The sequence below is a fragment of the Pseudoliparis swirei genome, chromosome 11 (assembly GCF_029220125.1).
Source record: "Pseudoliparis swirei isolate HS2019 ecotype Mariana Trench chromosome 11, NWPU_hadal_v1, whole genome shotgun sequence".
NCBI classification, from domain to species: domain Eukaryota; kingdom Metazoa; phylum Chordata; class Actinopteri; order Perciformes; family Liparidae; genus Pseudoliparis; species Pseudoliparis swirei.
In genome coordinates, this window is record NC_079398.1 from 12,395,279 (window position 1) to 12,467,367 (window position 72,089).

General features: G+C 43.3%; 1 protein-coding gene across 2 annotated transcripts; it reads left to right on the plus strand.

Moving 5' to 3' along the window:
* Nucleotides 1-26,322: 26,322 nt before the first annotated feature.
* Nucleotides 26,323-48,909, plus strand: kiz (kizuna centrosomal protein). 2 transcript variants are annotated; one of them, XM_056426358.1, is made up of 15 exons: nt 26,323-26,484; nt 27,222-27,284; nt 27,885-28,047; nt 29,380-29,454; nt 30,730-31,345; nt 31,429-31,690; nt 34,498-34,617; nt 35,319-35,483; nt 36,571-36,721; nt 38,757-38,913; nt 39,410-39,472; nt 40,821-40,919; nt 41,296-41,365; nt 47,446-47,492; nt 48,617-48,909. In XM_056426358.1, the coding sequence occupies exons 1-15, from the start codon at nt 26,411-26,413 to the stop codon at nt 48,718-48,720; spliced, it is 2,229 nt and encodes a 742-aa protein (XP_056282333.1). In that variant the 5' UTR covers nt 26,323-26,410; the 3' UTR covers nt 48,721-48,909. The 2 variants fall into 2 exon arrangements, with proteins under 2 accessions (XP_056282333.1, XP_056282334.1); XM_056426359.1 differs by lacking the exons at nt 26,323-26,484; nt 27,885-28,047 and having other exon boundaries at nt 27,225-27,284.
* Nucleotides 48,910-72,089: the final 23,180 nt, after the last annotated feature.

Genomic DNA, 72,089 nt, shown 5'->3' on the forward strand with positions numbered 1-72,089 from the left:
GCATTTAAAACAATTTTAAATACGCTGAATGTTCCTGGGAGTAATATAATTTTAAAAGTACTGACAGAGCTAAGCGGATGCACCCAGACGTCTGCCAAGAAGATATATTTAATTTCTCCGCTGCTAGCTGTTACCCAATGATGCCGGGTCATTCAGCTCCGCAATGTCCTTCAACTCATTATAATCCAAAATGCATTTAACCAAGTTCAGCATTCTCGCAATACTAATGCATTTCATTATGCGGGGGTGTAAATCATCATAAAGGCGTGTGTGCTTCCTCTAGCTGTCGTTGGGTTTCTCTGGGGGACGAGCAATAAGACAAACTTACTTCAAATGTTATTCTCTGATAGCTGTGGCATCCAAGGACACCTTTCCAGGAACACTCCAATCTATTCTCTGCCAGCCGCCCACCACCTGAAACCCGCGTCGCCGTTGCCATGAAGCACCGAGGTCACGCGGCCGCCATCGCGGTGACCTACCCGTGTGCCGCAACAAGAACGTGACAGCGAGAATTTAGCTAAGTGTTTTGGAGAGTCAGAGAGTGGAGATCTCTCTGACTCCGCTCACAGGTGAGTACCGAAGCAGAATATGAGCTGCGTAAATATTCATGCACATTCTCTCTTCAGCTGCACACCAACTCCCAACCGCCCTAAACTGGAAAAAATAAATGTCGCCAATAAAATGCTTTCTTTTTTCAGTGACCCGAGCCGTGAGAAGGACTCAGAAAGGGAACAGAGATGACAGTTATATAAAGATAAAACTATTTGACATTGGTAGTGTCTTTAGACATCGAATGCTTGCGCGACAAAATCTAAATCTTTGTGATATTATAATCCTGATGGCAGTTGCAGTGAAGCATTTAAAAGATCAACCTGCTTTAGAAAGATAGGTGTGCATGTAGATGTTGTGTGTTTAAACCCTCAGTGCTTGACAATACAGGATATAACAGGATTGCAGGTACAATTCACTGGTGGACACTCGACGTGCTGTGTGTGGTATTGTGATGAAATATTAAAAATAAATAAAAAATAAAAAACCTGGCAGCACACTAGAACACTGTGGCAGCTCAAGAATGTAATAACAGAATACCTTTAAGGACTATTAGGACAAAGCATATCTGTCCACACACACACACACACTGCGGGAGGATCGATTGTCATCATAGAAACTCTGTCATTAGATAAATGACTGCTTCCCCGGGCTGTCAGATTAACTTTGACAGAACAATCAACACTATGTTATTTATGCCTGGCTGACAAAGAATCGTTTTGGCTCGGCGAGAACTGAACAATCCCACTGTGTCTCTCGTTGTCCTATTCAGGAAAGTACGCCATTACAAGGCTTGAGTTATGGAACATTGGACTTCCTTTACTGTCTGTTTATAGGCCAACATTTGAATCGCTGATGGAAATTAGGCTTCAGTTCATTCATCGGCAACTTGTTGAAACGACTAAATCGTTTTAAAGTATAGACAAATACAAGAAATTCGGTGTGTCCCGTTTACTCTTTTTTTTTCGGTTCCTAATGTACGGTGAACAAATAAACAGATTTATATTAAAATACAGTATAATGAGCACGTTTGAAGTGAAGAACAGTGGGCGAACAATATATATAAATATTATTATTATTTGATCAACGTCATGCAGATAGTAGGCAAGTTACGATACCGGATTACAATGTCAATGGATGCCTTTCATGTGTTCGCCGTGATGAAGAAACACAAAAGATGCAGAGTGTACACCAACGTGGCCAAATGTTTCGCCACTTTACACCGTGAGCGTACACACATCCTCGTGCATGGGAACACCATATCAGCACGCCGTCTGCTTTGTTTGCATCCTCGGTGGTTTTTTTTCCTCCCAAACCGATTGCCTCTCTGCTTTATGCTCTAATTTGAAATCTGTTTGTCTTTCGTGGAGGAGAGTATTGTTCTTTCACTGCACTGTGCTGTTAATGAGTACGGTTAAGAACGTCATTATTTTTTAAGTATCATTTGGGTGTTCGCAGTGGGTGATCTCGACAATAATCTGTTTTCTTGTTTCATATCCAGAGTGACAGCAGTGGGTGCCTCTTTAATACCCAGACAATCATTAGTGAGAGAGAGAGAGAGAGAAATTGTAATGAAGACGTATTAACAACGGGTAATGTGGTTGTTCTTCAGCTTGAGTTTCCCTTCGCTCTGCTTGTAGGTTTTATTTGCATTGATGTCTCCTCAGAAGTAGTTTGCTTCTTGAACAAAGGGGCTGGCGTATGTTAAGTGCTTTTGAAATCACAAGCGTTGCAGGCACGAGGGCCGGCCCTGATGAAAGGGTGTGAAACACAATGTGGAAATCGATTTCACTATCTCCTCATTTGGCCCTGCCAAAGCACGGCCCTACGTCAACGCGGCAGACAAACAGGGGCCGCTGGTGTGCGTGCGCGTACATTTAGCACACTTCACGCCATGAAGGGCCGGGGACCGCTTTAAGCCTGATAACTTCATGCAAATGTCTCGCTACGCTATCGACGAAATACATTAGCGCTGTTTCGTCCTGATGTGAAGGCTTAACAATTAGGAAAGAAGTGAAGAGAGAGTGGTGGCGTGAAGGGATGCTACTGCACCATCAGTCTGAGGGCCACCATCGGCTAACTAACTAACTAACTAACTGACTAACTAACGAACTAAGCCATTTGTAGGACCCCAACACTCATTGAGCAAAGTTCCCAGGATCCCTCATGTTTTCCCACCCGAGTGTCTCAGAAGCGCTTCACCGGATGGCTCTCTGACCACTGGGCCATGTCTGCTCGCCCAACTCTCAACTCTTGGGAATCCCACTCTTCCCAACTCCACACGCAGCGAACAAAGCCACGCCCTAAGTAGTATTATTATTAGTATTATTATCTTCATCTAAAAGGGACCATGTACAGTCAAAACATAAATGGCACTATTTGATGCGCTGCACCAGATTGTAGCTACAAAGCTTACCACATAAAACAATAACAAACATAAAACAGTACAAGATAAGACACACTACAAAAGTATATTTGTCAAGAAGAAGACAAAATACACACAATGTGACCACAAAGTAACCCGGTACTTCATGTGCTGCTTCCGTCACCTGATTATTAGTGTAGCATAACGGGACATGGATATGCACAGGTATTGATTTGGCTTAATATTGCTCACTGAACTATTGTGGTCATTTTTCTGTGTACTCAGGGTATCGGGTACGGGTAGTTGATGGTATAGTTAAATTGATATGTTATCAATAAAATGGTTAATGCATCTTTATGCCAGTCTATTTAATGTTGTGCTAGAGTGAATGCTGCCAACCTCTTTTCATAACTTTAAAACTAGCTCTTTATGTTGATATTAATCTTTGGTCACAGTTATTAATTTAATCATTCATCAGTTAATACTTAATAATATATAATATTTCCTTTCTGAAGGGAGGTGCCCCCAGCAACTTAAAGTAATGATTGAATATATCTTTTCTACAAATACGAATGCCCTTTAAGCCGTTGTTCCAACAGTACAAAGGTCAAATGCTTTATTTTCACTTCCTCAAGCACACAGACAATGGTTTTACAGTCACGCCGAAGTGAATGATGTCATTCAAACAGAGCGATGGGTGGAAAAAGGGGCGAGCCACAGGAAGTCAGGGGGCCCTTAGATAGTGTATGCACATGATTATACTCGTCGCAATCTGTCAGCGCTGCGCCGAGAGCTAGCATCATCAATTTCTTTTCCGTTTCCAGAAAAACTGCTTTTTTTTGTCCTTCCAAATAGCTGCGTTGTTGCCATGGCGCGGGTCATCCATCCCCAGTGTGTGTGGCTATTGAATGTAAATGACAGCTCTGTGTCTCCACTGTCACAAAAGGGCCACAGAAAGCGGGGGCGACGGAACAACAGTGCGAGAGCTCCAGTGTGGAGCGCTGGCAGTACCATCTGTGGAGATGGGTAAACAGGAAACCTTCACAATGAAATTATAAGGTCTCCTCTCTCCTCGCTTCTGTGATTAATGGCAGTGATATCCGTCAAGCCGCTTCACCATATTTAAGACTGCTACAGCAGTTTGCAGCTGCTGTATCACCCCCCCCCCCTCCCCAGTCCGGCGAGAGAGAGAGAGAGCACAAGCCAGAGAGTAGACGGTGAGCCGCTCAATTAAAATACAGAATGACTCCTGGCTGCCGTGTTAGCACCTTAAATCAGAGCGGGATGCACGAACACAAGCGAGCGCACCCGATAGCAAAGGCGCTTGACACAACACAAGCCAAAACAACAAAAAGACGACGTCGCTCTCTCCGTTTGGCCCCCGCGAGACGAGGCCTCTCACTCGATGGGTGGGATCAGTGGGACTGCAGGTCAGGCAATGAGCTCGGGGAGTCAATTAAAGGAGCTCCATCGTAATGGGGCTGTGATGTGGAGCCATGACGCCGTTATCTTGGCTCTTGCTCGAGGTGGCCAGATCTCTTTTGTGACACCAGCCAAGTAAATAAATAGCCAAATGAGGGCGCACAAAAGCGTCGGCAATATCCCAGGGCACCTATTATGCAAGGGGCCGGGGAAAATTATGCCCTCAACAAATTGCTAATGATGAGCCAGTGATGTCTTGTTAAGCGACATTGTTTTCCCTCAGATCCCTTTGTGTCTGTGCCGTGTTCTCCATTTAACGAGACACACACACACACAAAAGGCAGCCAAGCGGCTCTACAATATTTTCTTTCTTCTCCCTCCCTCCTCTCTTTTTCCTCCGTTCCCCTTTTTTTCCCTCCTCCTCCTCCTCCTCCTCCTCCTCCTCCTCCTCCTCCTCTTCGTCTCTCCTTCGCAGCTAACTTGTGTATGTGCCTCTGTTTTCCATCCCCTCACATCCGCTGCCACTCAGAGGGCCTGATTTGGCGCATGAGAACATGCTAGAGTGGGCCTGCTCAGCGGGGAAGGGCCTTTTGATGCAGACACCCCTGGGATCCATCCACTGAACCCGCAGTACGTATCACAGATGTGACAGCTTTCATCTAACAGTTAACTTTTCCTAATTAAAGTCCCAAGTCTAATTACACACCAGCCTATCTGATATTTCTGAGATGGCCGTCGCAGTTCTGGGGGCAGAGCCCATCAAAGATCCACGCCTGGGTGATTGGTGGGGGGGAGGGGTGGGGGGGTTGGAAGGAAACGAAAGCGCTGCGTGTGCCCTGTGTGGGCTGTGGGCTCACCTGGGTGTGGGGGGCAGTGAATGCCAAATGGCAAGGCCTCATCTCATTTGCAAAGATGCTGCCCCTGAATGTGGATGTGCAATTATGAATCAGGGAGGGGAAAAAATGGTTTTCAGAAAAAAACATTCCATAATTAGCAAGGCAACTCCAAGCACAAGCAATGGAAATTAGTCCTGGTGTAATAAATTAGCCTGTGCATATATTACATTAGATGAACCCCCTTGGGGCTTCGAATTAGCAGTTTTGGCCGTACACTCCTGTGTATTTAAATAAACCAGTCACTCCTTCGTCCGGGCCCAATGACAGGCATTTCCCTTCAAAACCTCAATTTATTTTTGTATAACTCGTCCCCACCGTGTCAGCTGGGTGTGGTCTCTTTGTGTCTATAATACCACACGGGCTAATGCATCCCACAGCCTCATTTCTCTGCGCAGTCTGCCAGCCTCTCCCGGAATCGTAATCATTGGATATTTAGTCTTCTATTTTACATTGATTAGAGTTACACATTTCTCCCTCGCTACGTTCTCTGGCTCCGATAAACAAATGTGAAATTACAACCAGTTGAGATGAGCTGCGAGGAAATTTGCATCAAAATAATACAGTGTGGCGGCTAAAAGACCAAAATCAGATAGCAGCAACAAAAGCTGGCAAATTGCAAATTAAAAGGCACGATGTAAATGGTGTTTTGTCATTAAGCTTCAGCAGCCATTTTCGGGGCAGGAGGGTGTGTGTATGGGGTGTGTATGTGTGGGTGTGTGTGTGTGTGGGGGGGGGCTGGTGACAGTGGGGCTCATGCCGCTGGTTGTGATGAGTCTTATCCAGAGTGATTATTCATACTTGTCCTTCTGCTTGAATTAAAGCAAGAGTGCTGGAGCCAGTTAAAGCCAAATACTTGAATGGCTAGTGAACTCTCACCTTCACGCGCATCCATTTAGCTCACAAATGAGAGCCAAGTACAGTCAGTGGAAAGCCATAATGGGTCTTTCTTCTTGCAGAGTGTGGCCATTACATACTAATTTCTTCTGGAGGCTCTTAAGGAATTTAAACACTTGGCTGGAGCCGCTGAGTCTTGTGCTGAGACGAGCGGACCCGACGATGACAACACACTAAGGTGTGTGTGCTGGTCACTCTCGTGTCGACTGACCGCAAGTGTGCTGAGTTGGAGGGCTCCGGCGTGCCGTTGCATTTGGATGAGGGGCTGCATCTTTTGTCCAGTGGAACGGATTTTTTGTGATTTCTTCTTTTGAAATTATTTGTAGTTTTGAATCTGTGTTTGTTTAGACTCTTTGAAAACAAAAAAGATGATGATCATATGATTTATTTAAAAACACGGTAAAAAGGAATGATACACATTGTGCTGTCGGGAAAAAAAAATACATATATAATTTTTGGATTACATTTTTTCAAGGCCAAGGTATTTACTTTTTAATGCACAACAATTACAGAGAAGCACTTGTTGGCAATTAAACCTCATATAGTTTTGTATATTTCAGGGTCCCTCCAGCAGTGATCATTAAATATGTATACTATTAAATGCACGCAAGTTAAAAAAAAAAAAAAACGTTAAGTTTAAGTACTGTTTACTACAACACTTAAAAGTGTGGAGATGATACACAGACAATAAAGGCATTATTGGTCAAACAGAATATAACATGTTGCTAGATCCACAGAAGTAATTGAATATCAATCTGAATAGCTTATTTTACACAATAATGTGTCAGCATTACAATATTCTCCAGAATAAATCAATAAAACCTCTTCCCCAACATTCTCTCTAATATCATATTGGTGTAAAAACTGACCAGAACTGTATTGATGAAGTTGCCCTTGCTGTGGTCCGAGCCATCCATTACCATTATCAACTAGCCCACATTGTTGATGAGTGCTATTTTCTGCACCAGATTACCCACTGCACGTCAGTAGCACCCAGGAGGCAGTGATTTAATTATGCAATTAGTGTGGTGGATGATTAAATGGCTTAATTAATAGAGGAAGATTGGGAATTTGACTGGAGTTGACAATATCCAGCTCGCTCACCAGTTTGTGTGGATCTTTCAATAATTGGTCTTCAGCTCTTTTGTTTCCGCGTAATGCATTGGTACGACGAGTGTGATGATGGCGAGGCAGCCATTGAAAGACTTCAAAATCCAACAATAGTTGCATTCATTTGCCTATTAGGAATTTAAAGTGACTCATAGCTTTCAACAATAATGGCTAATATTTCTGGTATGCAACTTGTTAACTAGCTGATGACTCCACTTAGTGAATCAATACACATGACGATCCACCACCGCACATGTCGCTAGCTTCGTTCCGGGGGAACATTAGGATTTCACACTTCATGCCTGCTTTGGAGTCATTAGGTTTCCTGTGTTCCCAGCTTTCCTCCTGTGGATTGAGACTGGATCTTCACACAGGATTGTCCCCAGGTCGGGGCTTTTGTCGAATTCACTGGATTAGTTCAGCTCTGAGCTCCGTAACACAGTGCGGTGGACACTCGTCCACTTGATTGACGGCCCGCGGGGACCAAGCGAGCGAGTTATTTACTGCCCGTTTGTTTGCTCTCGCGGTGAGATATATAGACGGAGATGCCAGATTGTGAGGTAAAGTCAATGGTGAGTTACACGGGGCCTTTGTCACTCACAACAAGTTGTTGCAAAGGCACAATCATTGGAGCATGTCGTCTCCCGAGTCGAGCAGTGCTTGCCCCGAGTGTATATTGTTTGCGGCACTTGACACCAGAACGTGAGCGCGAGCGAAGCCTCGTGTTCTCGTGTCAAGTTCACCGGTCCTCTGAAGCGCGACGTCGTCTTGTGAGAAAGACGCCCGTGTCGACGAGGACGCCGTTCGACATAATATCCATGTCGCAATTTCTGTTATTCCTTCTTCGATATGTCGAGTTAAACGTAGTGTTTTCTTTCCTTTTCATACGGCTGTCTGTGTGGAGCGGTGCTTTAATACTTCGTATTCCCACAATCTGAAAAGGAACATTGTGGTAGAAGTCAATAGTTGTCTCTTTAGTAGTTTAACCCCTGTTGCACTGTGAAAGCTATGTGCAGTTTAACTTCCAGTTCCTGTGGGTAAATCGTTTTCATGGATCAATTTAGCAAATGGAACGGTCTATTAATTTACCGCAGTACATGGTATTGTGTCCAGTCAATCAAGCCGCCGCTACAGTTGTCTGATATTTCAACACCTTGTTCAGGGCATGAATGCAATACAGTAGGTATAATTACACTATTTTAATCACAGACCCTCAGCGGCCATAATCAAATGGGAAAATTACTAAGTGTGCAATTTTCCATCTTTTCGCACGGAAACGCACTAATAGAGGTTTTTATGCTGGATATAATTATTTGCTTTTCATTTAGCATGGTTACATTATCCCTCTTTATTTTGTCTGAATTGTAGCCAACGTTGGGCTCCTCCCCATCCATATTCAATAAAACACAGCATCGCACTTACTCCATATCTGGTTCTTTACTGATGCTCAGGGGGGTCACATTGGGCTCACGGCAGTAAATCTAAATGTCACTGCTGAATTGCCCCATCCATAAAAAAAAATTCTGTACACTTAAATCTATATTTAAGTATTTAGTATTTATTTCATTCAAAGGTTGGCGTGGAGATGCAGTTAAAAGAACAGAGTAATTGAAAGGTGTGCTACTAAGGTGCATTTATGTGCAATCTTGTGAATCCAGTGTTTATGTGAAATCAGAGCCGTTTCAGCTGCTTCCGAGCTCAGGTGGCAACCCGTAATCACAAACGTGTAATTTGGAGTACGTTACACGTACAAGGAATCTGGTGCATAACAATAAACACAGTGCACTCGTATGAGACATCATTTAAAAATTGCAAATGTACAATAAAGTAAGAAAGTAATAAAATAAATGGTAAATGAACAAATAAGAGTACATTAAAACAAGTTTGTTATCAAAGTGTCACATTAATATTAATAAAGAACGGAGGATCAAGTAGCACACTATTCTAAGTCGTTCAAGTGTTCAGTAAAAATACATGTTCGATGTAAAGTGCTGCTTTGAATTTTGTAAAGCTCTTCAATTCAAATCCACAATGATTGTTTGAATGAGTTTATTTATTTCCGATCAGTGAAATATACAACCAGTAATAAAAAAAAGGTGAAAGATACATGTGGCTGACGGAAAAATAGTTAAGGCTGAAGCTATCTAGCTTATAAGTGCCCTAACCTATAAATGCTTGAAAACTTGTTCCTAATAACAGACTTAAGCACATTAACTCCCATATTTAATCGCAGTATTCAAGCTTTTTCAGTGGACTTTGTCGTAGAAAATAAAAAGCACCGCTGTAACCGGTGAAAGGAGGATGATTTCCACCGCTGTACGAACTCGATGCAGCTTCCCCGTGTCAGCGGCCTGTCTGTCAGTCTGCCATGCTGTGATTGAGACATCAACCTAATCCATGTTTACACTGTCCTGCACGTGTCACGCCGAGCCGCTAACCACACAGAATTAGGCCGCGTCTGACACCTCCCGCAACCCGCCACTTGAACCCATCATCGACTTCGGGCTCAAAGAGCAGTTCCAGTGCTCCGTAAGCAGTTCCTGCGTTGTCAAGGGCCGAGAAAGCAGAAATAAAGCAGGAGGCTATAAGGGGATCGGGGCAGGGTGGGGTGGGGGTGGGGGGGGCGGGATGCAAGGAGAAATGATGGGTGGCTGTGGGTAAGTGCCACTCCTTGAATCTCCTCTCCGGCTGCCGTCCCACTCTGCCTCTCTCCCTCTGTCCTCCATTCTCCTCGTCTCTCTCCTCCTCCCGTCTCTTTCCCTCATTCTCTCTATCTTCCTCCGCTTCCCCTCTTTCTGTTGCTTACTCAGAGAAGCTGCCAGTGTTTGCTTCTCCTTATCCAGGTTTCTAATCCGCCGCCAGTGAACGAGGGGGAGAGGGACAGGCAGAACCATTAGAGGAGAGTTTATCAGAGTCGCTCAATCTGTTATCACTCCTGTCCGTCTGTCCCTCCCGCCAGCCACCACCTCCCTCCCTTGTCACAGAGCTACTGATTGTAGCCCCGACCAGTCCCCGCACACACACACACACACACAGCTCACCTCTGAGTGTGTGTGCACATGTCTGTTCAACACCTTTGTTGGTGTGCCTGGCCATAAGTGAGCGCATATGTTATTGTGGACCACTGGCCATCAATTTCTGCACCACCTGAAAATGGCCGCAGCCATGAATAATAAAAGCTCTTTTCACGGAGGGTGTGCTGGTTAACTCTGTGTCCCTGATCACAAAGGGCCCGAGACAAAACATCAAACGCGGAGTATTTGACGACGAGACTGAGACGGGACACGCGACTGTCCCTGAGGGCACTTTGAGGTGTGAAGCGGGTGCTCTAAAATATGCCTGCGCCGTTTTTTGGGCACGGGTGCTGCCCGAGAGGGGCGGGGCTAGAGTTTACCCAAAGGATAAATGTCAGCGGATCAGCTAAATTAGATCCTGCCTGTATTAAGACATCAACTGCTGCTGAAGTGGTGCATGTGTGCTCCGTGTGTGTGTGTGTATGTGTGTGTGTATTGCCTGTGTGTGGACCCCTGCTCTCAGCTAGAGACTGCAGTCCAGGCTAAAATGGAGCTCAACATGGAAGTGGTAGAATAAGCTGTTTCCTGTGTAGTGCAGAACAAACCAGTGAAGAGGGATGGTCCTCGTCTCTTATACGTCACACTGTGCTGATGGTGACACAAATTAACGGTACTGCTAATAACTGCTGTTTTAGATAAGAGATAATGGACGGTATAGCTACTCCTCTGTTGATGTTTATACGATTTATCTATATGAAGCTTATGCTCAGAACATGTTTAGTACTTAAAGGCAGTTAAGACTCTTGTCCAGTGATATAAAGTGCATCGGAGCTCCTTGACCACAATCGCTCTAGGCTTCCTGGGCCTATCTCTATTTACCATGAGGGTTATATAGGTGGGCACAGTGTAAGTACCGCTGTGGCCCTAAAGCACGAGACAGGGAACAGGTCTTCTCCTCCCCAGGCCCGAGTGTGGATGTCGGCTGTGGTCACTGAGAGGACCGCTGCAGGGACTTGGAAATCATAACACCTCCTACTCCCACATTTGTTCTCATATCCGGGACGACCCAGAACACAGCCTGAGAAACATGCTGGCTATCAATTTTATGTGAAAATACAGACGGAAAGTGACTGCATTTGGATACAGTTTCCGAGGGGGGGGGGGGTAATTTGCTGTGAAAACATTGCCGCTGGCTTTATTAGAATTTGTGGTTGTATTTTTCAATATTTGATGTCTCCATCTTGGTTTATGGGGGACGCGCGGCGCAAGGCAACAACAGGAAAATAGCTGGTGCGGAGTGACATCTCCGCCACTTCGTTCGTGTCCCGTCATTTAGAAGTAATGGCCGTGACCACTGGCTCCCGTGTTTACATAGCGGTGGGCTCCCGGCACCCAGCCTGTGACAAATTATAAAAGCCAGGCCTCTGTAGCCGGGCTGCATTTCATTAAACTTTAACTTCTCTTATCTGCAGCGACAGAGGACGGAATAATAAAGGCTGACAGGTATCTAAAGATGTATGTTTGGACTAGGGGACGGGAACAGCATGAGAGCCGTCGCCAGCTTTGTCACCAAAGAAGGGACATATGTTGTGGGCTATAAAAACTGAAGGCAGATGTTGCCATTTTACTGAAGCTGGGAGAGGTTGTAGACACTGATGGTGCTCCGCACATATGTCCACCATGAATGGCGGTCTGTTTCAATAACAATGCTTACTGCTGCACATGACACAAAAGAAAGAAATACAGGTGTTATGTGTTATCGGATCTAATACAGGAAGAACATAGTATTCATGAAACATGTGTCAGTCCAGTGCAGCAGGCAAGATATTACACCTTCTGCATTTGCTAGCGCACTCTATGTTTTATTGTTTGTGTTGAAAAACAAATGATTCAATTGGTGAGCTAAGGTCAAAAAAATATCTGTATAATGAAATGGATGGATTTCATATAATAGCGATGTGGAAGATATATGCAAGAGGACTCATTTAAAGATGTTTCTTTGACTGCGGTGAATAAGTCACGAAAAAGAAGAATAAAAGGAGAAAACTTGAGGTATACTGTTATTCATTAGTGAGAACAATATGCCTCAGCCTTGCTTGTCTCCAATTGTGTCCCCCCACCACACACACACACATACACACACACACACACACACACACAGGGGCCGCTCTGAAATCCACTCTACACTAAAAGACCCCTCAGAAATGAAACTTGGATCCCAGGCGTAAGTTAGATGAGGTTTATATCTCAAAAGGACAATGTGGCAAGGCCAATATTAAACCACGTTAGGATCTTCTAAGAGAAGCAGTTGATTGATTCCATAGAACCTTGTTCATCAAGGCCACCAGGTTTGAACCAAAGATATTTGAAATGTGAGGAAGAAAGAGGTAGTTACGCCAACAAAAAGCTGCTGAAGCGGCCTTTGTGAGCATCTGAAAGGACCTATCTACAGCTCGCTAGGCTCTCCCGTTGAGCAGACGAAAGGCTACCATGTAAATAAAAAAGCCAAGGGTGAGCCCACAAGTTTGCCTGCGTGAATAAAAAGGCCCACAAAAACATTACAGATGCGTACACAAATAAAGCCAGCCATTCATTTCCGTGTAACACCCAGCAGGCACTTTCTCTTTATTCAGCGCTCCGAAAAGTATATGAATTTCTTGCGAGCTTTAATTCAAAGTACAAAAATTCATTCAGATATCATCTGCAATTTGGCTCACCGTGTTAATTCTGAGCACCGATTTTGTGGGACCAATGTGTGTCCAATATCGTTGTCTCACTTTATAATATCCAGTTTCAAGACTTGCCTGTGTACACATTTAAGTGCTGCCACCAATTTTGTGATTTTCCTACACTCTCCGTGAGAGGTTTTTCTTCTTCTGTGGTTTTACCAGTGAGAGTTGCTGGACAGCAGAGATACGGTCAGATATGGCCTTCCCCGTGGGTGTTGGCGGTGGTGGTGGAGGGTATCGGCCAGCCTGAGGAGTGGACTAGGTGGCCGAGATAGCCTCCTCCTGCAGGCGAGTAGGTCTGGAGTGCTGTAGCTCCCCCCCCCCCCCCCCAGCAGCCATGTCCTGTTGGAGTGAGCCCCTTCACCAAAGCTTTGTCTAAGAAGAGAGTAGCCGAAAGGGCCCTCTGACACACTGGACAAGACCCTTCAATATACAAGCGCTACCTCCACAGCCTCGTAACCAACCTCCAATACCCACACACACACACACATTCTGCATACGGTCATGTGTGGCTCCACACGAGTGCTGATGTTGTTTTATCTCCTGCTTTTTGTGTGATGTTGGAGTTTGAACAGAGCGCTAAGCTCAAACGCAAACATTGGGAGCCGGAGGCGAGAGCAGAGCGCCATATGCCCCGTTCACGGCCTGCCGGGCTTTCACCGACCATCGCCAACAAGAACACCTCTGCATCCACTGCAAACCAGGGGGGAGAAAGGAGGCAAGATAGAGTTGTAGACTGCCTGCGTAAGTTTTAAATAGTTTGCTATCGGCTGAGACTAAATCTCCGGGAGGGGAATAAAGATGTAATCAATAATGACCAACCTTGAAAATGTCTGTAAACAGATGGCCTATTGAAAAGAGGCAGGCTTTCACCTTCTGTACTTTTGCCATATATTTGTGTTTTCAAATTTACAATCCCCCAAAAAAAAGACGTTGTGTCCATCGACGAGCCCCCTGGACGCCTCTGCTCCTGAGAAAAGATTGCGAACCTTTCAGTCAATACACAATTGTCTTTGGTGTTACCGTTGATAATAACCCACCTTTTGCTTGTCTCTCAGGGGACATTTCCCCCCAAGTCTCCACACACAGATAACTCGCACCGTGTGCCACCGGGCGAGACAAAGCCCACACTGTGACATATCTAGACCGACGGAGAGGACTCGGGGACGGCGAGGGAAGACAAGAGCGGCGGTGGGGGGGGGTTAAAGAGGAATGCAGTATAATGTATCGTGGTTTTGTCCAGGTAACGGCTGGCTCGAATGCGGCGCTGACACATTTGAAATTGGCCCTGGCCTGCCTACAAAGACGGACAGAGGCTGCGAGCACTAGCCAATCCATACTCTCCAGACACCTGCTCGGATTGGAGAATCCTCAGATATTGACCTTCAATTCAGCCGGCATTCAGAGTTGATGAAAAGAGATAAGCACTCTAATCTGTCCGTCGTCTTTGCGCTCCCATTTATTGACTAACTGACACAGACTTATTTAGCTCTGGCTGCATGCTGTCGCCGCACACCAATGGGACACATAAACCTAATAGATGTTTATTTGAAAGAGGCTAATATGAAAATTGCCGCTAAAGACACATGAATCAATTTTCCAAAGCAAACATAATTGGATATTCCGGGACACTTATTAAATGTGAATTGGCCCGGGTCTTCTTGTCTGTCACAGAAGTCTGCCCCCCCCCCCTCCCCTTTGCTGTGGGTCTTTCTGTGACATGTTATTATGCTCCGTTTCCCTCTGTCAGACGAAGCCATTTAACAGATTGCCTGCCATGGAGTAACTGCTTTAAAATCTCAATGGTGTGTGTGTGTGTGTGAAGTAAATGTGTGTATATCTAACCACAAGTGTAGATACATTCACACATTAAACTTGGGTAGGTCCTCTTCTCACTCCTCCCACCGTGACCCGACATTTTCACATGACAGTTGTAGGCTGGACGTTAGAGGCACTTGACAATGAGTAGGGGAGTAGGAGGAAGAGCTTCATGAGAGCCTCTGTGGAGGAGAGTGATGCCCACATACTGTCTGTGCCACATACCTGCCATGAGGGGTGATCATGTGGACACACACACACACATACAAACACACACACACACACACACACACACACTAAAATCATCTGCGAACGTGCAGATGATTGAAGGGATTCTCACATGCAGCCGACCACGTATCAGAGAACCATCCGGTCATTTTCATATTCATATTTACATGTATATGAGAGCCACCGCATCCCAGGAATACAGATCCATTTAAATTCAGACCGAATCCGTAAATACCCACCTCCGGAGAGCCAGGAGAGGGGGAGAGACGGAGAAAGAGGCCAGTATTTTTTATTTGAGTGACATTGTCTAAATTGAAGTTTAACACTCTTCACCACTCTAACCTTTATGCAAATGGTAAAAACATCTATATGTGATGGACAGAATTCAATTAACTTCGATGACAGAAAATAATCTAGTGAACTGAATACATCATGCAGTTGAAAGTAACATAATCATCCTGGCAGGAAGGGGGGGGGGGGGTCAGTAGGAGAGAGACAGAGGGATAGAGAGGGATAGAGAGAGAAGATGGGGTGGGGGGGGGGGGGGGGGGTGATGGAGGAATGGGAGGGAGGGCACAAAGGAAGTAGAAGATAGAGCCCATTTCTCCGCCGCCTTATCGAATGGCACAAGCTCTATTTCTCCAAAGCGGCGTCTTCAGTCCACTAAACTCTTGATCTCAAATGAGAGACCCTGGAACACTGTTGCTAAGCAATTAGGGGGGGGCTTATTGAGCAGCTGATTCCCGCCGCTCAGTGTCCATCATTACAATTTTTTCTCAACCTCACAGACTCCCATACTGATGAACAACAGCCAGGAGCCCAGTGACCACGGGACAAGAAAAAGGGCTCCTATATGGGAAGGCTGCAAATTACACCACCGAATCCCCCACACCTCCTAAAATATAACAACAAAAACAACTGCTGCTGCATACGCCCTGAGGGTGTGTGTGTGTGTGTGTCGGGGGGGGGGGGGGACACGGGGGTGTAGAGAGAGAGAAAGATTATTCTTTTGCACCAGAATATGGTGGACAAACAAAAACCTTCGTCAACCCCTGGGTGTTTTCTGTTCTCTTAGAATCCAATTATTTAAATCCCCATATGTCAATATGAAATGAGCATAAGTATTGTATGTACACCGTCCATATCATCCAACATTAGCCTTCAGAATAGGAGTCGGTGCTGGGAACCAAAGAAGCAACCGAACCTGCCTCCCACAATCCGTGCACACACTGGTGAGCTGTTGGCCAGATGGGGGCACCCTTAACCAAGCTATGAGGCAGCGAGCTACATCAGTGGAGCCGCTCGCCACAATGAAACAAGGAGGTGTGTGTTCTTATGCTCGCCACTATTCAAGAGTTGAAATGCTTTACTTCGCAGTGAACTGTCGCCGTGTACGCTTTTAAATCACCAGCACACTTCCCTGCTTGTGGCTCCACATAATATGCTGCGAGATCAACTGGGAACGCAGTTTTACATTCAAAGACCTCCGTTGAATTACTATCATCGATCACTGCCAATCGCTTAATCGCAAGGAGTTTTAGAAAGCACAGAATGTTTCAACAACATGTGACAAAAACACAACAACAATGGCATCTCACTGGTTTGCAAAACTCAATTCACATATTTGGGTTCATTTGTATTAAAATGCTGATTTAATCCCCATTTACATGTGGCAAGACCACGGTGCTGCAGAACTGACACGGCAGTCGTAATAGATGGTTAAGTGACTCCTCACCGGATCTCTTACATATAATATAAGTTCCATTAGCCCCGAAATGGCTACTGTATGGCATTTAATTAAATATAGCCTTTCAAAGAAACCCACGGCACGCAACACTGCGTGTGGTTACATTTAAAGCTCGTGTGAGGTTACTAGTGCTTTTAACTACTGCACCCACTGCATGAACTGTTCATTAACATATTGAGAATGAAGTAGATTTGCCATGCACTAATCGTTCTCTAATTCACTAAGAACTGCAGCCTTTCAAACAGTGGACAGTAATCAACATGCCAGGCATAAACATTACATAATCTGTAATTATGTTTCACTGAAATAAAGAAAGGAAATATATAAATAAATATACATAAATTAACAAAAGCCTATTGATGTGATTGGTTAATGGATGCCTTTACGTGTTGTGAGGGCTCGGGCTATTACACTTTGTGACCTACAATACACACATCCACAGGAATGTGAGCGAGGGAGTGTTAGAAGAGGGAGTGTGATCTCGAGTGCTCTTAATAAGTTTCACCAATTTCAAATGTGGCGTTTCCTGTTCTCTGGAATTATTCCTCAATGGCGTGCACATTTCTATCTCAATATGCACCAACAATAACCAATATCTGCTTGTTCGCTGGCCACAATTGTTTTGGAAATGAGTCCACCCCACCCTGTATGGTGCATGGGCCGGGCCTGTCCCAGAGGCCCCAGTGCACCATGGGTAATGTTTTGACTCCTCAGGTATAATGAGGGAGCTGTGGCTCGGCTGCTGAGAGGGAGAGTGGCAGCACTCCAGCCCTGACCCCCCTCCAACTCCTGGGAAACCCATCCTGGACTGACTCACTCACAGCTTCAGGGTTGAGGAGAGAAACGGACCGACGACTTGCTGCTCAGCCTCAGAGAGGACCAGCTGGGGCTCATTGCACCTGTGCCCATCAACAGGTTAAACATTGGACCTACTCTTAACGACACCCCTTCTGCTGTGATTCTCCTGCGGCTCTAACCGGATCACCTGTATCTACATTAGATGGGGCCGACTATACTGAGACATAAGTACCGGAGAATACGTGGCATGTTTGCTAATGCGTTTCAATTTTATGGGGAAAAAATGACACAAGGAAGCACCCTTGTGTCACAACTTATAGGATATGAAATGTTTGTCTTCATTTATGCGAGCCTTGAATATAAACTGCAATGTTGGAGTAAAACCAACCCCAAACCCTTCCTATTTTCTTTTAGATAATTTTATCACTAAAGTCAGTTGGAAAAATTTACCATGCAAATTAGAACTGTTGAATCCGAAAAATAAAACATGAAGCTCCATGGGAGGAAGGCAATCATTGGATGTCTAACTCAATGAGCAAAACTACTGGGGTTAAACAGTTTAGGATTAATTATTGTGCAAAAGTAGTTACTTTCTATCATTAGTTTTTGGGAAGCATCGCACTTAGGCACTGTGAGGGTTAAACACACACACACATGTTTTGATTGAAAGAGGACCAATAAAAAGGAAACTCGCTGGGGGGGGGTCATATATATATATATATTCCTTAACGTCACATTACTTCCATCCCGGAGGCCTGTGGTTCAGTCACATACGCATCAGGAGAAGATCACACAGCAGGCAGACACGCCTCTGCTGCACTGGCTGTTGTCAGGTGACTCTCTCTGCGGCAGATCCCAGCAGGGGACGTCGCTGATTGCTGACCACGCACACAACAACGTCGCCTGTGATCCCACCGCTTTATGGCTGCCCCGGCTTTGATGCAACATCTAATTGGCCGAGATGAACTGTTGCTGTGGCAGCTTGGGGCCCAGCTCCACTGTGCGCCAGTCCACACAGTCGCTGTCTGCATTTAATTAGGTCCCCTCTGCCTTGTGCGTATGTGTGTGTGTGTGTGTACTGTATGTGTGCATATATGTGTGTATATCAATATGTACATCTGAGTATAAAACCACTTCTGCGTACCTGTGTGCATTTGTCTGTGCAAGTTCGCTATTAAAAATGGCAATTTATTTGTTTCTGTCACGCCTCATAGTCAGGAATGAAATGATTTCTCATCCACCCAAAAAAAGGAAGGTGGGGTGGTTACACTCACAGGTAATCTGAGACAAGAAGAGCGTGGTAGAATTAAGCTGGAGAGGTTTGGGGCTTTATTGCCCGGCGGTTTGTTGTCTCAGTTCTTAACGCAGCTCGAGGTGCCGGTGATTGGCTCGGATGGTGACGGGGGTGCGGTCGAGTAGAAGAAAGAGTGAAGGGTGTCGTAGTGGGTTGTTTTCGCAGGCCCTTCACTTCTCAGCGTTTGGCGATGGGTCTGGAGCATGTTGTCGCCGCGGAGGGGCTGCGCGTGAGTGGCGCTTTGTTTAACTTCCTCTCAGTGCTGGAGGAACCAGCGGGGCCTGGTAATGAGTCTGCAAACAGGACTCACGAGGAACAGAACGGCGCTTCCCATTACTAATTGCAGCGAGTGATGGTAATGTGTTGCTCTGCATTTCTAGCAAGAGGTTATGTCTCAAAGGACACGGTGTTTACGATAATCAGTCATTTGCCCATAAAAGATCACTCTGCTCCGTGACAGACGCTTTACGCACACACGACTCGTGAAAAAAGAAAAGAATAGCTGAGCGAGAGACGGCTACATGAAAGTTGCGACACATTCATGTTTGAAATAAAGGACAATTTTAGAAGCTGTGCCGCTTTGTTTATTTGCATGAAATTGAAGAAATACCGCAAAGCATCATGCGTCTCAGCTTGTGCTGAACTCACCAGTGCACAATGACTGATTATGGCAAATTACCATCCCTGTGCGAGCTGCCGAGAATCCGCTCTCCGTGCTGAATGTGGCCCTGAAGCAGGGGAGAGAAATTGTTCTGCCCAAGTACCATAAAAACAGATTGGAAGCTCAGCACTGTGAATTAGCTGCACAGGAAGCCCCCTAAACCCCCTGTTTTATTCATGAGCATGAAGGCTATCGGAGTCTAAGAAACCCCTGTGGTCTCGCCCGCTACATCAAGGTTGCATGCTGCGTCCATGGAAGGTTGCATTTTTTTTCCCCCCTTCTTTTTACACACCATATTAAAAAGCATTAGAGATCAACTGCTGCTGTCATTTGAAAGCACATGACTAACGCAGCGAGAGAGATAAACCCAGCAGCCATGTTGGAAGATAAAATGGGCAGACCAGCATTCGCCTCGTGGTATCCTGCCTGGACAAGTCCACAAGTTACATTTGGGTGTCCGGGGCTTTGTTTGGACAGCCCGGGGAAGAGCTGGTGTCGGAGGGGAGTGGAGGAACTTTGAACAACTGTTGAGGAAATGTATTGTTGTTGGTAATCCTTTGGAAATTGAAATGGGGAGGGGCGGTGGCTCCTGAGGAAGAGCAATGCAGTGGACACACACATGGCAGCGATATACACACCAGAGCGTCGCGGAGCCTGAGAAGTTGGTGGTAGCCACGGGGGGGGGGGGGGGGGGGTACAGTGGACTGGGCCAAGTGAGAGGAAGGTGAAGAGGCCACATCTGCTAAATTTTCAGAGGAGTGTACTAAAGAAAATGAGGTTTCAAGGCACCAACGACTCCTGCAGTCTGTTTACAGTTTTACTGTTACACTGTTTACTGTCACTGCGGTTACAACTAATTCTTCAGAGTTTAGCATCTGTTTTTTAGGACAATAAAGCAATAAGGATAACTCTAAGCTCTCAAAACAGAGCCAGAAATAATAGAAATTGTCTTTTGTTGTATAAATCCAGATGCTTTATTAAATCCGAACCTGAATACAAACTGAAACACAGGCTTTTTTACATTACATTACATGTCATTTAGCAGACGCTTTTATCCAAAGCGACTTACAATAAGTGCATTTCAACCTAGGTAACCTAAACAACAAACAACAAACAACAATTTAAACATGAAACACTTACTTTACCAGTGAGAGTAATATAATATTGTGGCAGCTGTCTCCAATCTGGCCTCGGCTGCTGGCTGGTTGACAATCAGTCAGCTGCTCTGACTGATTGGCAATCAGTCAGCAGCTGATGCTGCTCGTATAAAGGTAGACAGGGAAGGGAGCAGAGGCGCAGTCTTGCGGTCTGCTGAAGTGTGGTGTGTTATCCAAATAAATACGTCATCCAACGAAACCTCTGTGTGCCTGGCGGATCCTTGGAGCTTTTGGGGGAAACCCACGGGTAGCGGCAATAGAGCTGCTACAAATATATTCATAATAAACAAGCATTAATAACACAATTGACATTGTGAAAAGAGGATTATTATTACTTTTCCTTGTATAATTCCCCTTAACAGCTATTAGATGCATATCACTACGTGGAACCACAGATTGTGTAGAATTCAGAGTCATGTGTCCTTGTTTACTTGATTTGTCTGGGTGCCAACATTTCCTAATAGTCGTTTTTGAATTTAGCAACTTGGTCTCTTGTCATCACGGTGGCACTGAAGTCCTAATAAGAGGAATTGTTGTCTGAAAGATTTCCACTTTTTTCCTCTGCTACGGAAGCACATTCGATCCAGACAGCTCATTTCCATTCCCCCTGTCATCTCTCTAGAAATGACGTGCAGTGCTTGAAACTGTTTATTTCCAAATTCAGACCTCCTCTGCGGCAGCCATCGGCTTCAATTACCAGTTTTTCCTGAGCGGAGCCATCAGCCTGACACTGAGGTCCAACCTAATTCCCACCTTCTCCAAAGTCAAGAGCATAATGTGCAGATAGAAAAGGTGGAAAATAGCCTGCCACTCATTAGCATGCAGCGCCTGCCTGTTCATTTGCTTGCTGCGAATGAAAGTTCTGGCACTCAGCGCCTTGTGCAATACGAGAATGGTCCTCTTTAGACTGCCTCGTGTCCTCACTGCCATGGAAAGGTCATCGGCGGAGGTGTGCGCTCACCAACCTGGCTCTCTGCTCTTCACTGGCCCACCTGGGAGCAGGGTTAGCCGGGGGGATTGATTCAGGGAGAACCTCATTACCTGCTGAATCAACATATTATTGCCATGTTTCACCCAGCCGAATTGTTTACAAGTGTCTTAAGCGCGGGCAAAAGCCTGCTCTGGTGGGCCACGACCGCATTCATTAGTCCCTGACCCCGGTGATTGTGTGTTATCTGATACGCTGCTATCTGGCTTGGCCGCATGTGCAGGGCCACTGGCCTGCATCGGCCTGGGCCCATTACAAGCCCTCTCCTTTTCGCTCTCCGCTTTTCTCTCCCTCTCCCCCTTGATCCCTCTTTCCCTCTGTCTGCGCTCCCTATGAATGTATCCATTAGGCTGCCGATGTGTAAATTGTTTTCACCTGCACTGCGGGCAGATGGGGAGCAGTGTCTCTGCCGTGATTTCCTATGCATGAGCTTTCTAATCAGTCGGAGAGTAACACGATTCCCTTGCTCCTTGCCAGAAGAAGGTGAGCTTGCGCGAGCATGCACACACACACACACACACACACGCACATGTTCTCGCACTCACAATCTGCAATCAATATGCACGCTATGTTGTGGGGATATTGGTGCCACGGTGGTGTTGACAGGGTTCATTATATGAGCTCGCCTTACAACACTGATGGCTTAATACAGAGGAGAGGTTCTGGGCCCGGCCTGATCCTTGCCTCTGCCGTCCCCAATTTCAGTACAAATAGACGGCAAATTTGACCTGGAACACTAAACCCACATAAGGGCAATGATATGCAGTAGCAGTGACAACCGTGGAAGAGACAGGAGAGGATGGATGCACCTCGCGCAAACACATAACACATTCTCTCATGCCTTAATGTGGATGTGGCATGTGCCCTGTGGGCCTCTGCTGGAGATGGGGGTCAAATGGGCCATCCAGGACTGTATTGGCTCTTTGGGGGGACGAGGTGCTCATTAAAAGAGACGTCTATTTTTATCTGCGTGTGTATTCTGTCACTCACATAGGAAGTTACAGCGCTTGGTACTGTAACAAAATTGCTTGACATTTACCATTATTGCAGTTTTACTGTATATGCAATGTTTTTGCAATTGTGCTGCAAGGTGCACTAACGACAGACCCACCACCTCTGCATTGTGTCAGTGTAACATTGCTTTGTTAGTTGAACACAAAGGATGCCGGGTGAGAAAACTCCGCACCGCCACCTTCTTCAGCGTCAGTAATAGATTTGCATCAGTGCAAGTCACCAGCTCCCTGACAGCCGGGTCACTGGGGCTCAGCCGGAGTTGGTAAACATGGAGGTGGAAGGGCACGGTCTTAACAAGACCAGGAATCGTTGGAACCAAACGGGCCCACTACTGGAGCAAACACTAAGCCCTGGCTGTCAGACGCCTGACCCAAACAGCCAAGCCCACATGAATCTCATCTGACAACCACACACGCTGCCCTTCTTCGCCGCTGTGTACCACGCCGCCCCTGCTATCAGCTGTCAGTCAAACTCCAGGCTCACTTGTCAAACAGAGAGATCATCCTCTCCTTCCCGTCTCTCTCGCCCCCTGACAGGATCGGCCCGCGGAACCGCGAGAATGCGGAAATTATTGGAAAAAAACGTCTGCATGAGACTAGATGTCCAAAGGACAGAAAAAAGATATTAAAGAAAATATATAATGAATCCACTCTGCAAACTACGACATCACAAGGCGTGCGTGTGCTAACAACGAGCCACTGTCACTGGCAGTCTTTGTTTAAAACCACACTGACGCATTGTGCTCTCAGACGGCACTCGAGACGGCCTTGATGTTTATTCAAATAAACAACAAGTGCAGCATCATGCTGAATCTGATCTCCCCAATGCATCCTTACTGGCGTGAGAGACAACATCTCGGAAAAATAAGATATATAATTTTTTAAAGCGTCTTTACGCAGCTTAGCACAGCCTCTTGGTGTTTAATTTGTCCCTGAGTTGCAAATTAAAAGGTAAGCATTGGAAACTAGTTCCCCTCCGCCCCATTCTATTTCGTAAGCTTTATTTTCCATGAAATTATAAAGGGGATTTGTTGCAGCTTTTCATCCACTTGATAGCACTTAACTATTGGCTGTCCTCTCTTGGATAAAAAACGCACTCAGAAAAACATAGACGCACAAATAAACCATATGCAGGCATGAAGGCACATGCGTGCATGCATACTGTGATATTTGTTTTTATTTTTTCAAAATCAAAATACAACCTGGTTCTGAACAGATGCTATTAATATCATCCTCTGGACCCATTTAATCATTTTAATATAACTTTGTGAAAATACCTATACCTGTGCCAACTACAAGTGCCTACTGTTTGAAATGATTATAAAAGCCTGGTCAAATCTCTTTCGCTAGGGGTATCAGCCAATTATGGAAACAAGTGACCATTGAATTAGCACATGCAACTTGAAAGCTTTTGCCCTCTGATGTAGAATGCTCTCTGGGAAAAAAAGTCAGACCTTAATTAGCAATTTCACAGGAAGTCACCCGAGTTCTGATTAAACAATACGTTTCATCTCAATGGAGCCCCAATGGGAGAATAAATGTGCAGTAAACGTGTTGATAAATGTCACAGTTCTTCATCAACATTTTTGTAAATGCTATCCAGACAAAACTATGAATGAATGACCAAAGTTAATGTTAAATCTCGCCACAATGGGCGACTCCGACACCGTCTTTTGTCACAGATGAGAATTGAGGATTTGCATTAACAGCAAACGCTGCAGCGGTATCTCAGTGATAGTGAAAGGAGTGAAGGGAAAGCCATGAAAACCAGAGCTGTGGAAGAACAGCCACAAAAGACAGATAAACCCAACACCACAGAGAGGTGAGCCAACTGTTCCAAGTCTCGCACAAGGGGCGGAAGAAAAAGGGAAGAGGGCGGGCGGAGGAGATAATTTAGCATTCGTGTAAGCTGTTTATCAAATTATTAACTGCACAGATGTTTCTGACTAGCTAGGGGCTGAACATGGGCTCTGCCAGGCAGGGGGAACAAAGGTCTGAAGGATTCAACGGAGATGTGCACTGAATATCAATTTAATTTACTAGCTGTTAATTCTCATGCAAATTGTGACCTCTGTTGGGGCATATCAATGGCCATACACATTGTATGTCTTCAGAGGAGCAGCAGGCAGAAACACTGTCGACAACTACAAATGGGGAAAATAATATTTTCAGTGAAGCCATTCAGACAATAAGATTTGGGGAAATTTATCCACGGCACCTTCTTGTTTTTACTGATGAACACTTGTAAAGGCTAAACATACTCTATCATCAAAACTGTTTTTGTTTGGCACCTTTTGGGCTGTCTATGTTTTCCGATTCAGGAAGGAGCTATAGAGTATAGATGACTCACTGTGGAGTTAAAATGAATGGTGTTCAGGGAGAAGATAAGAACACCTCGTGGAAGAGAGGGATCATTTGTGAGCCCTGAAGTTTTTCTGCACATTTATCTAGGCAAAGTCACTTGGAATGCACATTAATTGGAGTGTCTTTATTTTTTGATGCAATCTCACCCAGGGTGCCAGGGCATCTTTATGAGCTTTCCGCCTGATACACAAAGTAAGGGAGAGCGTGGTGAGTAAATGGTGGTTGTGAATGTCATCTATATTTTTAAACCACAATCTGCTGAATATGATCATGAATGCATGGTATGACATTCAGCAAAGGTTGATCACTTGCATCAACCTCAGCTGAGCTCAGCCGGAATGGCAATGTGTGCAAGACCCATTTTCTTCATCACCTCCAAACGGACCGCCTTTCAGCTCACCACAGCACAAACAAAAAGCCTGGCAACAATATCAATTATACATGCAGGAGGCAAACAAGGGGATTTATTTCACAACAAATCGCCTCATAGAGAGATGCTGAATGGGACCTATTAGCATTAGAAAAGGACAACAAAACACCCCAGTTCAACAGCTAAAGAGCAATTTGATGGGACTGGAATTGGGGAAATTACTTGATTAGGGTGTAGATTCGGATGGGGCTGTCGATGTGAGACTCCCATTAAGGAAGTGTTGTGTTGTCCCCTTTTACACGAGGACACGCTGCTGCAGTCAAAACATGACATTATGAGAACTGTCAGTGGTGAACTTTGATAATGCAGACAAGATACAGCATCCACCTGGGCAAATGAGACATCAATCTGTATCTGATAGAGAAGGGAATCTTGTCAAATGAAGATAAAGACAGCCTTTTAATGGGTGGTATTTAGCTCGAATGTTGCAGACGTGTGCACGCAAACGGGGGTCTTTCTGGAGTTTACAGTCCAAATTCTCGAGGCATCATTTACACTTAGAAAATTAGGTTAACTAATTCCTTTATATGTGTGCTTAAATGGGTTTTTGTTTACTACGGTTAACTCGTAGTAAACAAAAACACTATTTACTTTTAGGCCTATGTCGTTTTACACTAAAAGGGCTGTTTCAGTAAATATCAAATACTTGTTGGTGAACGGACTACAGTTTTTCTTACCTGAAAAATGTGTCTTGACTTTAATGTTTGTATTAATTTCGTGACCGCGGGACCAAACGATCGTAAACAGCATACCTCGACCATGTACACCGAAGATTAAAAAGAAAGGGCTCGCGCCCGTACTCGCACCACGTGTTCTCTGTTTTTATCAGTGGGGATTTCTGGGAAGCGGTGGTCTTGGTAACCGATGTAAACACCGGCCGTCCTCCTCCATCTCCCACCTCCCTTGCCTCGGCTCTGGAGTAGCGCCACGAAAATGGCAAACATGGCTCGCAGTGATGAAAAGTATTACGAGAAGATAACATCGATTCAACAAGTCATGCATAAGAGGTGAGTCCCCCCTTCTCTTTCGTTGGCGGGACGTGGCCTAGTAGAGACGAGTTCTGATCAGCCTCCTTCTCCCACACGAAGGGAACCGGTGTTACGGTTTAACAGGCGACCGTGTTAACTGCCGACTTTTCACGTCACTTATAGCTGTTCTCGTGAATGCCGCTTGGTTTAATTGTTTTAAACCCCTCTCATATACTTAATAATATATACTATACAAATTGTGCAGCTACGTGTTCTCTTCCTATTTTCAACAGCTGTCTGTAACTACGGCAAACACGGACCGTTGATTCAAAGTCGCCAGTTAGCACGGTCGCTTCTTTAACCGTGACACCGGCTAGCTACCTGGCTAACTAGCAGCGGAGTCAGTGCAGTTTACTTTGGGAGCTCTTTAGCAAACAAGCAGTGCTGTGGTGGCTGTTCTTGCATGTAGAAAATTGTTAAGCTCATCTGACATGGTGCACCGTTCGCATCCACATAGATATTTGCCAAATTCGCCTGAAACTAACGCTCGCGCTTGTTTGTCATGGAGTTAGCATTAGCCAACTCGTACAGTACATCAACAATAACAAACGCATGCACCCCGTTAGCTTGAGTTATGTAACGTAGCGTATTCGCACGTCAACATTAGCACACGTGTTACACATTGTTAACGAGTAACATAAAGTAAAGTAATAGGAAAGTGGTGTTAATATTGATAATTACTCATTAATTAACCGCGCAAACCTGTGTTTGTGCAGGGAGAAACGGAGGCTGGAGCTGGAGAGGGACCTGTTTGCTTACTCCAGATCAGATAACAGAATGTAAGTTGCACCGATTTACGGTACATCAGTCCATATATTGTTCTTATATACCTTGATTTATCATGCCCTGTTATTATAATTTGACTTTAATATTTAAGCTGTATCTTTGATATTGTGAGACCTTTAATTAGAGAGCCCTATATTAATGTTCTATTTGAAATATATATTGCAAAATTACCATTATGATAAATAAATATATATATGGTTCATATATATATATATATATGTTTAAAGGACATGCATATAAACAACATCGTGTGTGTGTGTGTGTGTGTGTGTGTGTGTGTGTGTGTGTGTGTGTGTGTGTGTGTGTGTGTGTGTGTGTGTGTGTGTGTGTGTGTGTGTGTGTGTGTGTGTGTGTGTGTGTGTGTGTGAAGCACATTGCACCTTTTGGATGTAAGCTGAACAGTGTTTTTATAGTAAATTGATGCTCATAAATAATAATGTGACAGGTCAGAACAGCTGATAGGGGAGTTGAGTGATATTTACATTAAAAAGATATTGTGCTCAACCTTTTTCCTCTGAAAATTCTAGCTCTTATTTTTTGACAATGTTCCTCGATAATATTTCTTTGGAATAATAGTTCTTCACTGCCTTCAGCTCACAGATAAAGCATTCCAAACTGCGCAGTTATCTCAAGGAAATCTGTGACAGGGGAGCACGAGCAAAAATGAGAAACCTTGAGCTTCTGAGAGATGTGGAGTGCATAGAAATTAGCATGAAGGAATATTGTCCAGACCATTGTCTCCTTCAACAACAAAAGGTATAACACAAAACACACACACACACACACACACACACACACACACATACATGTAGTTGTTTAGTGGATGGAGTTTTATTAATTAAGGGCAATCTGAACAAACTCCCTGCACATAAGGTGTATCCAGGTTTAGACAATTATATTTTCCTCTCAAATATTTTATTACATTTAAATGTTTATAGAGTTTGGGGTTTAAAAAAAAGAATACAATTCTACCCAATACACCCAGACTTTAGAATAGGAATAATAAACTCTCAGACCTAGAATACAAAATAATTTTGCAAACAATGTACATTTTTTGTTTTAGCATGTGTGAGATACACGTTTGCTTTAATGCCATTTCTGTAATTTAACAAAGTGTAAAACAATGCTTGCAGTTGCTTAATGTGACAATAGTAAACACTCAAACTGCAATTTATCACGACAAGCAAATGAACGAGGGGGAAAACAACAAGCCAGTCAGATTATCACTTAAAACTCAACGACAGTGCTTGACAGCTTAATATCAAATTAACAAAATTGGCTAATTATGACTCGCTGAGTTAATTGCCCAATATAGAGACTCTGAAGTGCTCCAGAGGTTTAGTCATTCTCTCCCCTCAAGCAGTTCGTTTATTTCCTCTTGATGCTTTATGAGTCCTACATGTTTGTTGTTATTTTGGTGGTCCTGTTGCTCGTCGTTTCCATTGTATTAAATCACCCTGAATTATGTTGTTGATTTGTTATTGGCGCAATGAAAAACAAAAAATCTCCAATGCAAAGCGAGTCATTTGAAAGTGCACATGGTGAGGTGCGTACATATATGACGATTTAAGTGTAATCCTTATTCATATTGGTTAACATTTGAAAAAAAAGAGTGGGCAAATGAGAATTCATGAAAGCTGCTTTTTTAAATGGTCTGCTTCTGTAAACTGCCATTGTTTTGATTAAAAGGTTGGGCATGTTTGAGCTAATCCAAGTGCCCTTCAAATGGGCATTAGGTTTTTTTTAATTGGAGTTGGGATTAATGCAGTAAATTAGTCTGTGGCCGGTCAGATAAATGTTAAAGGGTGTCAGCAGCTCCACAGAGGGCACTCACTTGGGAAAACCCGTTGTGATTGACTGATGCTTGACGCTGTCACCTCTGCTCTCATACGCTCTGCTTTTACACCACATGCAGATAATATTCTACAACTCTATCGTGGCATTATAACAGACAATTCCTAGTGTTTGCATGAAGAGTGAGTTTGCCTGTCACACGTCAGTTATATGTTACGTTTATCATCTTTCTGCCCTTTTCTGCTCCTATCGTACTCTTATCTCTGCATCATTCTGTCTTTACATCTCTTACAGGCTGACGTTTTCAAAAAGATTTCCGGATTCATGGAAGCAAAGAAGTGTATGGAGAAAGGGCTTGATGCAGCAAAGGTAATCTTCAACATACACTATTAGTATGGTAATAGAATAGGATTCATGCTCGGAAGTAACATATTTGTACATCACGCACTTCATATCTATGTGATTGCGTGTCACGCTTTTGTGCACGCATCCTTCTAAACATCCTTTTTTGGGTTGAAAAATAGCACTTGCTTTTAAAAAAAAATGTTGGATCCTTTTTTTAATGTTTACAAGTTTAATGCAAATCTCAGTTCTATCAAGCTATGTGTTCAGGTTTAGAATAACAACGACGAGTAAACATTATGCCTGGTAAATCAGTAGAGGAGTCTACATTTAAACTGTGTATCTGTAATAGCGCAGGTGTCTAATCCTAGCTGGTGCATCTGTACCGGCGACGTAGTTCAAGTCCGTAGCTGCTTTCTCCCGTCACTTAAAGCAGTTAAAGCTCTTTTAGATGAAATGTCTTAGACATCTCATAATAACTTGGAGCATGCTGTCTAGAGCAGTCACTTGTAACTGTGTGCAAACCCCCGTCAGCCTGTCGATATTGTAATGAGCAAAATGGTACCGTCACTCCATTATGCATACAAGCCATTGGCTGGCAGTGTGCGTGTCCCTCAGGCTGCAGCATTCATTAAGGGAAGCTTACCGGGCTGAAAGCTGGAGACAGATGATAACGGGATATGATTTTCATATTTAATACATTCCTTGGAAGAGCACACGCGTGCCGCCGATTGATAGAAGAATCAATTGCTACTTTAGTGAAACACTTTCTACTTTGCCCTGCAGCTACCGATGGAATCACTCAGCCAAGAAATTAACTTTTCCTCTTTTTTTTTTTTTTTTACCTACTTTGTGGATCTGCTGGCCAGGCTGCATGGTTTACAGTGAATGTTATTAAATAGCTAACTGTTTGGTATTTAAGACGCTTATCAGAAAAGAAACAGAAGCCATGCTTTTTGTTATTATGTTTGGAGGGAGGCCTTTTTGCTCCCCCCCCCCCCCCGGTGACATTGCAGACATGAATACAAACTTGTATAAAGGATTTCTAATAAGATGAAAAGTTAAAACATTGATCCTGAAACATTCTTGTGAAAGATGTTGTGAAAAGCATTCTGACCTTGGCCCAAATACGATGCACTCATTCATATTTGTAAAGTGGATGGTTAACATACTCGAGTTGAATTTCTTTCAAACCAGGCTTATTCAACCTAAGCAAGACATGTGAAGTCCTTGGAGGGTTTTAAAAAATATTTTTTTAATTTGTAAATTTCATATTGTTATTTTCCCCCCACATATATGCAGGATGAAGCCGTGCACAGACAGTACCAGGACCGCTCCCTCTCTCACTCGGCTCTGGGTTTTACACAACCACCGGCGGTAATTCTTATGGGCCGCCAGGCCTCCAGAGGGGCTGACGCTGAAGCTGACACCACGAGTGTACACTCACACCAAGCATTGCATCGTTCACCCAATCGCACAGTGCACTCCCGCGAACGTCTACCAAGTGGCCTTTTGAAGGACTTCAGAGTTGTCGGAGAGGATGCCGCCAGCAAGCGAGCACATTTATCAGATGACATTTCAGCCTCAAACGATTCCCCTGACGGCGGTAATTTGAGTGACAAACATGAAGGAACGATGGCGGCGCTCCCGTCTGTTCCGTCCATTTGTGCCTTAACAAGCTTGCCTTTTGGAAGTGATGATGAACGAGAACCTTCACTCCCGGTGACCTTAACGCGTCCTGAGAAGAGTCCGTCTCCCGGCATCAGTCGACTCATGAAGGCTGAGAATTCCCCTGCAGAACACACTGACTCCCGAGAGGTGGCTCATCAGCCCCCCGTAATGGAAGACTGGGGGGGGGGAGGTCTCGGCCATTTCACGCCTCAAACCACTTTCGGAAAAGAAGCTCAGGATATACCAGGTGTGCGATGCCATTCCTCGCTTATCTTGCAATATCTTTTTTACCGCCTTTTTTACTTAAATATTCAATGCGTTCCCATTCAGGTGGACGCGGAAGCGTCGGCACACCAAGCTCCGACGTGCTTTTGTCGGAGAGCAGTGCTAGTGACCTGTCCCTTTCGCTGACACAATCTGACCTGGATGAGGATCTGCCGGAGAGTGTGGCATCGGAGAGGAATGCCACTTCTGGAGCGAGCGATGACGATCGCAATCAGCACAGTCCCGAATCCTCCCACCACTCTGACGGGTCCAAGAATGCACCACAGATAAACTGTGAATCCTCAGCTCCAGGGGTGACATTGGAAAGGTACATTGTGTATGACTTCTGTACATTGTCGTCTGGAAAGGGGGAGGAAAACACTAACAAACGGCTTTATGGCAACACACAGTCAGTGGGTTTCTTTCTCACCCCCTAAGATTATATGGCGAGCTGAGAAAGGAGAATGTTCTGCACAGCCACGCTGAACCACAGAGGGCTGTTAGTGATAGGAGCAGGTGAAGACACCGTACAGTCCTTGCCACCATCGCATCACAGGCTGTCAGAGGGGATTGTGGGAGTCACGGTCCATGCCGCCGTGCTCGCTGTGGCTCGGCGGCAGCTGCGGTGGCGGCAGCGATGCATCTTACAGGGAGAGCTCAGGACCTGTCACCGGCAGTATTGCCATAATCCAAGATAATGCTGTAACAGAGCAATTTTCTGCTTGAGAGACCTCAGGAAGTCCCCAGTGGAGGAGGAAATGTGTGGCACCATAGAGTGTTGTGGAGGGTGGGCATGTGGACAGCACTTACAGCCACAAATCCTTAGCGTGAGGATGGCCTCGGAGTTGAAGGATAATTGTGGATGGGGTTAGAGCCACAGAAAAGCCTGTGTGAATGTTTGTGCCCAGAGTTCGGAATTTCCCTACAATATCCTGTATTTATGAACAGGACCTCTCATGTCCTTGATAAAAGCTGAGAAAAACTCTTTTTGTAATTATTTCTTCTTTACCATATTCTCAGGGACAGTCTGTTATTTGTGCGTGTTTTTTCCTGTCCTTGGTGTGTACATTATGCTTGTTTACTGTTAAACATTATTTAACTTTTTCCGATTTAAGCACCCACAAACACGATATTTCTTAGCATTTAGTAGACATGATGAAAAGTGGGATTTTTATTTTCTCCCCGCGAGTTTAGCGTGCTCATGACATGCGTTTGTGTGGGCTCGACTATACTATTCATGGCGTGACCTCAAGAGGAGCTGCAGTTAGCCTGCACGGGGGAGACGACAGTGGGGGCTGCCGCTTTCATTGTTCACACCAAGAGCTTCTGTGTATGAGGAGAAACCCAGAGGCTTTGATGTAAAGCTCAGAGAGCATCCAGGCTCTATCCTCTCCCTCTCTCTCTCTCTTCAGGTTAGAGTTTATATCGCTCCCTCCATTCAGCTCACAGTCAGGAAAAACAAGCCTTGGCAATTCATTAGATTATCCCATTATATTTCTCCTCCAGCATGCCTGGGGTGAGTGAGGGCACATGACTGAAATATCCTCCAGGTTTTTTCTTCCAGACTCACCATAATGGCCTCAATGTGTCCTGCTCTCAAATATGTCGTCCCTGAACTGCTGGATGGTTCTGCGTCATTGGGGACAGCACGCCATACAACAACAAAAAATCCAGTTCTCGTCTAGAGATGGAATGTCAGATATATAGACGTGAAAAAAAATTATATATTTCTTTCTAATGTCATTAGGGCATTACTTTTAATTTAATTTAATTGTTTTACTTTGCTCGGAAGGTTTATCTGGTTCGATCTCGTCTCTGAAGTTATTGCACATCGCCACGCAGTATTTTGTACCCACAGTGTGGTGGGACATATCCCAAATTCATCCCTGCACTCAAAGTGTTCTTACTTGTGGTCTATTTTTCCATGCCTTTGTGTTATATTTGCCGTCTGCCTTGCAAGGTGAGCTCCTTCTGACACCAATCACTCAACAATGAGACCATTCCGCGTGGTAAATCCCACTGGAGCCCGTACTGTACACCGTCGACCAATATCGCAGCAGAGAGGCTGACCTCTTCCTCTGGGCTAAGAATACGCCCCTGATGATGTCGACGCGCGGACAACGGCAGCATCTAAAGTGAGGTTGCGGACCTTGACATGAAAGCTGGCGACAACACAATGAGCGAGAGAGTGGTTTTGCAGAAAAACACAAACTAATTCACTTTCTCCCCCTCTAAAGGTCTCTTTTTGAAGAGCGTTGACAAATATAGTGGAAAAAAAGAAAGATGATTATTTCAAGGCCCATGCTGATAAGGGAGAGAGAGAGAGAGGGAGAGAGAGAGAAAAAGATGGAGCTTTTGCCTATGCTACTTCAGCCTCACTGAAGAGGACTTAGCACAGACGGATTGCACACTACAGAATGTCATGGATATTATTCAAGCTGCCAGCTTAATCAGGATGTTACCAGGAAACAACCTGCAAAAAAGAGGGAGCAATTGTTTGCTGACCCCTAACCCAGGAGCCCATTACAGATTGTCATAAATTCTTTTTGGTCCCTTTTATGTAGGGGGGCTCAGGCTCTCTCGGCTTGGGGTTTCATGGGAGAATTCAATGAGGGCCACCCAGAGCTTAATGCGCAAGAAAGAGATGGATTCCCAATATCCACATGCATTAGGCATCCATTTCTCATTTTGCCGCCTCAAACAGGACCAGATTAAAGTGTAAATCTCTCACCAAAAGAAATCATTTTGGAGCTTTTTTTCTCCTTTTAAGGTGAGATGGTGGTTACATAGTTGTTAAAAAAAATTCTTCTATAATATCATATAATATTTATGACGATGTTTTGTCAGACATTTATTGAACTGTTAAAATCTGATTTTATTGGCAGCTAATTTTACAAGCTCTAGTTTTGAATGCCACGTGTCATCATGAACATCCTTTCCATTGTCCTGTGATGTGGCGCTACCGTAATGATCCGATTCCTCCTGCAGTCCTTGAGTACTGTACCTCAAGGAAATTGCCTGGTAAAACGCAGCATTGATTTTCTTTTCTTTTTCAACTACACATAGCAGGCCAATCGATCATCTGGCCTCCGTTTGTATGTCTTTTCGCCACGTTAATGGGTAATATGTATTTAGTCTCCACCAGGAAGGCTTCTTTAATCTGCTGGACGACGTCGAAGGGCGACTCCATGGCGAAGGGACCAGTGTGTACGTGGGTTCTTCGATTGATGGAAGACAACTCAATAGAATTATCAGGTGACACCCTTCATGACTTTCCCCCCACTTTACAATCTCATCCCTCCCCCTCTAAAAAAACCCGCTGTGTATATTTATTTAACGGCCATGGAGCATTTTGTGCAGACGGGGAAAACATATTATCCTTCTGCCAAGGGCTCTCACTTTAGATGAAGTGTCATCACCAACATGCACACGTCTTTATTTCTGAGGGGTTTTTCAAACACATGGGATTGTTATAGTAACCGCCCTGTTGAATTGTTATTGGGAGTCAGGGAGATGGAGGATAGAGAATGTGTTTCATTAGTCTGGGCTTATTTTCCATAAGCCTTTTTATATTTCATAGCATGATTAATTTACCATAATTGGAGTTCTTGTCGTAAAGTATGGATAAATGTCTGTAAAATGAAAAGCTCCTCTTTCCCCATTTAAACCCAGTTTACACGCATCCCCTAATACGCAAACACGAGTGTTGTAAATGATGTCAACACAATCTTCACTCGAGAAGAGAGTGGCCATCTTGTGTCAGGACCCTCGGTCTAATGTTTAGTCGGGCTGTGATATTATGTGAGCGAGTGTGCGTGTGCATCGGTGTGTATGATCATACTTGTATCCTGTGTGTCTGAAGTGTTGGCAGCTGTTGGATGTACTCCATGTGCTCCTGACCCGCCTGAGCCCAGGGCTCCATGGCAATAGCTGACTGCTCTCTATATATCGGACAGCCTTTGTAACCGTGGAGCGGGCTTGAATGCCGAGGACCTTGAAGCATGTGGAGCAGTCATCCTTCGTGAGCTTCAGAGGTTGTCATGGAGCACGGCGGCGGGCTGCCTGCTACCACAGGATCTAGTGAGTGCTCACCAGTCCAGCACTGAGCCGCATGAAATAAGGTACGGCCTCCTGGTTTCTCTGAACCCAAAATCAACCACTGATTTCAGTGTTTTTTGTGTGTTTGTTTTACCCTTGATCAAAAAAGACACTTGAGATTGTAAAGCACAATATAAATGTAAAATAATAGTGTTGTTTTTCACTTTCACAATACATTGCATTGTGTTGCGTTTGTGACGGTGCAACATCTGACATGCCAGGATAAAAGCAGTTCTATGGTCAAATATAGTTGTAGTCCAGTGTGTGTTTAGTGTATAACCTGACATGTTGAACTCTACTACCTAGAGCTATAACAGAGTAATTCAGAGCACAACATCGCAATGCTCTGAGAGCTATAGGGTTCAATAGAGACAGAGACCACGCTTACAGTAAAAGTAAATTCCTCTTTTATATATATAATAATATATATAAATATTGTATTTATTTCTCCCTTGGACCAGGAGAGGGCACGCAATCACAACAGTCACTGACGTATTGCACTCTACCATTCAATACAGTCTCCGTTTTCCACAAATGTAAAGGTCATCTCGGGTGTCACCTCCCGCGGTAACGCCACATGGGTGAATGTCATGAGTAAATTAAAATGCCCTATCTGTGACTTCCAGTCCTTTGGGTAATGAGTAGTTATACTCTGAGCCAAATCCCTGCTTTGCTTCACTACCCTATTGATTTCACCGAGACCTCCCCTGCTATGCACTCGATCCACAGAAACACATCTCGCAGCCTTCCTCTCTTTTTCTGTGGACATGCCCGTTGGCCCTTTTTAATCTAGTTTTCAACCAGGTGCTGTATTGCGGTGTCTTGTCTATTCAGTGTTTAACGGGAATTCATATTTCTTCATCTTCTGAAGTGGTCAAACGGACTGGCGAGCATCCTTTTGAAAAGGCTTCGTGGAAGAAAATGAAATAAATGCTGTGACAAACGAATTATATTCATGGTCAAATGTGAAAGCTATCTCCGTCTTCCTGATAATCAAAGCATCTCTCACTGCAAGGAGGTGTAATTGTAAGTTATTTACAGCTCTCCCACTGTGTGTACTCAGTGAGACAGCCTCTCTTTCTCTCCCACCACCCCCACCCTCGCCAACAGCGCCAGCCTCCCTCCCGATGCTGCTCGGCTGTGGGATCGCTGGTTCAAGCACGCCCTTCTGCTGAAGGAGCGCCGTGTCCTCAGCACTGAGCGCTTGGTCCAGCTGTTCACGCCGCTGCTGCTGCAGCGCCATGCCACCTACAGCCACCAGGTAGCGTTGGAGGCCCGCACACTTGCCGAGACACACACACACACACACACACAAATAGGAGGTCACACACTTACATTTGCTGACACCCACACAGGCACATATGATTGCAGTGGCATGCCTTCTTTTTTCTTCTTCTTCTTTTCTCCTGAATGGCGAGTGTTTTTGTTTCTTTACATGTGTTTTTTTCTTCTTTTTTTTCTTAAGAGTGCTGTAGTTGGTACTGAGTGCCCTCTTTGTGTCTGGTGTTTGAAACCAAGCCCCGGCTGCCGACTCATCAGATTGCTCCACACGTTGACCTAGACAGAAGGGAAACCCTGACCCATGCGCTAATCGCAAATTACAGCCTCTGCTTGGCTTCTTTCATCTCACGTGGCGTATTCATGTGAGAAACACTTGCTTTTAATTTGGCATTAGCCAAAAGTATTGCCATCAGCTGGGTGCGATTGAATGAGGGAGCCATTGGGACCCTCTCCACAACGGACAAGATTATTTTAGATTTCCCTCGCATTGACCTTTTGCAGATCAATTAAACAAAGAAAGACGTTGCGATTCATATCCACACTTAAAACCCAAAGATAAGGTCAAGAGGTGTGTCAGGAATCACACTTTTTAATTCCGTAAAGTGTAGGAATGATCATATACGCATGCAGGTTTTAACGTTATTATTTGCTGCGGGCTCAGCTTGTGGGGGATTCTTGTGGCTCAGAGGTCTTGCTCCAGTGTCCCCGACGCAATGAGAGAGGCAAAGAGGGAGACTGTAGAGCCTCTTGAAAATATGAACCAACAAAAGGAACAGAGGCACTGCCATCGACATCATTTTGTCCAAGTGCATCAGGAAAATCCTGAGTAAAAAAATCTCTCCCCCCATCTACTCCCATCTATTTCTCTGTCCCTCCTTCTATTTCTCCATCTCTCCATTTATTTATCTCTCTCTCCCTCCTCTCTGTCCCTTCACACAACAGCTTACTCCCCTCACACAAGAGCAAACAGAAATTTCCATTCACGCAATGCCACACAGCCCGGCCACTCCGACAAATGGGAGCATGCAGCTCGCATGCACACACTCAAATAGGTCCTTTGAATATTCAAGTGCTAACAGTTGCATTCATTGATATTTAAAATGCACTGGGTCCGCGAAAAGCCCTCAAGCCACGGTACATTTGACTAAATAAAAAAAATAAAAAACAAAGACCGATATCGGGGACAAGTATCAAGATAGTTTTTATTGTGCTGCGACATCAAATACCAAGTGGCAAGCTCAGATTGGCATGTTTTTGCCTCTCTTCCCCCTCGAGGAAAATGAAAGCATGTTCATTGTCAGTCTTCACTGCAACCGACTGATAACAACTTACAATGTGCTTAAAGTTACCCACTGTCGAAGTCCTCCTGATCATCTCCTCCCTTATTAGCGCTTATTAAAAGTTGCAAATGGCCATCAGAGGCTGAGAGGCAGTCTTTGATCACGAAAGAGAGATGATGATGATTATGATGATGGCAGGATTTGATATGGGGGGAGGGAAAAAGGAGAGAAAGGAAATCGGTGTGTAGCATCTCCCTGCTCCTCATCTCCCGGAACAGCTCCACTTAATTGTGTATCCTCATCTTGCCAGAGATATTTTTTTTTAAAGAGCTGGAGAGGGAGGAAAAGAGCAGTTTGTCTGCATTCTCGCCGCCAAGAGCGAAGATATCAGGAACGTGTTGCACATTAACACCAGGGTGATTGCATTCTTTAGGCGCTTCTCTAATCTCATGGATGAGAAGAAAGGGAGGAAGAGAGGGAGAGAAAAAAAGTGTGATTGAGAGCGGAAGTGAATGTGTGCAAAATAATCTTCTTTTTTCTTTTTTTTGGGCTCAACGTGTGAGAGAATTTGAAGTTATTTTCTCTTGGCGTTTGAACAGGCGCCGCGGCTGCACCTCTGTGCGAGCAGCCGTGGCCAAAGTAAATGACTCGCCTAATCGGCGAGAGTTCAATTTGACACTTCCTTCACAAAATGGGAACAATTAAGAGTGTGGTTGTAATTTGTGCCGCTCACAGGCCAAAGTGCTGCTGAGGACACTTGTGTCCCGGTCCAGTGAGGAGTGCCCCTCAGCAGAGGACGGGAGTGACTTGTCTTCTTCGTGTAGTCCTCCTCCTCTCCTGGCTGGCGGGGATGTGAAGCCTGCCAGGCCGGTACCGGAGCAGCAGATCCAAGGTTACTAAAGATTATTACTAGTAAAAATAAGCATGGAGTATTATAATTGGACCACAATATGTATTAGTTGGGTTGTGGTTATTTGTCACGGAGGAATGGGTTCATTGTCTCGCAGTGAGAAACACACTCTCCCCTCAGCAACTGTTTTGTGAGAGTTGCCAGTAGAATCCCACAAATGTCCAAAAGATCCCAAATGTTCTGTCTTTGCACAGTAATATGAAACGAGACCATTAACGCGAACAAATGTAGACTGCTGCTATTTTTTATTTATTTTTTGCAAACCACCTCTGCAGAGAACTAAAACTTTGCTTTAATGAAAGAAATCAATTTCACCATAGAGCTTTTTTTTTTTATTAATCCCTCCCAGCCCAGTTTTTCTACAGGCTATTCTATTCAGAGCGAAAGAAAGACTTCCCCCCCACCCATTCCCATTGCTATCCCGAGACTCCCGTCCTCCCTGCCACTGCTTCTCACTATGCGCTTCCCTTTCTTACAGAACTACAAAGTACTGAAGAGGACAGCCAGGACGAAAGCCCTGTGGAAAGTGTTCCTATTAGAGGTAAAAAGGCATCGCCGGTGCCCCAGCATTCACACTGTCCTTATGTTGTGGTTTGTTTTCTTCCCACTGCAGTGAATAATAGGCTCTTTTACACAATGGCTGAGGCAGGATGATCAAGGTGAATTCAGGGTCAAAGTACCACCTGAAGAGCTGTGCTAGTTCTCTCTAATTATCTCCGAGAAAACAGGAGCTATGTTTTCAGCCGGGCCTGAAGCGTTCCGGCAAAGTTGATAATTCGCCGGCCCGGCATAATGCGGCCGCGTTAATAGTCTGGACGCCGGGGTGGGAAGCGCAGGAGATCTGTCATCGGTTCTCATTATCTTCTAAACAATGCTCTGGAAAGGCTGGACTTGAAAAATACTAGATGTGAAGGCATCCTGGAAGCAGCTGGTGTGCCCATCCCGAAGCCGCACCTCTGAAATGTAAAGCAACCCTATATTACCCATGGCTATCCGATGTCCTACGGGCTGTTTCATGTGCCTGCATCCCCAAGGTGCACAGCCAGCCACATGAGTCCAGTTTACAATCGCTACTCTTTATCAAAAGAGCCATCGCCATTAAAAAAAAGAAGAAAACATGACAAAAGACTCTGCGAGGGAGGGGGGGGAGGAGGGGGCTGTGGTGAGGGACATCAATTTCAAAATCAAATACCACGACCTTGGAACTGATAGTAATTGGCAATGCATGTATGTATACTTTAAAACAAATATATATACACATGTAAAAGCAATGCCTGTCTAATGTGGTGTGGGTGGAATAACACTATAAATACCATGTCTTCTTAACTTACTTCTGTTATGAAACCAAGTAAAGCGTGTTAGGATTTGCTCATTCAAGAGCACACTGTTGATTTCTCATTTGATTTGAAATGTGTGTTTCAGCGACCTCATCGGGACAACAGACCATTTATGATGTACTTCTACTCTTTTTTCCTGTTTTCTCTTTTTGCTGCCAACGCAGTCTCTTTGCTCCTCTCGAATATGATACCTACTTTAGTGTGCCGGAAAGTAATTATGAGTGTTTTTAAAACAGAAAATCAATCATTGCCTTCCCGGTAGGGGATGCTGAGATAATGTGAGAAGCTGATTGCTGCGGCTCATGGAAACTGTTGCTACCTACTGTAGGCTAGAATCAACAGCTTAGCTGATTGAGCGCCGTGTTTTCCCCCTCACTCCGTTCAGCAGTGAGACCAGAGGACTCGGCTACTGAAGCGTGTTGTCTCATCAAACACGGAAACCTCTGGAAGTTGGAAACCTGCCTTTTAAGCAAATATTTGACAGTGACTCATTTTTCTTCCCGTGTGTGTGTGTGTGTGTGTGTGTGTGTGTGTGTGTGTGTGTGAGAACAGAGACACAAGCTTATCAGTTACTTAAACAATCAGCCATGCAGGAAAGGCTGCAGAGTTCTGAAGAGGAGGAGGAGGAGGACGACGACGATGGCCTCTCAGGTAAGGGATGCGGGCCACTCTACCAGGCAACTAGCGAGCAACGGGAGCCTAACCATCGGTCAACACCTGACCTTATGTCCTCTCATAATCACAGTGGGACCATATTTTGTGTATTCATAAATGTAAGCGATAAGCAATCAATCCAGGTTTTCTCAACCTTTTTTTTTTAGCTCATAATCTTATGTTTAGCAATGGTAGACTTCCACACTTTATATACAATCCGTGTGCATATCAAGAGGAACTGAGATTGAGATGCCTAGTCTTGGTCCCGCATAAGCCTGACCATAAATGTCTATGTTGGTATGTATTGTAGATTAGCCTGTGATGAGATGTCCCAATCAAATGGTTTTATCTGGCTCTGTTTGCTCTTTTTAAGGAATAAATCATGGCCATGAAGAGGACCTGGGGAGGGCCAAACGCTCCTCACATCAAGACCCTTACCCTCGGTAAGAACATTGTTATTATTCAACGGGCCACAGGAAATGGGCCACCAGACACCAAAGTGGTTGATGTACATTTGCATGGCCGCTCTCATAATTCCCTGTCCATTTCCATAAGATCAAGGGGGCGCCACCCATTAACTCGCTTACAAAGACAAAAGGCCCCTAAAGCCCCCTCTCACTCACTGTTCGCTGTTCGCTGGCTTCAGCCGGGTTTCAGAAATCAAAAACAAAAAACGTCCACCACGAAAATAAATCCCCCTGTTGTCAGGCTTGTCGTCAGAAGGCAAACCGATCATGTCGAGAAGAGAATCGGGGACGACTGTTTTGGAAGACGGAGATTCGAGTGTTGACAAGGACAAATGCCTTTTTCATTTTTCACCCTCGAAGAGTATTTAGGCTTCTCAAATCAGAGCCCTAAGTGGGTTCGGAAAAAGAAGATCTAATGATAAATAGCTTGCTGGAAGCTAACACAGCCGCGGCTACATTTGAATATCAACACGACTTCATCAAATCTGCAATTGCGTGTCGGGTCCTCAGAGCGCCTCTTCACGGCGAACCCATTCGGGCCGTGGTAATGGCTGGGTAAACGTTATGAGGAATAATCTTCTCTGATTTCATGTGATTACTGGGCACCACGCTGACACGAGGGCTGGCGCCTGTATCTCCCTGGCCTGGCAAGCAGGCACTCCCCGTCTGCCTATTAGCCCAGGGAAGGGCCTAATGGGCTGGCTCTATTGTGGCCCTTAAAGCTGCTGATGTCTGCCACTGCTAGCCCCGGTGGCCAACCCTCTTTAATAAACATGAGCCAATTTCAGCTCCAGACCTTCTCAGGTGGTGCCTGTCCTAAATGTGATCAAACTAAATTTGCAGGAAAAAAGGAATAGAAACAAAGCGGTGATGAGACGCATATTGTGGACATAAGCAAAATATTTGACGAACGGGTGGAAGTGCATGCTGTAATCTCACGAGGGTTAGGGAGGAGGCAGCCACCGTGGCCAAAAAGCCTTTCTTTGCTCATGCAACTATTTCCCACGTCTTCTCTTTGCTTCTCCTGGACGCTCCGATTTAAGCATTCCACTTACCGCAGTCACTCCGTGCGCTTTATTGCTTCCACGAGTGGTCTGGAAGCCCTGCACTTAAGTAGAAGCATAACACTGCTTCCCTCCTTTCTCTCTGTGTGCGTCTCTCTCTCTCTTTTTGCCCCTCCGTCATCTATTTGCCCCCTCTTCTTCTCAGTCTTCCTGTGTTTTCCTCTCTCTCTCTCTCCCCCCCCCCCCCGCCGCCGCCCTACTTGTTAATTATTTGCTTTATTTTGTCAGCGAGCTGATGAGTGACATCAAAAGGAGGATGGAGCTGGACTCGAAATACAGAAATGGCTTCCTCTCTGTTGTCTTAGACAATAATTATGAATTGCCAGTTAAGCCTGGACGACAGCAGAGGGATTGTAGTTTAAAGCAGAGGCTTTGGTGCAAAAAATGCATTTATAGCCCTTTGTGAGGCTCCTCATTATGTGTGGGCCCGATTCATTAAGTAATTGGTTTGCAGTTGTTTACATGAGTATTAAGGCCTTCTATTCAGGGCCTTTGAGAGATACATTGTGCAAATGTTGCATGTTATGAATGCAGAATGAGAGGCGGGGGGCCAGTCCTATTGGCCAAACACTGCACTCGGCTGAAAAGCGAGAGAAAAGCACGGGGTGCTGCTTTGCATAGCAATGACTAGGGCCTTAATAAGCTTTACAGATTAAATACATGCAGTCTATACAAGATGCAAAGAGATACTCTTAACACATTTATATGTGCTCATTTCACTATTATGGCATTGGAGAGAATTGAGGTCTTTCATATTCTTCACCCCCACCCCCCTCTCTCTCTTCCTTGCTCTCTCCCACACAGTGTTTTTCAGTCAGATACTTTCATAGAATGTGCTGTTTATTGTATTATAACTCATGGGGAAGCGACTGATTTGTCCATTAGAAATCTTTTGCTGTCTTTGTGAGTGGCAAAGTAAAATTACTTTGTGGTTGAGTGGGGATGAAAGGAATAATGCACGAAGGAGTGAGTCTTAATAAGCAGCTGCACTCCATGTAAAGACCACTTGTTCCCCTTTGTATGCGAGTGCATGCCACTGCTTCCTCCCGTGCAAAGGATCATTGTGCTCCTTTCTACTGTAGGCATTTCAGATGCCACTCCTTTCTTGTTTTTCTTTTTTTTCTTCTCCCTTTTCTTTTAATTCCTTCATCCCCCCCCCACACACACACACACACACACACCTGTTTGAACACATGTGCACAGACGCACACATACAAAACAAAATCCTCCAGCCATCAGCCGGTGTGATGATTGTTGTGCCTAGTGCCTGCTTGACAAAAAACCTTGACTCAACAATTAGTGGTTTCCAGCTTTGCATTGGACAACAGGATGTGCTCAAGCATTCAACCTCAAATCACTCAAAATGTCAAAATCAGAATCTCTCTCTCTCTCCTCTCTCTGTCACTCTCACACTCAAACACACACACGGGCAGCCAATGTGTGGATCTCTGACAGCTCACTGGGATGAGGGAAGGAGGGGTGAGATACATGAGCTGAGAGAAAGGACTGGAGGGGAGGGGCGGGAGAGAGAGAGAGAGATAGCCGGAGACAGAGAGACCGGAGCAGACAAAGAGACGGAGCGAAAGACGTGCTCCTTGTTCTGAAATCTAACGATGTATGAAGGGAAACGCATGTAAACAATTTAACAGACAACATCATGTTATGTCTGCACTTCTGAGAGTGCTTGTTTTTGGAGAATGGCACTGAACATATTTTCCCTTCTTTTTTCTTCCTTTTTTCTACATTCGACAACAAATTAGTCGATCAAAGAACAAGACAGTGGTGTCGAGAGAACGTAGAGGCTCCAACCAGAGGAGGTCACTGTCCTACATAAGCTTACTCTAACCTGTAAAGATTGCTCTATAAAAACAAAATAAGTTGGCCTTCAAACTCTTTCTGTACATTGTTGATTTCAAGGACGCTTTTGGATTTCTTTACTCTTTAGCTCCCTGTTGGGGGCACACAAAAAATGGACAAAGGATGGAGATGCATTTTGAAATCTGTGGTGACTTCGAAGGGCATGTTGTCGGTTTGCTCTTTATTCTAACTCGGTCATGTCATTTCCTTTACATTCTTGTGTTCGTGCAGATGTGCGTGTACTGTATAGGGGCCAGCCTCACATTGGTTACGGGTAAAGCAACATGAGAGGATCTGTCCCTCAGCCACGCCCCTCGCACTGGCCGTCTCCACCAAACTGCCACCAGTCAGGAGGAGAGCGCCGCTGTGCTGAAATCATTGCGCCCCCCCTCCCTCCCTCCCCCCCTCCATCCCTCCCTCCCCCCAACACCTCTTCCTCTGAGTTGCAGTACTCGCTCATTGCCAGCAGAGAGCACTCACATGTTAGAGAGGGCCCACTCACAGTTGCCTCTCACTGTTTGCCCCCACGGAGCGCCACATCCTGCTGCCATTCAGGCCCGCTAGAGTACATCTAAACGGAGCCTAAACAATGTTTCTGCAGGGTCATAGCTGGGATGGGAGTAGGAGTTGATGGGAATGATGAGGTGATGGGTCTCCCTTGACCTGTAGACAAGCACCGCTGCGCAAAAGTGCTATTGTGCTATTAGCATTTGTGTGTGGGTGGCAGGAGTTTATGAAAAAAGAGAGGGAAAAAAAGCAATGGTAAATAACCGCAGTTTTTCTCGCTCTCTGCGTGTGCAAAGCTGTGTTAAATGCTTGGTAAGCATTATTTCATCTGTCAGGTCCTAATGTGACTACTTCTCAGTGAGTCTGAGGAACACAGTCTTGCTTGGCCATTAGTGAGACTGCGTGAAAGCGTGGCATGTTCTGGATGAATATGGCTTCGCCCATGTGATATTTTGTTGTCAATGTACAACGACAGTGCTGGACACATTCTTTCTGAGAGTAAACTATAGTTCAGAGGTGTGAAATGTGGCTAGGTGTCCGACTGTAACTAGAACACGAAACTGTGATGTGCAGCGCGTCGTTTAGGCTGAACGCCTTGACTCCATTCAAACTTGTATTGGTGAGGCATTTGCAGGAGCGGTTTGTGTGTGTTTGTTCCACGGTCGATACACCTTGAGATATCGCAACTGATTTGGGAAAACGGAGTCGGGATGCCGCCCTGAGTAGCCAACCAAACAAAAAGAAAGAACAAGAATATGTATCTAAAAATGTAGAGAATCTTCTCAAAAGGACTTTAAACTTACAGATCGGATTGTCTTGGATTCAAATATGGTGTTATTCTTTAAGAGCTTTCACTCGGCTCATAGAAAACGACAAAACTACACAGAGGTTTGATAAAGGAAGTACACAGACATCAAGTTGAGCGACGAAAATGAAACCCATCACACACACAATATGAATTGTAAAGGCAAAGAGAATGAGCGAGGCATTGGGGGGGGGGGGGGGAAGTGGGCCGTACAATAGCTGTAATTTGCATCATTTTACCAGTCTACCTGTCTACCAGAGCTGGTGAAAACACTGGACAGCCCAGTCTTACATATTCAGATAATTTGCCTCAATTAAGGGAAACTCAGCAGAAGATGAACTGGCATAAATGTTTATGGAAACGGAATATTAGATTGGTGGGGTCAGATCCAGATTGGGCTCTCTATGGTAATAGCCCTGTCTTGAAATCAGCCCTGTCCCTCACTGAAGTGGAACAGCTGATAGACTATTCCCATCCCCGGGGGAGGGGGGAGTTCAAGAAAAAGAAAAGCCCAATTTACTCTCCGTAACAGCTATTATTGTGGCAAAGGAGAGGAAGTATTGCAGTATTTTTGCTGCTGCGGTGGAGATCTGTTGTAAATGGATGCAGTAGTTTAGTTGTGCTTCAGCGTCTGTACTTTATCTCCTATTCACTTTAAAAACTACTATGATGTTCATTTGCACTCGGCCATCGGTCAGTAGGAAATGATTCTGCCAAGTAGAAATAGTTCCCGTGTTCTGTTCCTAATCACTACGTAGTCTCGGCAGAACAACACCAACCATCATTTGGACATATTGTGCCAAACAACAAAAATCCTCTATTTTACCAAAACACTGTCATGTGCAGGCAGATAGTTAGATCATCTTTCACTGTGTGTTTGCTCTCCGTTTTCTTTTGGCAGCGCTTCATTTATTCAGCCTCTGCTCTGATTTGCTTGATTTAAGCACCTGAGGTTCAACATGCCGTCGGCACGGATGCAAGAATCCTCCAAATGTCCTGCACGAAGCCCCGTCAGCTCGTGAATACATAGGTTATATTCTAATGGTTGTATGATGTGTGGATAGATTGCGTTTCGCACCGAGCAATCTGTTCACAGTTAGGAATGGGAGTTGCATCTTTTTTTCTCGCGCGCTGCCTTGAGTGGTGCAAAGCAGTAATAGTTTGGAAGATAGCAATTGGAGCGCAGCCAGAATCATGTGCTCCTTATACTCAATGTACAGTCACATGTGCCAAGACTTAGCGGAGGAGATGAGGGGATTGAGAGGATGACAATCAAAGAGGTCACGGGTCTGAATTGATGCAGATGGAGACAACAGGGTATTTTTCACCAGAGCTCATCTGCTTCAAACTCTGCATCTTTTTTTTGTTTTTTGTTTCCTCTCTCCATCTCCGAGAAGGTCCAAAGAAACAAGCCGTATGGATATGTATGCTAACCTGGGAGATGATGAGGCTATCGTGTGGGTTTGAATAGGCTCTGTGATGATGTCAATTAAAGATGAGGCCTTTTAAAAGTGGACTGGGGGGGGGGGAGGGGCTTGTTGCATATGCATTGAGGTAGATCAAAGTCTTTTTGGGGTTCACACATTTACAAAGCGATATCAGTAGAGCTATGGGAACCTGACCGCCCTGGTTATGGGACTATTCTTCAATAAAGAGCATTTTTTACACAACACAGGAGTCAAGGAAGTTCCCTCTGCTGCACTGTCTGTCTGCCTTTTCTTCTTCTTTTTGGGTTGTTTTTTGGTGTAAAATCATGTTTTATTTTTAAAAAACAGCCTCAGGTAATAACTTTAGAAGGCTAATAACTGTCCTTGTGTTTCCAGGAAAGAGAAGACAAACTCTAAAGTTCATATTACCCAACAGTCCAGAGGTGAGTAGAAACACTCATTCCAATTGTCCTAAGAAATTGAAATTACAAGTTCATGTGTTCACTTGCATCATTTTTTTGTAAACGCTGAACTGCTTTTTTAATATATTTCTCTGAAAATGCAGTTTTTGAGTGTTGAAATGAATGACCTTGAAGACAAATCCAGGAAAGCGTAGACATATGTTGTCAGCGAGCACTTCCTACATCCTCTCAGAGATAACGTCCTACGTCCTACTTCAGGACTGCTGTTACTGATCAACCCTTCAACAGCTGATTGTTCTTGATTATAATGGGGAGCAGGCAGATATGTCTGATGTTTTACATTGGTTATTATCAACATGTATCTTCATATTACAGATTGCAGTTGACCACTAGTGTCAGATTGCCTCTCAGTTTCTCTCACTTCCCTCCTCGATAGATTGAATAGAAATGTCTTAACCCTTGTGTTGCCTTAGGGTCATTTTGACCCGAATCAATATTACACCCTCCCCCCGCCTTTGGGTCATTTTGACCCGATTCAATGTTTCACCCTCCTGTTACCTTTATATTTACTAACATATTTTACCCTTTGGGTTCAATTTGACGCCAGCAATTAAAACCTCCAGAAAATTATTAGAATTAATATTGTTTTCCAAGTTTAAGTGTGAGGCACTTTATGTTTGTTTGTTGACTACCGAAAGAACACCGACATTAAACATTGAATGGGGTCAAATTAATCCTAAGGCGGGGGGAGGGTGTAATATTGATTCGGGTCAAAATGACCCTAAGGCAACACAAGGGTTAAGGCCTGTGCTGCCAAATAAATATAAAATTACAATCCTCTAAATACGGCTTGAGTGGTCGAATCTCATTGTATGTCTATCATCTGTATTCACAGAACGGGGCATAGATTTAAATCAAATTATCAGGCTTTATCAAAAGAGAGAATGATTTTGAGAAGAAGTGAATGGTTTTTCATCGCTTGCATTCAGACTCAAGGTAAGATTGAGCTCCAGTGCCTTCATCATTGGAACGCTTGTAAAGAAAGCGCAGAATGAACAGGAGAAAGAAAGTATATAGATTTATGAAAGGTTCCATTTGAAGTCGGGGAAATATAATATTGTAATCTCGTATTTCTTTTTGTATAGCTTTCTGGAGGGACTCTGAAGACAGCGACTCGGAGATTGAAGCAGCCTTGCGTCCTCAACCGTTCAACACAAACAATAAGGACATTAATGGCTTCTTTGACTGAGAGTTCCCCCGCAGATGTTTTTTTTTTTACTCACTACATTATTTTGCCGCATAGTCTCAGGCAGTTTGTCTCCCAGTGGTCTGCGTTGTAAATCATATATGCACGCTGCATTGTAAAAACAAATAATAAAGTTGACAGCTCTCCCGCTGGATAAAGTGCGTGAAGAGTTGTCCAGCACTCTGATGTTAACCCTGCTTCAGTCTCTTTATCTGAACAACTCTCCCGACTCATAATAACAGCTCCAAATAGATTAAACTGATCTTTTAAAGCGATTTGTTTGCACTAGGCTGGAAAATCATGCATTTTGAATGCCGCGAGCATCTCCGAGTGCTCTACCTCCAGCATGCTCGAGTGTAGTGATGTGAGTCACCTGTGAAACGACAAAGCACAATGGCCACTCGGCACGCTGCTGTGCGACCTGTGAACCTGCTGAAGAGGCCCATCTCCCAGGGCGCAAAGTGTCGCAGCACTAACAAACTACGAATATTTGGATCCACCCGAACAAACGCCGCCGCACATATTTTCACTTCTTTTGCTTCTTTGACGCCCACAAAGACGCACGTCTAAATTCCTTTGCTTTATTGTGTAAATGAGTCACAAGTAGCCGGATTGTTGCTGAAACCACACAATAGCCTTCTGCAGTTCATCATTTTTGCGGCACATTGAGCACTCCGTATCTATTAATAACTCGCAGCTACTGTGTGGGAGGCAGCATTCCCAAGTTTACATTCATAGTTCATTATGTCTCGTGTAAATTTACAAATCTGCCATTCTGGGATGTGGTAAAAGCCCCTGGCATTCAGTGTCAGCAGGATTCCATTAGTCAGCTTTAGGTGACTTTACATGCCTGAACCTTTTAAAGTAGGACTCCACATTCATTACCAATAATGGCTTCAGACAGCCCTGACCCACCACAGAAAAGGGACTGTGGCAGAATAATTTGGAGTTTGCTAAAAGGCTCCCTAACATAATATCCATGTGAAGGAGCATGTCAACAGATACTTGTGTGTGGCCGATAGCTTGCGGTGGGAGCGGGAGTTATATTATACTAATGTGTACTAACATAATAACATTTTTAAAAAAGGCACTTTTCTGATTCCATGCCGGAGAGACGACGAGGATGAATTCCAGCTCGCCCGTCATGGGAGGACGTGGAAGGTTTTTATCTTTCATCACCGAGAGAGCTGCGTTACTTGAGCCGTCGTGGGGAGGCGGCCATCAGACGGAGCACCGCTCACTTCTCACAGCAGGCGCTTCGTGAAGGCGTCCATGTTTATTGTCTCAAAAGGGAGGGAGGATGGAAAACAAATGTCTTGTTCACACTACAATACCACTTGTGATGTCATTTTTCTTATTTATTTTTGCTCCTCAACACTTCAAATTATCCTAAGGATAACTAATATCAGCCATTTTTGTTCTGCTCCAGAGAACGTCTGAGAGAAGCTCGCCTATTAAAGTGTGTCCTACCTACAGCCTTCAAACCAATAACCAACCAATAATAGATCGACAAAGTTGATGGATTAAATTCTCCGGTATTGATTTAGTTGTAAAACATTTCTTTAATGAGATTTGACTACTCCTTATAAATGCAATCCAGGTCTTAATGTTTACTCTCCAAATCGCTCACCTCTGAGATGCCGTATAAATGTTTCATGTTAAAAAAAATTATGGAAATAGACTTGTATGAATGAGTCAAATTGTATTACTCCAGTCCAAACATACTTTTTAAAGTAGCAGACATGTAGACTTCAGTAAAAGTTAACATGCCTGATGCTGGAATGGATTATAAAATATTTTCGTGGGTCTTGACTCCCAGCACTTTCTTTTGTGTTTCTATGAAATGAGAAATTAAAGCTTTTGTATCTTTACCAGATGTGAAACTATCACAGATTTACACTCTCACTGATTTTGAAAAGTGACAGATTGAAATGACTCAAACTGGTTCAATGGGTGAGCAAAGGGCAGAGAGACTTCTTCACTGTACACATGTTTCCCTTTCATATAAAAGTCAAAAGCAAAATTGTGAAAGCAACCTAAACAATTAGATTCAGATTCTCTTTCCTGAAGGAAATTATTTGTTCTCTATTTTTTTGTTTTATTCATTTGTCGCTGTGCACTACAACTGATCAGTTATGAGGGCTTTTCTTCATCAACGGCCTCAAAATGTAACTAGGAACAATTAAGAGTGACCTTTGGGATCAGCGCTAATTTCTGAAGCAATATTTCGGGCTTCTAATGTCGTGTGGAACTTCAATAGAAGTTGAGATCTCTATTTGTTTGCCGAATGAGAAAGCACAACAATGATGTGCACAACAACCATGCCTATTGGCAACGTGTGACCTCATCTCACGGTTACTTTACATGTATGTCTCTTTCTGTATGCGCCCATAGAGCTCCACGTCTACCGTGTCTAGCGAAGGTCAAGGTCTGACACTATGCAGCTTTGTACAAATACAGTGTCTGTTTGACGGCGTATCAGTGGGCGTATAACAGGTGAACCACACATCACCAGCTGGAAACAGGCAGCAAGGACAAAATGTGTGTATCATGAACTAGTTTTACACACATTTCAGTCTGCAGCAAGTCTGATCATCAACGGAGAGATTCTCACATGTGTCTTTGGTTTGGACTGCTGTTGGGTAAAACAAGACATTTGAAGGTCCCATCATGTGCTCTTCTTCACCATTTGCTGACATTTTAAATTAAGTTAAATCGATTGAGAAAAATTATTGCAAGTGAAATGTTTGAGGCTGCAGGAGTCAAGACTTTCAGAGCTGTTTTTATGAAATGTTATGTACAAATTTATCTGCCGGGTTGATATATTAAATCATCATGGTTTTATCGGGCTGTGAAGACATTGGTACAGCTGTCTATTCATAAAGCATTTGTAGTGCTATGTATTTTACTTGTGATTTTGTATGTATTTTATTCTATTTTAATGTTTTGTACTATCTTGACATTCAATCTGAAATAAAAGTTTGAATGAATCGCTAGATTCATCAACAACAAAGCTGCAACACTTGATGTTCATATGATGTCTTTGTTTGCTGACACACTTCTTTCGAGTCAAAGCTTGTTGTAGCTGTGCAGGATGTACAGCACAGGAAGTGGTCATGAGGCGTCATCAAAATATTACTCAGAAGTAAAGCTCGAGATGTCATTTTTAGGTTGTAAATATAAAAGTACAGTGATCCCAAGAATCCTGGAACAAAGCTTCAACACCAGAGGAGGTCACATTGAAACACAAAATAACATAAATGTACATTTGAATGTGAACTCTTTATGAGAACAGTCAGTCTGGCATGTTATCCAAGTACTGAGCATGAAGTCATTCATGTTCAGTCCACATCAATTCTGCCTTTTCCTTTTTTTTCTCTCTCTCTCACCAATTGCTGCCATGAGTGTCTGGACATTTGAGAGGAGGGTCTTGCTCCCTCACAAGCCTGAGTGACCTGCTTTTTGTCCAGACAGCGTCCAATAAGAAGGGGTCGCTGTTCTTTCATTGGTGTCTTGCATCGAGTCTATTAACCCGAGACCCTCCACCATGGTATATCCCATGTCTGTGTAAACTAGTAATTTTTTCTTTCTTTTTTTAAAGTCTTTCAATCCTCTTTGTGCTTTTAAATAGGAATTATGCGTTTTGAATTTTGGTGTAATTATGATTTAGATGTTTCTTATGTTGGGGTGAACATGGATGAAAGCAAGTGGAAAACTTAAATGCATTCACCCACCATGCAAGGGTTTTGCTCTGTATGTTTGTGTAATATATTCCTGCTGGACAAGCTGAGGCTCTCGAATGTGCGCCTTCCATTCTCCTCGATCCTACTTTTATTTTGATCACTGAATAATCATTAAGAGCAAGGTTATTTTGATCTTCTGCCTCAAAAGGCCTCAATTAAATATTCATTCATTCTGATGTGGCCTCCTGGGCAGCTTCTTTGGTATGTGTGTTAGAGACAAAAGGCTGTGCTTTTGATTACACAAGCTGTGGCTTTTTCAAAGAGATTATATAAAGTTAAGCAATCTGTTCCACTGATCAACAGCGTTATTTGCAACATCTTTAATTTGGCGAGGACGAATTAATGTGCCCATGCATGTCGAAACAAAAATAAGTCAGTTTGCAAAGCTTAATCGAGCTCCAAGGCTTCTGTTTCATGTGCGTGCTGCACACTGCTTTACATCGCTAACAATGTTAGCAGTTATATATATATATATATACAAATAGTTATATATATACAAATATGTATATATGTATATATATATACAAATATTAATATATTTATATATATATATTGGTCATGTTAGCATCATGGGTGGAGGGATGAAAATCTCATTTGCTCTGTTGAAGCAACACAGGTAAATAGGCTATGCATTTGATATGTGTATTCTCCACAGAGGACATATTGTATTGATTTTAATGATCCTGACTTTTAAGTTTGATTATTTACACCTGCTTTTCCTACTGTGACATGTCTACATGTCTGTCTTGTAGAATCATTCTTGCACTTTTTACAGCATACAAACTTGAATACATACAGTGTTTGGATGTTTTCTTTCTTATACAAACATTGAAATATTGGATATTACATTCTATTCTGTTGTAATCAGTTTTGCATCTGATTCATAATGTGTAAAACATTGGATCTTACCAACAATATTTGGTTTCATGTTTCATTAACAAAGAGCTTCGGGGCTGATATGGGATGTTCTATGGCTTTTAGTCATCATTCTCTTATGTAGGATATAATACTTAACAGCATCTGTCTTAATATAATGACCACGCCACATCGCCAACAACACCCATACGTTATTTTAATGCTGCGTAGATACTACACTGCTTCACCTTTTCAAGATTTTAATCAAATATTATTGGTGAGTAAATTCATCTTCTGTACTCTGAGTTATTCTTATTTACTGCGATATAAAAAAATAGCCAAGCATCACACACCTAATCCAAAATGGAAGCTAACCAGCCATTAAGACATTTTAAGACTTCAATGTGTCACTTTTGTCTCCCAACATGGGAACAATGATGTCTGAGCCTGTCAGCAAACATGTTGGAGAAAGCGTACTATATCAAATAAACAAAGAGAAAGCTATATTAGTATTACACAAAAAAATTAGGTTGGCTATTGTTCTAGCTGTGAGTGCTTATTATTATTAAGTCTTATTATACCTTTTCACTATGGAACATGTCTTCAGCCCTGCCATTACATTCATCACTTGATTCAGCAAGTATCTGAAAGCGCAGCGGGTGAACAATAGGTCCAAGGATGATTTGCACATGAATGACGTCTGTGAATGAGAGTGGGTTACAGAGGAAGGCTGTCTCTCCATAGTCGGGGCAGGAAGGTTCCTCCCCTCTGCCCCCACTCCAAAGACCAGGTGAGATTCTCCAACACAAAGGGCCAAGTGAAAATCTGTTCAGCATGGACGCCTAAAACCCTTATTATGGTGATGCTTTATGGAGGATTTCAGTGGACCTATATAAAAGCACTGTGTTGCGCCCTGGATACGGCTTCTTTATGGATTTCTGTTACATGTCCAGAGGCCTTTGATTACAAGACTATATTTGTGCAATATATCTATATATACATGTAGATATAAATATAGCACACAGTATCCATCTGGGTATGAAGGCTGTTGAGTGTTCACCCGAAACCTTTCACTGTGCAAAAAAACATCTCATTTGTCCTCTTTTAAATTGTAATTTGACAAAAAATGACAGTGTACTTTCAATATTTGATATGGTATTTCTGTCGGTTTGGGTGTCTTTGTTTGTCACTTGTTTTTTGGGGGGTATATTTAGCATTATACAGTTCACCTGTAACATGGATGTTTTCAGTAAAGGGACAATATAATTTTTTAGGTTGATATTTGTATTTGGGTTTCTACAAGAAAATGTGTACATGCTCAAATGTAAAAAAACAATATTATTTTTCTCTGCATTTACCTGGATACACCATCTGTCTGAAACACCATGTTTCAGGGTCTGTCTTCTTTCTTTGTGGATCGAGAGGCTGTTGGTGCAAATCTAATGTCCTCTGGAAGTGTGTTCCAGCTCTGAGGTGCTAACCATATGCTGCCTATAGGTCCAGTTGGTACTCTGAGAACAGTGAGCAGTCTTCCTCCTGATGTGGACCGGAGAGAGAGCTCAACTGCCAGAGATATATATTTTGGTCTGAAGCACATTGAGAGATTTAAAGACAAGAAGCAGATTTGTTAACTCTATTCTCTGACACACTGGAAGTCAGTGAACATATCAGAGAACTGGTGAAATGTTTTTTCTTGATCTTGAGTTACCAACTGGAGAAAATTTGCAATCATTTGTTAATTTAATTTAATTCCCTCGCAGAGAGAATATAAAGACAAAGTCTAGTTCTGTTTGTTCAACATTAAAAAAGTTATTTTCATGTATCCCTTTGAAAAAGTTGTGGATGGTAGCAACAGAGCGACACCACATTCTTGGTACCACCTTGGCTAGCGAGCTGCTCCGATACTAGAAGGTGGAGTTTGACCAATGCAGACCACTGATTGGCCAGAGAGAGGCGTCACTAGTGCGACGCGAGACATGCTGACTTGCACAAATGAATAGCCAAGTTACTATCAATAGCAATCACAATGTTTAAATTCCTCAAACTTTTTTGTTTTTTTCATTGACTGCTTGCAAAACTACGCTGGACACATTATGTGCATGAAACACGACTTAAGGGACTGAAGTTGGTTGGTGCGAGAGCAAGGTGCGCGTGGGTGTTGTCTGCATCATGATGATACTTGATGTTATTGTTTTAAATAATGTGGCCTCGTCGAAGCATGTACATATTTAATAGAGGAGGTTCGAGGAGTGATAATCCTCGGGACCCCACACATCATGTAGGTCCCCTCATTACGTCTGCGTGTGCACATTGTTCACATGAAGCTAATCTTGACTGCGGGTCCCATTTTTAAAAAATACAAAAATATCATATTCTATGATTTAAAACACTTTATTAATTGGAGCACTGGTGCATTAACAAATAAGGCATGGCTCTCTCCTGCCTGAATTGAAATGAACTGAAGGAGTGAGTATCCAGGAGTCACAACATCACCAATGTGGCCCAGTTTTACCACAACCTCTAGTTCTCTTTTCCTGATCCTGAGGCTGACGGAATGAGAAAGACTGGCTATTCTGAGCCATAATGAAGAGACCCAAACTGGGGCTGTGGTCAGAGAGCTCCCAATCTAGATTACCAGATTCCTGCTCGAGATGCTTCAAATCACATTATAATTAACCGCATTTAGGATGGAGAGCAGAGAGTCCCTGCTTATAGCTATTCCCATGATTCTCTCTCTCTCTCTCTCTCTCTCTTATCTCTCTATGCCTTCCACTCTCTTCCTCTGTCCCCTTCTCTTGCTGTCCCTATTTTCAGTTTGGGTAATTAATATGGAAAGATGGAAAGGCATCATATTCTACAAATTCCTATGAGATTGGCTTGCAAAAGCTGTTAAAGCCAAGTAGGTAAATTAGTATTCATGCAGGTTTTCCTGTTGCAAGTCATCTTTTCCTGAGGGACCAAGTAGTAGATTGGGTAGACAGGCAACGCTCATCCTTGATTATGTGAGCAGAAGCCCGGCAGGAGAAAAAAATAAAAAATTCCTTAGGCAGTAAATCAATTTCTGTGACCTGCTAAATGTAATTGACTACACTCTAATTCTTTAACCCTGTGTATGACGGTGAAAACACATCCTGAGGTGGAATGATTACCAGCTATTATACAAATCCATGGTTTCTGTGTCAGTTAATATCCATTTACAGCAAATTTATACATACGCCATGATTCAGTGGCAATAAACAATTGCTTTAATGCACTAGTCATGTCTTTGTTTAGTCAATCAACTGGATCTCAGAAAACCGCCTATTATTCAAAATAGGAAAATGGCTTGGTAAAGAGTTCTTTGCTTTTAGATGCATGGACATTTGTATGTAAATTGAGATGTTAATATTTCAGGTTGTGCTGAATTCTGGATATGGCCTTTAATGTTATGGTTCATACACCATAGGAGTCCATTTGATGCAGTTACACGACTCAAAATGCTTTCATGATTATGGTGGAGCATTACTGTAGCTCCAGAGATTTTGCACACCATAAGACAGGTTATAAATATGTGATTATGTCAAATACATTGTCAAATATTAGTTTAAAGAAAGATAATGCACCACGTTGTTGTTGTTTATACCTTTCCGCATTAGTTCAGATATCACAATCAAAAAGAAATAAACACATAGAATTATCTTTACCCAAAGTTTTGTGTTCACAGTGTACATCCTTTCTTTCATGAGTATTTTCTCCCAAGCTTGTGAACTCATTCGACAGTCCATGCATCCCTGGCCTCAACTTGACCGTGTGTCAGCGGGCCCCGGACATGGGTTCTGACTTTGGCCAGATTAATTAGCAGTCCGCACTCAACAGTCCGTTTCCCAATTCCTATTAGACCCAGCTCAGCAATCTGGTGGAAGGTAATTTGGTGCTCCATGCACACAGGGCGCAGCATTGACACCTTATGCTTCGTGATTGAAGGCAATCTCCTGGGGACAGCGCTAAATTTATTCATGGTACGCTCTCCCACAGCCACTAGAGACGTGTCTGTGCCCGCCTGCCACACATCCGCAGATTTCCTGCTCTGCATCTTTTCCCCTGAATGCACAAATAATACTAAATGATCTGAGGGAGTTGTTGCGGTGTCTTATATTCCTACTCTTGCAGGAACCTGGTGATCTCTCGGTGTGTGAATCGCCTCTGCTGCGCTTACGAGCCTCTGAAATGAGGACAATGCATTATGTCAGGCTGGTGCATGTTATTGCATGTGCAAATCTTCGCCCTCGCAACCTCTCTTCCGCTCTCCATTTCTCCCGAGGGAACACGGATGCTAACAAAAGGTATGCGCACACACACGTTGCTGCTCGGTGCAGCTGGGTCACAGCAAGGGGCATTAATGTAATTCCTTGTTGATGGCTGAAATCTGTTGATAATAGAGATGTTAGCAAAGGTGATCAAGGCAGATTAGCCCAAGACACAGCAGAGAGATTGGTTGGACCCCCTGTCATTAATACAGACTGCTCTCTGGGAGCCGCCACGCTCACACGTCCTCACTGGGGGAACACAGGGTCAGCCATTACCATGGAGTAGAAATGCTAATGCTCAACTTCAATCAACACACCCCTGACTGCCTGCCACCGTTTTGTTACCGCTGAGGTTTCACAGCCGTTATTAGCCATGTGACCCGAGCATGTGAACTTGTGGCTCTGCTAAGCTTTGTGGGTAGTTGCTTGAGAGGACATAGGCTCACTGACAACACCCCCCAGCAATGGCCTTTTGTCACGAGGCACACGCTCTACAAAACAAGCGTGAGGCTGAAGCGTAACATCACATGTACAGACCGGCTTTTCACGAGAGACGCTTTAACCGAGAGCGCCTCGAACGCGACGCACTGTGAGCGCGACACAAAGGTTAAAAAGGCGCTATTAGATCACGGCGGTATCTCTGAGAGCTTTACTCATCCCCTTCGCGTCTCGCGGTGATAAAAAGGATGTACGAGCCATCACTCCTGAGGCGGCAAACTTGTTTGGAGTTATTGAATCATCAGAGCAGAAGAGGCAAACAAGTGCCCTCAAGCCTGCAGCGCTTGAGGTGGAAGAGGTATTTTGACAATTAGCCCTAGGAATTTGGTTCCCTCGGTATCAAAACACGAGTGCTATCAATATTTGTTACACAATACATGCTGTTCAAAGACTGACGCTGGCCTATTTCCTTTGGTAAGTGACACTATTGTACCACCAGAGCATAAATGTAACAGACTTTTGCGATGAGATAGAGGTACAGCAATATTCATATTACTAAATCATTACATTGACTATGTAACAGGTGTGCACTTATTGGCATTATGCATAGCTCTACTTAAAAGTTGATTTCACCAACAAGTGTAGAGTTTGGACAGCATCAAAGACAATAAAAACAGTATTTGCAACAAATATATATATATATAGTTTATATACTGTTATATATTATAGTAGAGAGAGATATACAAAGAATGCATTGCATACGGTTCAGGTGAGTATCAGCTAAATGTCAGTGCATACAAAACAGATGTCAAAGAAAGGTAAGATAAGATAAGATAATCCTTTATTAGGTCTTGGCAACAACACAACGGAGCACTTGTTTACTTCTGTGCCATAAAAATCACGAACAACAAAAAATGTGCTTTAACGTATAGGTCGATCCATCCATCGATCAGCATCTGTGTAAAAACAATCTTCTTTTGCCATTCCGTCATTCTCTATACCACACACACACATACACACACACACACACACACACACACATACACACTGGACTGGACTGGTATTATCAGGTTCAAAGATCTATTCAGCGCATGCTTTTCATTTGCCACCCTCCAAATGCAGACTCGAGGCACAGTCAGGCACAGGGAAATAAGTGGAGTTCTTTGTATGTAAACACGGACGTGAACACAGTGATGTATGCCATTCAGTTAGTTCTCTTTTCTAAAGCCTCATACGCGGCAAAGGAAGGTCAACCCTAAGGCCTATTCATGCTGCTGTCTTCTCGTTAATTATTCAGTAACACGACGATCAAGGGATCAACAAACTATTCACACTTCTTCATCACACCAAACTTTTGAATGTTTGTTTACATGTTAATCATGTATATGTATGTATATATATATATATATATATATAAAAATCGGAGAAGCATTTACAGCTTCTCCGATTTTTTAAAATTGTGTTTATATTGAAATACAGGTCATAGAAATTATTAAACCTAACCCTACCACTTAATTAATCCTAATTACTTTGGTTTTAGCCTTAATTAAGCATATTTTAATACATGTATAATATAATAGAAAGTATGCTAAATTGTCTAAATATAATGTGGCATGCAGGTTTCTCTCCGGAGAAAAGTATCCCATGAGTTCTGAATAATTCCCCACACTGCAACACTTTCTCGGGACATGCCTCACCGCTCTTCCTCTGCACTGAAGCTGTACATTTCCACCAGGCAGGTGTGATCACCTGCAGCAGATTAATAGACATCTATACCAATGACCTCCGGTAATGTGACGTATAATATTCGTCCGTAAAGCCATCAAGGAATTCACTCATTAGTCTTCAGACATCAGGTGAAGAAGGACGACATGGATTTTTTCAATGTGATGCTGCAAAGTCTTCCTCATCACCGTGGAATTAGTATGAAAGGAAGTCCGTATTAGGCGAGGCAGCTCGTGGATCTGCTGGATTTAGCTCGTTCAGCTCCAGGTCCCTCCGCGAAAAGGAGAAATCCACGAGGCTCTGCAGCTGTAACAGTGTTGGGCAACTTCATTTAAATAATTACAAAGTTATTCAACGTCAGTAATTAGTTATATTAATTATTACATTAACATTGCTCAAAAGTGGCTTCAAACACCTCGGAACCCTTGTGGCACATCTGTATTTAACATCTGGAGGAATAGAAAACATCTGCCTTCTTGTTTTTTTTCTTTTTCATTTTCAACAAAACTGAATAATCCTTGACATTCAAATAAATAAACACAACAAAACAAACAGCACACATCCAAAAGTAGTATCAGTATCCATAGTCCAGCCCACAGCGAGTACACATGCCAATCTCCACATTCATGAAGATCCACCTCAACAAACGTCCACACACACACACAATATCCACATAGACAACTACACACAACCATTCATATCCACATAGACACCTACACACAACCATCCATATCCACATATACACACAACCATTCATATCCACATATACACCTACACACAACCATCCATATCCACATACACACAACCATCCATATCCACATCTAAAACTACACACAACCATTCATATCCACATATACACCTACACACAACTATCCATATCCACATTTACACACAACCATCCATATCCACATAAACACCTACACACACCCATCCATATCCACACACACAACCATCCATACCCACATATACAACTACACACACCCATCCATAACCACACACACACACAACCATTCATATCCACATATACAACTACACACAACCATCCATATCCACACACACACACACACACACACACACACACACACACATCTATCCATCTCCACATATACACCCTCAAACATTCCCACCCTTCCCCTCCCACATGTTTATACTTCTTCATCTACACTCCCAGAGGAGGGCCCAACGAGGAGGGAGGGACTGAACAGTCAAACTAAATACAACCACATGATAAGCATTAAATACAAAGTGAAATAAATAAGGAATAATAAAAGACATTAAACAAAAAAAAAAAAAACTCTGGCTTATTAAGCAGCCGGCCTAGAGTTTAGAAGTCCTGACCTGCAGGAGCTTTATTTTAGCGACAGTGAGTGACTACGCACACGTCTCTTGAGATGTCCCGTCCTCCCAGTACAGCTACAGGCTTCAATCAACCTCAACTCCAAAAAACAAACAGCTGATGTGTGAATTTAGGCTTTCCAGTGGATTAGGCTGGCAGGCCAGCTAAGAACACACAACGTATATGCAGGTCGGTGAAGCATCGCAGTTTAAGGACGGAGTGATTGAGAGGGCTGTTTTTTATTAAATTAAATTCATTGATTTAACCGTGAAACAACATTGTGCCGCTGCTTCAAAATCAAAGAATACATTAATTAATCAGGCCACTCGCATGAGAACGCTGCGTGACAGGCATCTCTGAATTAATTCTGAATTTGAAAGGATTACTCAATGTTCCATTTTCCTCATCACTTTGATCAAAACTGATTTTTTGATTTGCCCTTTGTTTTCCATAAACGCCGCCTTGCTAACCTTGTCAGCTTGTTTAGTTGTGCAATGCTGCAAATGTTGACAAGCAATGTTATTCAGGGAAGCTGAAGTGTGTCATTCCAACCGAGGTATGCACTTTTGTGACGTCAAATGTATCATTTAATTTATTTCATATAATATTAATGATGCTCTGTAATAATGAAGCTTTGAAGAAATGTCAAAACAATCATAAAAATCCTAATAATCACACATTTCGAACAAGCTTCCACACAGGTAAAAATGTGATTGTGGTCCTTAATAATAATGTACATGTATTAGCTAATACTGCCAAGACTTCATGCCAGATGTTGAAGTAGAATCCGGCTGCAGTATTAACATTTGGGGGCAGCTTTTTTCCCAGAGCTGACCCCTCCCATAACGCTGCCCCCAACCGCCCACTCCCTTTATTGGAACTGTTTCCCGGGTAACTCACCTCCAGTGCATAATAAACCATATTCACATATAACTGTCCATTTTGTTGCCAGCACTAATGTACTGTTCGCCTCATTCGGGTTGTTCTTGCTCCTATAGGCTGACCACCCCCCCCCCCCTCACCTGTACTCAGACTGCACCTTGTCACTGTCTTTATGTTGCCACGCGCAGCGTGCTACTTCAGTGTAAAACTAATTAATGAAAATGACACACATCCCCTGTCATGCAATCTGATTGTGTCGTATTTTACGTATTTTAATTCATTGCATTATTATTAATTATATTTAATCGCCTCAAGTGATGTCACTTGAGGCTGAGGACTTAGTCTGAAATGGAAATAATGTGGGGGTGTACCGGTATACCGGGCCTCTGTGGCCCCTCTCTGCTTGAGGCAAACCTGAATATCCAGCCGGAGGGTCGGCAGTTGAGTCGCGTCGTGGGAAATGTAGGTTGCATGTTTTGACAAGGAAGAAGAAGAAAATAAATTCAACTAATATTTTCACAGAATTGTATTGTCGTTTTGGATAAGAGACAATGAGTTATGAGGAGTTCATGTCTGACAGCCTAAATTAGACTAGATTAGATTAGATATTCCTTTATTAGTCCCACAGTGGGTAAATTGCAGGATCACAGCAGTGGGTGCACATTAGAGCATTAATAAAAGATCAAAATAAAACACAATAACAATACTAACTAACACTAAAATACTAAATATACAGAAGAAACCAAATACATACACAAGGCAGTGACCAGAGTGAATGTTCAGCAGGTTAAAGTGACCAGGATAAAGTGCTGAGTGTGCTAAGATCTCCAGGATCAACTGCAGCTTGCTGTGCAGCCTGACAGCAGCTGAAGGAAGGACGTGTGGTCCCTCTCCCTCAGACACCGGGGAGGAATCAGCCGGTGATAAATATGAGAAAGTGTGAGTTTGCCATGAAGTGCCTGCTAGCTGGTATACGTGATGCTGCTCCACGCCCGTAATGGCTACCCCTGTAGTGGCCGGTGGAGTTTGTCTTGTGGTTACATTTATTAAGTCTGCAAATTAAGAGAAGCTATGAAACGGTAAATATGCCAAGAAGCTATCTTAATGTAACCTGAAAGACGTTGAATTGTCTCATCGACTTTCTAAAAAACAAACATTAGCAAGACGTCAAAAATTATTAATGATTATTATCTTGTCTGCATCACTTGAACCATCTCATGTCACATCCCCTCCCTCCAGCTGTCAGTAGCAGTTCTATATTTCATAGCAACACACAGTTTCATCATTGTTATCTCTGACGGGAGAAAAGAAAGAAACACCTTGATGCCCGACCTTGACCTTCCTTCTCTGGTTCTTCTTTTCCACTTGAAAGGCTGTGTGGTTTTACTTGTGAAGAACCTTGAAGCTTCTCTGAAAGGTGCCGAGCTTGCCGGTATACGAGGCTGGCAGGATGAGCGAAGGGCAACGCGGTCAATCAAAGGCCACCTTTCCCTGCTCGGCTATTGCTTTGGGGTCTTCCCGCCGGTAATTCTCTGATTTGACTTTGATGTGCCAATTTGTGCCTGATGAATAATTGTCTGCTTTGCTGATAACTTGTGGGAGTCAAGTGTATTCTGGTGGCACTCAATGCAAATGGGAGATATTTGGGTCCTTCAAATCACGACAGTAGCCCCTCTACATTTGCCTCCCCGTTCCGTGAGTAAACTGACCAATTAGCTGTGTTTGAAGAAGCCATTTTTGATTAGAGCAATCAGTAAACAGCAAGGCCTCTCTGTGATTGTCCCCCTGATTAGTTGAGTTGTCACTTGAGAAGTTGGTTGAGATTTAAATTTATAGCCCTATATCGTGGAAAAGTATGGTAATTACCTAATCCATTCTTCACAGTTCAGCACTTGGATTCAAATTCATCCATACTGCCTGCGTTGATGACCTCCTTTTTCCTCCGAAAGTTTCTAAGTAGTCTCTGAATCGACTGAATCAAGTGAAAAGGACAGCCGCCATTTAAGTCGTCATTGGAGATAAAGACTGTCCCAACATTGAACAATATATTTTTCTGACTCACTGTTGTATTTCCACACTGTCACCCAGCTCCTCACCCACAAGTCATCACATAATAATCTGCATAAAGAAAAAGCTCATTATTATTCACACCCATCTTTGAGTGTCTGTGCATTACATCCTTATTAACACTATGGCCCAGTTAATGACTAAAAGACTGAAATAAGTGAACAATTACTATACGCCCCTTATGCTACTAAATGGCCTGTGCACTAATTCAGTAAATACATTAAATAAGTAGTTAAAACATTTCACTGGCAAAGCATTCTGGGTAATCTAATAGCAAAAGAGATGTGCTAACCGATAAAACCGCTATATTATCTAAATGCCAGTACAGCACACTTTTTAAAAGATTCAAAATAAGCACCGGCTCACGATTTTCATAACACATTGCTCATTTATTTTAAGACTTTGTTATGGTTATGGTCTATACTATGTTTCAGCTTAAATCCACATCAAATGAAAAGAAAGGTCTTTATTATACAATCTGATTTCATACTGAAAAAAAATCACAATATAGAAAACATGCAAACCAACATCATGTGATATATATTCATATTTGCTATGGAAATATGGTCTTCACGTAGATATGTATAGAAGCATAGTCTTAACTTCACACACAAGACGTGAAAACAGTAGAGATTCATAGCCAATAGGAGATAAGACAAAAGGTATTATTCATAACGGAACCAACCACAGTGTATGTAATGTAAAACAGTGTTTAGATGTCACGCTGCTCTACTTCTGGAGAGGTACATTAGCTCTGGTATATCACTGAGTAGTACTTTTCACATATGTTTCAGGTTAATACAACTAATGATGAAAGAGAGCTAATGCAGTCATATGGTTGCCTCACAGCATCACCAACATGTCTTCAATATGTGTGCATACCCATGCCGGATGTGGAAGAAAGCCACCCATGTCCCCGTTTGAAGCTTTACCTTTTGCATTTGACGACATCATACAATGCAATCCCGTGTACACCTATGGACCATCGCAGACTGCAGTATATTGACCACCAAATCCCCAATTGATGCCTTAATCAATACGGCAGACAGGGTAAGTAGGCTGGGGAAGGCTGCATGTGTGACACAAAGCCAGGATTAGGCCTGATTAGGGCAGTTTCTAACATGTCCTGCTGATTAGGGGCCAGTGGATCTGACCGCTAATTAGCTGTGAAGTGTGGCTGGCCTTACAGACAGGACAGTGGCGGGAGGAGGGGATGGACGCCTAAACTCGCCCCCCCCCCCCCTCCCTTATCCACTCACCACCTCCACAAAGGGGTCCGGGGCTCTTTGATTGGGCGTGCTGCATTGTGGAGAAGGGTCCCATTTCCCCTTTGCTGTGCCACTACCCCCTGCTGGGTGGAGTCAATGTACCCTTTCTGTGCCTTCGTATGACCAGCTGGCTACAGCGGGGCAAATAAACACTCCAGATCAACTGGCCAGTGTGACTCCCCTCTGAAACAGAACCTTTGTCCCATGTGGATTGTGCCCTAATTGGTTTCCCTGAGACAAATTCTAGGCGTGATTGTTATTTGCACTGATGAGGTTTTAACAGACCGATAATACACAGAAGATACAAGTTACAAGTAATTAATAGACTCATGTTAGCCTGCTGGAAGAAAAGAGGGAGACTCCCCTCTTTTTAAAACATGCAGATGCAGATAGATGAGGGAAAAAAACTACAAAACAAATGTTATCATTCATAAACCAAAATGTAAAAACATTTCTTTCATAAACCATGCAGACATTTAGTGAAAATTCAATAGCACACTTTTATTTCCTATCAAAAACGATGGACTTTGAGGACCCGTATCAGTAGTCTCCCAATATTTTAGGCATTTATTCTCTTATAATGAAACACTATTTATGTGTGATTCATTAATTTGTGTGCATCAACTGGAGGGATTTAAATCTTAAATCCGCATCAAATGTAAAGGAATGATTTTACACATACATTATACAATCTGACTTCACAAAATATAAAACATGCAAACCAACATCATGTGATTCACATTCACATTTACTATGGACATATGGTATTATTGATGTGTGAATCATTCATGATCGTCAACTAGAGGGATTTTGCGGACGTTTCAATTTCCATGGCATGAAAGGAACCTACTCTCTATTTCATGAAATAAATAAAGTAAACCGCCTCACACGTATACACATTTATTTGCTTCTCTGCCATCGCAGGCATGATCTCATGACCGCTCAGACTTTTCTTGCGACACCTTTGAGGGATCTGGTGGGGAACCACACTGCTTTAGGCCTGAGTGGAAACCTTATCCTAAACATACCCACAATTATTTCACATAACCTCAACCTACAATGAAATGAACACAACTTAAGACTAATAAACCAGGAAATAAAGCCTCTATTATAAGAAGCATGTGGCATTACATTTTGTTTTGGTGTGAGAAAACATACAAGCTGACGTCGTAATGTCTGTGGAGTTACAATGACGTCACTAATACCTGAAGCAATGTGTGTATTTGCAGACCTAGAGGGGTATTCAGTTGTGTACCCACATTTCCTTTCCCAGCCTCCACCCGGAGACCACCTGACCACAGCAACGTCAGAGGAACATGGGATTTGGGGCGTAATCCTGTTTGTCCTCGGGGTCACATGCTCTAACCAGTTGGGATTGTCGGCTACAGTCTGAAAGTTTATTGGAGAGACAAACAGCAGTCTAATTGTAATTCCCTCTGGAGAGCAGTCAGTGTCTCCTGCTGAATGCTGGAGAGGAGACAGGTTGCTGCAAGATGATAATTGAAAAGAAAGTGGGTGGTCCTCTTTGGGCCCCCCCGGCCCTCTGGGACGGTTATATTGAGACGCCGGCGTGTTTTGGAGGAGGCAGATTACAGAATGTTATATTTGAAGAAACGATTATGTCCTTCTGGGCTTAATTTGACAGACGTAGTAGCTATTGAGTGGTGGCTGTTTCTGTTATCTTTCTCCATTCATCTCAATGTGTGTGTTGATTTGTGTGTGTTTGGCTGTTTGCTGTTGGATCACCGCCCCCCCCCCCCCCCCCCATTAACTAGCTCTGAGAGCATTTTTTAATTTTTGTCCCCTTTTCAAGAGTCCTTGAATTTTCCAGATTGTTTTCTTGTTTAATTTCTGTCTCCCGTTTGTGTTTTGTGTGTTTGCAGGATACTCACTCATTTATCTCAAATTAAAATGCATCACTGACGGTGAGATTGAGTCTATATAAAGAAAACGATAAAAATGAATAAAACAAAGCAACACACACATACAGGCACACCCACATAGATAGCTATGCCCTAGCCAACACACACTGATCTTATCCATTGCCTACCTTCATTGAACTGCTCTTCAGCCCTGGCCCTATTAACCAGTAATCCACAGACTGGCAGCTGGCCATTACTGTGGCAACGGTGAGCTGGGAGAAAACTGCTTGTTGGTTCAAAAGTAAAGAGGACTGCTGTGAAGGACAGAGATGAACTCTTTTGTTCTGTAAATGTATCTTTTTCATATTTATGAATACAGCAAAACCAATTTCTAATTCATTTTCACGTCAACTCTTTACATGCTTGGATGTGACGATTAAATGTCTCTTATGCTCGCTTGATTATTTTTATTATTTTTGTCTGTCGATTGAATCCCGCTCCAAGGATGGAGTATAATTATATCATGCGTGGCCTTGCCGGTATAAAAGACAAACAGAGGAGTACAGGAGTATTTTGAATGGTTTACAAATCTCTTACAGAGAAGCTTTTCCTTCATGTGAAGGAAAATATGTGTTATAATGTTTAGTCAGCCATTTCGGCACGTGAGCTAACCAAATTCCCCATTTTACATTGATTTGGATTAGAAACATCTGATTTATAAGATGTGTGGAATGATACATTTGAGAAATATTTTCATCGGGACAGAAATGTGCCAGATATTGTGGATTAAAAGCGTACATTTTTGAGAATTCCGACATGAAAAAGAAAAAAAGAAAAAAATTATTCCCAATGCAATAGTGTGTCAGCGCGGGGCCGCTGTAAGGTTTCAGCTGGAGACGCTTCCCTCACACAGGCTGTGGACCAGTGCAGTTCAGGTGTACATATCAGGTGCATTCAATGACAAAAAACACCAACTTGAACAAACATATTTTATGATGCATTGTGTGTCATTGTGATGCATTTTTCAGCATTTTATGTCAATAACACAAGACGAAAGGGGTTCAAACGATAAAGAAAACAAAGCGTACGGGGACGACGTGTAACGTGTGACTTGCCCCCGCACATGTCTCAGTGAAGCAGCTCTTTCTCTAGCCTCCTGTCTTGGGAATCCAAACACAGTGGCACCTCAGTAGGGGATCCACGGCCGTAATAGATTTTAGAATTGGCTAAACTCATTTTCTTAAAGGAGTTTGTGGGACTTAATGAGGCATAACTAATGGAGGTCCCCCAATCATCAGTGCCATGCTGGAAGCACCGTGGCAGGACAGAGCCGCCATTGATTCTTGCTTCAAACCACTTGAGTTCCTAATCAGCTTCTTTGGTTGTGCGTTTCAGGCCTGACAAACCCATTGTTGGCCTGTGTCGCTGGAGGTCAGTAGTTATTAGTGGCAACTGAAAACAGTTTCTCTAACTACTTATGAGCGAATTGAATAACATCCATAGGGGGACTTGGAGGGGGGATTACTGGCAGTGCAGCGAGTCCGGCCGGCGCAGGAGAGAATGTGACATGGTTCTCTAATAAGGGATGCTGCCTCCCTCCCATCCCCACCCACACACACACACACACACTCCTAACCTGGTCCTCCAACCCCCTCACTCCCCCATACATTTGTGAATAGTCTTCAAAAGGTTGCTTTGACACTGCGATTCCTCGTATTGCTAAAATTATATTCATAGTAAGCAATGGAATTATCCAGTCTAAGTCCTAGTATAGCATGTGTGTGTGTGTGTGTGTGCGTGCACATGCATGTGTGTGTGTGTGTGTGCATATGCATGTGCATTAGAGTTAATGTTACAGTATCGTCAAACCAAAGGCAACGGGGAGAAAATGTGGTTTCATGTATTTAATTTCATGGAAATCTATTAGAGTGAGAATTGCTTTCTGAGTCCTATGACCTTCTTGAAATGTTTTTTTCCCACTCTGTAGGAAGATGATTATTTTCAGGCTATTTTTTTCTCCTTTTGCCTGCAACGGAGAACTTTCTGCTTCCCGGGGCAAAGACTTGCAGACTTGCAGTGACTCATTCTTTGGAAACCAGGCAAATCCAGCAGGCACAGGTTTGTCATAGAAAAGATAAAGACGGTGTCTCCTTGGCAGAATGCGGGGGCAATACACTAATTAAAATCGCCAATTCAATGCATTCATGCGCACAGTGAACCTCGCCTCATCATTTCTTACGGGGCAAGTTTGGGGACCATTTCTGGGGAAGGAAGGAGTTGGTGAAATATGGCGGAGTAAACTTTGTATACTGACTTAATATCCCTTCCAGGAGGGCTATGTATATCACAATAAATACCATAAATAACATGAACTCCTCTCTGTCGAGTGGAGCCCCATTGTTCGGCCTTTACCTGTGTGTCTTAGGAACAATCTTACTCATCCAATATATTCCACTCCACAACCGAGCCAGACTCTGCTTTTAGCTTTCTGTTTTAATTGCTTTTCTAGTTGAGACCAACAACACAAAGCAATTCCCCCATCCTGTTGTACTGGCAAAAAAACACCAAAAAAACAGTGAACTGTGTATGATGAGGGTTATATGTTTGCCCTATTTCTATGCAGCCAATAATGTTAAGCCTTTGCCAATTAGCGCTCTCTAGGTTGCTAGGTCGCCATGGTCAATTGAGGAACACATCAAAAGGACTTGAAAAGGTTTCTCTGCGATCAGACCTTCTGACATATTAAGTCGAATAATGGGGAGGAAGGGAGTTGGGGGCTGGGGGGATGGAGAGACTGAAGCCAGGCTTTCTATAAGTTCACATGTTGCAGTGCAACCTGCAATTACCTGAGAAGAATAGTCACAACAAATCTTTATGACAGGGAGAGAGATAATCCTACAAATGGCACTCTCGAGCTCTGATGATAATATCTGCTTTCTGTGCGAGGGTAATAGTCTATATAATGCACATTTTATTTGGTTGCTTTATTCCTGAGTGTGTCTGTGTGTGTGTGTGCGTGTGTGTGTGTGTGTGCATGCACTAATTTGAGGCATTGTGTGTGAGAATGTGTTGACCTGGGCGTCTATTTGTGCACACGCGTGTGGGTGTGGATGTTCTGCAGCTACATGGAAGTAACATCGTGGCGGCTGAAAACTTTCCAGGCAGAGATGATGATGCCAGCACCAATTACAGTGCCTAGGCTGCCTCATATTTCCTCACAAAGAGAGGTACCCCCCCCCCCCCCCCCCAATAAAGCAAGAGAAGCAACAGACACAATATACAGTGATTACCAAGCATAGCCTATTAGTGCGCCATAACTATGGCTATTGAAAAGAGAAAAGAATGGCTTCACCTCCACTTTCATTTCATGTGACACACTATCGAACATCTTTGTTGACAGCTCATTCATGCCCTCAATTTAGGGACAGAATATCAGGAACACCTTGCAGCATCAAAGTGTATATTGTGGAATGCATTTCTCTTTTTAATGCTCCTATCAAACTCCCTTCTGATGGAGTTGTCAATCCAAATGTCAGGTGCATATTGGCTCTGATGCTTCCTTCGAGTGTAGGGATGATAGCACATATACATGCAGCTGCCAGCTATGTGAAGGAGTTAGAAATGGGGGCTCTCCAAGGTCCCCATTTAGGCACACTGATAGCCATCATCATCATCATCATCATCATCATCATCACCACCACAGGGTGTCATCAGCGAGGGGATTGAGAAGTAATTTTCAAACGTGTTTAAATGACCACAGGAAATGAAACGTTGGATTCTATTATCAGCTCCTGATGGTGTGAGGAAAAAAAATCTAAGTTTTGAAGGACAGAAGCAAAGGGGAGCCGACACTGATGCTTAGTGATGATCTTAAACACTTTGTTTGTGCAAATCATTCATCATCTTCAAAAGAATGACACTCATATAAGTGTGTGTGTGTGTGTGTGTGTGTGTGTGTGTGTGTGTGCAGTGTAGGAGTGTGAATGATGAAGAAACTAACTGAAGCTAAAAGTGAATGCATCAGAAAACAGTGGGGATATTGGTTATCTAAAATTTAAATAGCATATACATAAACACTTGCACACTTTGAAAAGTCCTAATATTTTGTAAATGTTTGTGATATTTTGTCAAACAAGGACATTATAATGATTTTTGAATAAAATTAGATCTAAGTGATGTATTTTTGCTATGCATTTAGATATTAGTGGAATATTATCAAAAGTACGTTAATCCTAATTATCAATACTAAAAAAATAAAAAGGTGATGGAGTTTCATACAGCTCTCAGTTTCAGAGAAAAGTGAATCATTGTAATGTGTTGTCCTAAATTAATAAAGATTGACCAAGTTAAATGAAGAAGTATATTTATTTATTTTCTATTTGTTGTCGTAACTAATTATAATTAAACCTTTATTTGTATCATTTAAGATAGGTATGTGTAATAACAAAATAAGAATAAGAATTACAATAATGATAGGAATAATAATGGGAATAGGAATAAGAGCAATAACAATAATAATGATAATAATAATAATGTAATTAACTTTAATTCCGCATTAAAATAATCGGAGGTGTATTCCTTTAGATAATATTCGTTTTTACAATAATTGGTTGGAATTGTGTATTTTATGAAAGCTCGCATTCACAATGAACTGCACCAATTACATTGCGGCATTACGAAAGTATGGGATTATTCAACATAGTACAACTATAGTAGGATTATATTAATAGATCAATGCATACATTAATGCCAATATTAAGCCTACCGGAAAGCTTTAGTGATTTTTAAAAGGGCGATTTCCCAGTCCTAGGCTCATGCAGACATCCTCCATGAAAGGCAGCCCTCCAAAATGTCACCTGAACAATGCTGGCTCCCTCATCGACCTTGCTTTCCTGCTCAATTTGGTCTCA

Excerpts from the sequence above, each read along its gene's own strand:
- kiz (XM_056426358.1), top strand. The coding sequence starts at position 26,411 with ATGGCAAACATGGCTCGCAGTGATGAAAAGTATTACGAGAAGATAACA. Across the intron at positions 31,346-31,428 it reads AGAAGCTCAGGATATACCAG|GTGGACGCGGAAGCGTCGGC; the intron begins GTGTGCGATGCC and ends GTTCCCATTCAG. Across the intron at positions 36,722-38,756 it reads ATGCCACCTACAGCCACCAG|GCCAAAGTGCTGCTGAGGAC; the intron begins GTAGCGTTGGAG and ends TGCCGCTCACAG.